This window comes from Arachis ipaensis, chromosome B10 (genome assembly GCF_059453495.1).
Source record: "Arachis ipaensis isolate K30076 ecotype BB chromosome B10, ASM5945349v1, whole genome shotgun sequence".
In the NCBI taxonomy this organism is placed as follows: Eukaryota; Viridiplantae; Streptophyta; class Magnoliopsida; order Fabales; family Fabaceae; genus Arachis; species Arachis ipaensis.
The window spans coordinates 143,936,652-144,008,740 of record NC_142435.1 but is presented as its reverse complement, the minus strand read 5'-3'; the positions used below and the strand labels follow the sequence as shown (position 1 = coordinate 144,008,740).

The 72,089-nt window shown below is 38.1% G+C and overlaps 4 protein-coding genes, 1 non-coding gene and 1 pseudogene across 9 annotated transcripts in view; all 6 read right to left on the bottom strand.

Moving 5' to 3' along the window:
* LOC107622999 (fasciclin-like arabinogalactan protein 15) overlaps positions 1–1,032 on the bottom strand; it is a 3,876-nt gene extending 2,844 nt beyond the window's left edge. Inside the window, exon 1 of the mRNA XM_021113080.2 lies at positions 1–1,032. This exon is cut by the window's left edge and continues 1,021 nt beyond it. Within this exon, the coding sequence (XP_020968739.2) occupies positions 1–297 (297 nt within the window). The 5' untranslated portion in view covers positions 298–1,032.
* Positions 1,033–1,682: 650 nt separating this feature from the next.
* On the bottom strand, positions 1,683–6,649 carry LOC107623359 (E3 ubiquitin-protein ligase RHF2A). 5 transcript variants are annotated; one of them, XM_088484931.1, is made up of 11 exons: positions 6,532–6,649; positions 6,352–6,424; positions 5,552–5,689; positions 5,421–5,467; positions 5,095–5,216; positions 4,459–4,521; positions 4,264–4,372; positions 3,844–4,157; positions 3,269–3,376; positions 2,819–3,178; positions 1,683–1,965 (listed from the first exon to the last, which is right to left on the bottom strand). In XM_088484931.1, the coding sequence occupies exons 6-10, from the start codon at positions 4,494–4,496 to the stop codon at positions 2,872–2,874; spliced, it is 876 nt and encodes a 291-aa protein (XP_088341057.1). In that variant the 5' UTR covers positions 4,497–4,521; positions 5,095–5,216; positions 5,421–5,467; positions 5,552–5,689; positions 6,352–6,424; positions 6,532–6,649; the 3' UTR covers positions 1,683–1,965; positions 2,819–2,871. The 5 variants fall into 5 exon arrangements, with proteins under 5 accessions (XP_088341057.1, XP_088341047.1, XP_016181073.1 ...); XM_088484921.1 differs by lacking the exon at positions 5,095–5,216 and having other exon boundaries at positions 5,552–5,686; XM_016325587.3 differs by lacking the exon at positions 5,095–5,216 and having other exon boundaries at positions 6,532–6,648.
* Positions 6,650–32,354: 25,705 nt separating this feature from the next.
* TRNAP-AGG (transfer RNA proline (anticodon AGG)) lies at positions 32,355–32,426 on the bottom strand. Its single transcript has one exon. It is a non-coding gene; the product is annotated as a tRNA-Pro (tRNA).
* Positions 32,427–34,302: 1,876 nt separating this feature from the next.
* LOC107621990 (uncharacterized) lies at positions 34,303–35,677 on the bottom strand. Its single transcript, XM_016323935.3, has one exon. It carries the CDS (start codon positions 35,109–35,111, stop codon positions 34,575–34,577), a length of 537 nt encoding a protein of 178 aa, XP_016179421.1. The 5' UTR covers positions 35,112–35,677; the 3' UTR covers positions 34,303–34,574.
* Positions 35,678–56,605: 20,928 nt separating this feature from the next.
* LOC148581996 (uncharacterized) lies at positions 56,606–58,626 on the bottom strand. Its single transcript, XM_088494863.1, has 5 exons — positions 58,439–58,626; positions 58,005–58,221; positions 57,748–57,926; positions 57,624–57,648; positions 56,606–56,986 (listed from the first exon to the last, which is right to left on the bottom strand). The coding sequence occupies exons 1-5, from the start codon at positions 58,624–58,626 to the stop codon at positions 56,606–56,608; spliced, it is 990 nt and encodes a 329-aa protein (XP_088350989.1).
* Positions 58,627–66,308: 7,682 nt separating this feature from the next.
* Positions 66,309–67,269, bottom strand: LOC148581995 (uncharacterized; annotated as a pseudogene).
* Between the last annotated feature and the right edge of the window lie 4,820 nt (positions 67,270–72,089).

Sequence of the window (72,089 nt, the reverse complement as noted above, 5' to 3'; positions counted from 1 at the left end):
GAAGCGCTTGAACTCAGGGTCGAGGTCTCGCTCGAGAGCATGGTTGCGTGGTGCGAAGATTGTGATGTTGTGGTTGCCGACAGCTTCTTCAAGCTTCTGAAGGAGTAGTGCCTTCTCTACTAGCTCGGCGAGTTCGGTGTAGTGAGAATCCAAGAGCGCGACGAGGATGGAGTTTGAGTTGATCTGAGGAGAGGTTGAAGACGATGCGGAATGGAGAAGGAATGGGACGAGGAATACGAGACTGAGGAAGAAGGAGAAGTGCTTGTGGTTGCAGACACCATAGACGGAGGTATCCATGGCGCTGGATTGAAGAAGAGGATACAGATACTGAATGCAATGAGACTTTCTTTTCTGTATTAGAACAAGAACAAGAACAAGAACAAGAAGGAGGAGGAGAGTAAAGTGAGGGAGTTGTGGGGTATAGCTGGTGAGTCTCTTTCTTTCTTTCTTTCTTGTTCCAATGGGGTTGTGTGCAGAGACTGGTACTGTGGGGGGGGAAGATGTTAGATGTAAAATGAAAAACTAGCAATATAGAAAGCATACAATTCTTTCAGTGACAGCCTGTATGTGGGGACCACACGGCAACTGGTGTGCTGTTATTATACTCACTACTCACTACTCCTCCTACTCTTTGCTTGTTTTCAAGCCACGCCAAACCCGCTTTTTTTTTTATCCTCTTCTCCGTTTAACATGTGTAATTACCAATAATCTATTCGGTTAGTAAATTCATTTTCCTGAATCCATGCAGGTGTCATGTTATACCATGTTGTAGTATTTCTTAACCATGATGCATATGAATGTTGCTTAATTATTGTTACATAGGGTAAAAAGGAGGGCAGCCCAAAAAAACGTGTTATGTATGGTGTGGATTGTATTTGACTATTTTAAATTTGGGAAAGAAAAGGGAGAGTGCAATGTGGCAAGGTGTCGGTGTTGGAGACAATGAATGAATGATAGAGAATGGGGATGATGCATCATAGTACGCTCCCTCGTGAATTGATAGTTGGTGTTTACATTGATTGATAGCTTCCCTTCCCAGTTCCCACAAGTCTGCTTAGGAAAACTGTTTCACGCAACCATAACGGTGACTTCCCCTCCTGCGGTGGTTCCTCAGTCAATTCTCTATCTTCACTTCACCTTCACTCTCACTCTCATAGCTTAATTAGCTTCCCTCACCCCTCCACTACGTTTCTTCTCATTTTACTTCCTCTGCAAATCACATGCATCACGTAACACTTTGCATTTACAGACAATGAATACTACCATCCATATGCGATGCTCATATTCATACAAACTTACAATAGACACCAATATCCTCCTACTTTCCTATCTGTATTCTTAATTGTAACAATTTTTTTTTCGCATAAAATCATATCAATTTATTCATTATTAAATTATTTAATTCTACAAAATGTAGTAATATCTACATCAAAACCACTAGTGTGAAAACCACAAAACAAACTTCCTGAAGCAACCTTGTGTGTGAATTTAACGTTATTATTTGTTGCCATGGGGAAATGTAATTAGATCAACAAGATTTTCGCTCTTAATGCATGAAATAAAAAAGAGGTAACTCGTTATTTCGTATTCCCTTCCCTAATGTTTTCGAAACAGCTGGTTTAACCGAAATTGGGATGACACAAATCAATCATTATATGTAGAGTAACTAATTAGGACAAATATGGGAAAACGTCTCCAACTTTGGGCGCACATTCATGTCACTTATCACAGTATATGCCCATGGCTTGCCAATTTCATAAAACATTACCGGTATTAATGTATATTACATGTTACGTATGCATATATACATGAAGATAGTAACATTATAGGTTCAATCACAGTTGCATCTTTCAGATCCTTTTAACTTGTTATTGTAAAACCAGAACAGAACATATATTTCCATTTTGCAATCACTCTTTCCAAAGCATCTGCTCCTCAGTATGTCATGTCCGGGGAATAATTAACCTGAGGACCAAAAACACTATTAAGCGATAACAACCGTACAATAACATTAACCTACTAGCTACTATTTCACAATAAGATCAATGCAGAAAATAGTCCCTAAAAGATTATGCATGAATCAATTTAGTTGCCAAGAAATTTAACACTCCAATTTGGTCGAACTGGTCGTTTATTACGCATGAATCAATGAGTCGAACTGGTGGTAACGTTAACTTCTTATTGACTTGACCCAAAATTTCAAGTCCATCACCTTTTCACCAATAACTGATTAGTGGTTAAACCATTCTCCCATCCCCACTAACAAAATAACAGGCTAGCCTACTGAACCACCAAAATAGCCCAAATTTGTGGCCAGCAGACCAAAGGATTGAGTTTGGCCATGGTGTTTGTTCCTTTTTTTTCCTTCTTTGTCTAAGAGACATCTCATATCCATTGGATAAATTGCATATAGGAATTAAGTTCTTCTAAAATATCAAATAGCTAGGAACAAGTAAGATGGAGTTGATAGACGTTAAAACTTAAAAAAAAGATTCAAGAAAATTCCCCCCGAATTCTTACTGCCATATGAAATCACGCTAAATAACCAAAATGCTCCCCAGAAAAACACACTTTACTTATTGCCAGTCCCATTGTAATCTTCAACTATATCTTATGCGTAGCTTTGTGAAAGAAAGTATGAAAGTGGTATACCATCTCTTCAGTCTACCAAGCACATTGCGAAAACGCCCTAAAACCACTTGCACTAGGGATGCTTAACCATAAGAACCGAAACAGGTATTGAGTTTACAAATGGCGAAAAGCAAGAAATGCTGAATCTGTACAGAATCTAAAAGGTTAGACAAGGATCAGAGCTCACCTTCAAACATGAGATGATGAGGAAAGATTTTATCGACAGAAACAAAATAGAGCTCAATTTGAACGTGAGCTAGCAGAACAAGCAGCTGGAGTGTTATCATGCGATGCATTCTCTCTTCTAGCTCCCCTGTTCTGGTTGGTCACCTCTCCAGTGGGATGATCCTCCAAATGATTTGACAAAGAGGTAGTCGCAGTTCTATAAGTTGCTCTATTTTGAAGAGATTGGGATTGCACCAATTGTGTGACGCCGGCAATTCCAGCCTCTCTCCTAGCTTCTGAGCCAACTTTTGACATGGAAGAACCATGACAGAACAGCCTCTCCTTCCATCCCCTTGCGCCTTTTGAAATTGACTCTTTGTATCTTAATCACAAAGATAGGTTGAAATCAGAGAGAAGTCAAGCAGGAAATATACAGAACTAGGCATATCCACTATTCTCTAACAAACCGTACCTCATGGACAACGCACTAAATCGGGCCCGCAGAGAATCAGAAATGGACTGGGATTCTGATGGCCCTGCTCTATCTTGGTTTGCTGGAGAAGATTGCGCAATAGAGTCTCTGCAAACAACCAGTAGAGTAGATTACTCCCATCCTGTATTTTTATGTTAACTAGTATATTTCCCCACTGAAATCAGATATGAAGAACTATATAAAATTACGACATTTAGAGAAAAGTGTCACACCGAACAAGTTTTCTTAGACTTAACACATTCTTTAAGGATGTTTTAGGGTCAAATGGCATTCCCACCATTCTTCACCATCATATGCTGAATAAAAGGGAAAAACACATCAATTATGCAAATGAATGTGCTTTACCCCTTGGCTCAACTTGATACACTAAACCGTTCAGGAACTAAGAGCTGAGACAAAGATATTCTGGACAACATTTTATATTTATTTGCATAAATAGTGAGGGAAGTTTTGAATGGGTTTTCATAACAGAGACAGTTGTGTATGGTAAATGCATAAATAGGGGGAGAGGAGTAGCTTATTGTTTTGCAAATAAATAACATGGTCACAACTACCTATCCCGAGGAGCTGAAGAAGAGCTTTGAGTCTGAAGATGTGGGATCTGCCGTGATATTTCACCTCCACGGGATGTCATAGGACTAGATGGAGTTCCTAAAGGATTTGTAGCTGGTTCATCTCCCCCTCTAGGAGATGATTCAGGGACTTGCGGTGGCTGAGATGACAAAACGATAACGGGTGGATGACCATGAGCAGATGCCCTAGTTTGATGCCCTTCCCTCCGACCATGATGGTGTGATCTCCCAACTGCTGCTGCTGCAGCTAAATGTTGAATTATTCGTTGTTCAAGATCAGCATCACTTATGCCTAACTGCAGGAAGAGAAAAATTATAAGCATGATAAACAAATGGGAGAATTGTAATGTGCTTAGCTATAAGACAGCCAAACCAACACTCAATGTCTGATAGATAACCGACATGCTGCAGTCCAAAATCACCAAAGGCAGGGTGGTGAAAGATAGCAGCAGTCCTTGGTGCGATAGCCCTCAACTTCCTTTCCCGTTCTACTGCCTCAAACAGCTCTTGACTGCAAGAAAATGCACAAAAATTTAAGAACAGCATCAATTTATAAAAAAAACAGAAAAGATCCAGAAAAGCTAAATCACAACAAACCTGGTTGGATCCTTCATGCTAATAGTTTGCCAACACATAGGGCACTGAGAGCTTCTCTGGCACCTACAAAAAACAGCCATAACAATTGCTAAAATATAATCTTCCATTTCCAATGATATAAAGTAAAACATCTCTAATATGCATATACTTTTAATGCATGTGGAAATAACAAGAATATCTTTAGCAGTGAGCAGATCCTCCTCCCACACACAAAATACACAAGCAACTCAATTCACTAGCTTTCTAGTCAATGCAGTCTGTACAGAGTGTAGTTCTAGAATAAAGTCATAGCCATATATCACCTTAGCATTGACAAAAGTCAAAAGAACAAGAAACATAGGACAGCATTCTAACCACCTTAATATAAATCAATGGAATTAAAACTTACATGAATATTCAATCAATAACCCATTATAATTGGTGATGTTGCCATATGCAAATTCCAGAATGTATTAATTTTTATGGGATACTACCAGACTGATTGTATGGAAAAGGGTAAATTTGAAGGACCTAAGTGTTTGTTTGTGGAGGGAAAAAAAACAACAACAAAACAAACTAACCTTGGTATGAATATCATTAAAATTTATGCTGTTAGAGAAATAGAAATTAGAAATCAGACTTCAATGTAAGTACAACCTGCCTCAAGTTAGTTACTCTCATCCTATCTCTATAAGTTGAAATTTAGTTCTCTTAATCTCTCTCCTACCACTTCCCCAGCCAGTAGAATGTTTGCCTCCCTATGTCGTAACTCTCGGACCCTGCTTTAAGAGAACACCATAAAATTTATATCCTTATCATAGCCATTTGACTCTTAAAGGAACCAAGCAAATCTAATATCGAGTAGGTCAACCAACATAATAGACAAACTCACAAGGATATAAAGGAAAAAATACAATAAGCTAAAATCAATATATATTTTGAGAGAGGCACACGAAAAAAATTATTCGTATATTAAGGCATACCATTCAAGAACACATTGAAGGTGAAACTCATGCTTGCATGCAGTGGTCTGAAAAGCAACAGAGGGAGAAAAAGAAAGTGACCAAAAGTTATATTTTATAAACGAGAGTAATTTGCAAAAGCTGAATATTACTGTCGAAGGATCACTTTCGGAGAAATCCTCAAGGCATATGCTGCAAGCATCATCACACGATTCTTGAATCCCTCCTTCGACGAAGGCTTCAGCCGAAGTCATTTGACTCTCAGCCTTGCCTTCCATCCCTGGTACCTTCTACACATCAGCCGGACAACTTCAGAGTCAGATTAATTGTTTTACAAGTGTAAATAGAGCTCTAGAATTCATCATATTTTGAACAAACACAAGGAAAATAAACCAAGGGATCAATAGATCAATTCTACTATGTCAAACTCCAAACCAGTTTTGAGACAAGTGCATTTAACTAGTCCTCACAACAAGTGTCACCACAATCCCTAGTACAAATGATCTACCAATACCAAATATTTAGTAACAAATAAATACAGTTTCTACCAGCAATACATACTATTACGCCCCGGGAATCTTCACGAAAAGCTTCTAAAATTTGAGAAGACAACTTGAACACAATTGTGTGATAAGTTAAATAATTTTTCTTAAATGTATTCCTATTATAGAATTGTGCCTCAAACATTTGATCATCATCATCGTCGAAAATCGCTATATCCTTGGTAGCAGAAAACCGTTGCTAACCGCCATGAGGAAACGTCGTTAATAGTACTTTCTATATTGGCATGACGCTAATGAAAAAAAGGATCACGACGCAGGACAGGACAGAACTCAAATCGACGCAGATAAAAAAAAATGAAACCTTTGGCATGGGGAAATGTAGTAGATAGAAGCAGATACAATAATGAGACCAAAATGGAAGAGAATAAGTAGGTTTTAATGTGGGTTACCTCCATGGATAGGAAATTAAAGGTGTCAAGAAATAGAGGGCAGGGCCATCAAGGGAAGATCGAGGCTTGAACGCTAGAGATCCATTGCAGAGAAGAGGAATTGAGTGAGTGAAACAATTTTGATGACGATTGAAGATGAAGAAAAGGAATGAGAAAGAGAGAGAGGTGCAGAAACTTTACCTTGAGAAATGGCAGAAGTTACCTGGTCCCACCCCGCAGTATGAGAGAGGAGGGAAGAGAGAGAAAACACAAAACACAGAACATAAAAATAAGAAGAAAAAGAAATGGAAAGGTTTTACTATTTTTTTTTTCTGTTTTTTTCACTGTAATACTATCAGGCTCAATGCCCAACTTAAGAGAAGCCCAAATATCTTGCTTCCTTTTAAATATGCATTGGGCTATAAATAAAGGATAAGAATCACGGTGTGGCTCGGGACAAATAAGCGCAAAAAATGACCGAAAAAAAAAGCCTTTGTTTCTCAAATCTCAACCCTCATTCTATATGTTTGTTTTTTCGTAAATATATATTTATTTGAATAAATAGTCAAAATCGTCCCTTAAAGATATTTCGATCTCTATTTTCATTCTCGAAAGATAAAATTAATCAAATTCGTCCTTGAAAAATAACCAAACTGGTCGCGTTAGTCCTTCCGTTATCTCCTGCACTGAGGTGGCTAACGCTCGCTGACATTGCCTATTAACTGCCAGCGTGGCACTCGCTTAGTGTACCCTCTTGTTGCTGATAAGATAAGTTTATTAAATCAATTCAAATCAGTCCCTAAGTACATGAACCCTAATCCAAAATCCAAAGGAAAGATCAAGGGAAACTTTCTCCTTAAGAACGGCAATGACTTGGTCGGGTTCTGAAAGCTTCTGATTTGTGATCCAAACAACATCAGCACCAACTCCCCTCAGCAGAAAAGTCAACTCCATCAATAACAAAGGACCACCTGAACAACAACACAGACAAAAAAATAACATTCTTTTCTTTCCTGAATTTAATTGACGAAAGGGAAAAAATAAAAGAGACGAAGAACGTACCTGAAGGGAGAGCTCATGGGAAACCATGAGAACAAGCTTGGACTTCATGAAATCAAGGGGAGAGAGAGCGTTTTCGAGTTGGAGAGAGGAGTAAATCTGATTGAATTAGTCTATGAAGTAGTAGTTGTTGTCGGCGACGGTAATGGTGGTGCAGGGAACGGAGCTGTTGGGTCTGATGAAGAGAACCATGGCAGTGGAGAGAGACAAAAATGCCACTAACATCAGCGGGCATCTCTTCCCAAATTTATGAATCTCTTACCTACTAATTCTACATTGTCATTGTGATTCTGGTTTCTAGGGTTCCTGCTGCTGTTGCTGGATCTTTGGATTTTAAGGTCTCATTACTAACTTGGCTATTAACTGCCTTCGTTTCGCAGATCAAATATACTAATTAATCCACAATTCTTAAATTTTACCACAAATACTAATAAATCTACCATCGATGTGCAGGCGATGGCAGCGTTGAAGGCGTAGGCAGTGACGCCAGCGACAGCAGGGCAACCTGGGAACATGGAATCTGATCTGCTATGGAGGTAAGGTTCGATTCCTTTGGATTTGGGATTAGGGTTCATGGACTTAGGGATGATCTAATAAACTTATCTTATCAGCAACAAGAGGGTATACTAAGCGAGTACCACGCTGATAGTTAACAGGCCATGTCAGCAAGCAAGAGATGACAGAAGGACTAACACGACCAGGTTGGTTATCTTTCGGCGACAAAAATGGAGATCAAGATATCTTTTAAGGACAATTTTGACTATTAATTCATATTTATTTCTACTTGGGTATACTTACTATAATTTTAGAAATGGCCCTGAATTGTTAGGTATTTAAATGAGTGACGAGGAGTTAGTATTTTTGAATATCTAAATAATTTCGGTGTGTAGATATTTGTCTATTTTATTCATAAATAAATTTATTTGTGTATTGTTGTTATTATAATGTTATTATTACAAATTATTATGATTATTTTTTTCAGATTATTATTATTATTATTATTATTATTATTATTATTATTATTATTATTATTATTATTATTATTACGATGGATAACCGGAGATTGTTGGGCTGGACTTGCTGGGTTGGCCCAATCGTCTGAGGAAGGAAGCCTTCGAGCGGGTCTGCGTCTTGGGGGCCTCCGTCCGACTTGTGAGTATGACCGAATGGGGGTGGTACCTGCAAAGACACTCCGATGCCTAAGTCAGTAAGGGTGTGAGCAGGTCTAGAGAGTATTGGGATTTAGAGATACCTGAGAGGTGTCAGTGTATTTATAGTGGTGAACCAATAACCACCGTTGATGTAGTGCCACTTTTTTAGGGTGATAACCATCCCTTTATCTTAGGGAGGTTGAGATATGGCCCCTGGAGGTGGTTAGAGAGATTCTAGGGGCAGTTACTTCATTCAAACGAATGTTTATCTGCCAGCTAACTCTCGTCCCCGACTTCTTCAGGGTAAATCGTGGTAAGAACCGACTTCCCAGGAGGAAGGTCGGTGCTGGGTTAGGCTCAACCCTTCAGATTGGGCCCTTTATTTGTACCTGGGCCTTATCGTTGGGCCATGGTATGAACAGTGCCCCTACTCGAGCCCAATTTCTTTTAAAATTTTGGGTTCGAGTATTCTACTCGAGGACGTAGCCGACTTGGGAGGGAACCGACGTGTTTGTTTGGAACCGATGTGACTTTCGTGACTTTTGATTTTTCACAGTTACGTCTAATCAAACGTCGCGTCTGTTAGAGGTTCGCGTAGGTATTGATTACCTTGGTAACAGTGCACCTATTAATGACTTTTCCATTTTTACCATTATGCCCCTAACGTGTTTATAAATACTTTCCCTCTCTTTCATTGTTTCGTTTCTGCGATTTTTCAAATTTCCTCTTCACCTGTTCGTGCTGCACTCTTGCGTTTGAAGGCTTTCATTTCCTCCAACCTTTTTCGGATAAAGGTTAGATTTTTCTTCTTCTCCTTTTGCAACATGCTTTCAGTTTGCATGCTTTTATTTTTCGGATGGATAGGTTGATTCGTAGGTTTCTGTTTGATTCCGTACTTCCCCCTTTAGAGACCATGTTTTTGATTTTCTTTTTCTTTTTCCTTTGTAGGTTTTACCAAAACCCTTTTTAAAAGAAAGAAAAATGTCTTCTGTTGAAAGTCTTGCTCAGTGGGTCGATGTTACGGTCCTGGGGGAGGAACCTTTGGTTGACACTGATTTTCTTAATGATCTCCGCACTCGCCACCGGCTCTGCACCTCTGATGAGGATGAGCCGAAGTATGAACTACTTGCCCCGGGTCCAGAAGACCGGGTCTGTTTTGGGAGGGCTTCGGAGGCAGCCCCTCATTTCTTTTTTATGTGTGAGAGCATGCTTACCCGCCTGGACGTTTTTCTTCATTTTTCTGACTTTGAGATGGATGTTTTACGCCACTGCCGTATTGCACCTACCCAGCTTCATCCCAATTCCTGGGGTTTTCTGAAAATTTATCAATTTGTCAGCCATGCTTTGGACTTTCCGACTTCCTTGAGGATTTTCTTTTTTCTTTTCCATATGACTAAGCCCTTCAGTGGGCAAAATAATAAACAACAATGGGTGTCCTTCCGGGCTATACAAGGTCGGAGGGTCTTCACCCTTTTTGATGAATCTTTCCATGACTTCAAAAATTATTTTTTCAAAGTGCAAGCTGTAGAGGGTCACCACCCCTTTTTCCTGGATGAGAAATCTTCCCCTCGCTTCCCTCTGTATTGGTTGGAGGCCTCCCCCTGTGAGAAATATGGTCTGGATGACCTGGATGAGATGGAGGCTGCCATTGTGGGGTTCCTCCGAGAAGTATGGGGGAGGGCCCCATATTTGGATACTAACAAATTTCTCCAAGGGTCTCCGACCTTTGTTCAGATACATTTAGGTAGCTTTTATTTGTTTTATTGGATTTCCGACTTGTATGGCTATCTTACACCGACTTGTCTAACATTTTGGCTGCTACTTGTTTTTACAGAGATGGCGATGAGGAATTCGAATGAGTCTTACCAGAGGGTCCAGGAGGCTAGGGTGAGGTCCCGGGCCAGGACTGGTGGTGCCAGGACAGTTATCTCTCCCCCTCCTCCTCCTCGAAACTTGGGGACTCCTTCTGAACCTATTGTTATCTCTTTTTCTGCTCCTTCTCAGCCGTCCCCTCCCCCCCGATCCTCCCCTGAGCCTGAAAGGAAGAAGCGCAAGGCTTTAGAGCCTAGTTCTTCTTTCGAGGGTGAAGCCAAGGTGGATGCTCCTGAATTTATCCAGAAGTACATCTATCCTCATGCCCGTATAGGCTTGGATGATGTTTCTATCCGGAACCACTTCACTATTCTGGCTCAGGAGAGTATCAGGGCGGCGGCAGTGTGCACCAAATTTCTTGATATTTTCGAGAAGACTCCTCTTAGCTCTCTTGGTTCGTCCTCGAGGGCTAAAGAGTTGGAGGAGAGACTTCTTTTATATCAAGAACATGAGAAGAAGTTGAAGGAGGAGGTTGCCAAACTAGAGGAGGAGAGGAAGGGTCTCCAGGAGAGGGAGAGCAAGTTGCAGGCCCAGTGCAACATGGAGGTCGGTTTAAGGCTGAAGGCGCAGGAGAGCTATTCAAGCCTTTTTGAGGACCTTGTGGTTGTGAAAAAAGATCTGCTGAATGCTCGGACTGCCTATGCCGAGTTGGAGGACTCTATTGCCGAGGGATCTGAAGAGGCTTGGAGGATTTTTAAGGAGCAAGTCGGAGTCATTGCTCCTGGCTTGGATCTCTCTCCTTTAGATCCTGACAAGGTCATCATTGATGGTGCTATAGTGTCTCTTCCTGCCCCCCAAGTTGTTTCCGAGTCAGACTTGAAGACTCGGGGGCAGAGGATTATTGAGTCCCCTCCTCGCTCAAAGGATGCTCCGAGCTCTTCAAAGGTTCCTCCGACTTCCTCTCCATCTCCTATGGATGCCTCTCTCCCTGGTCCTGACGTTGCTCCGACTATTCCTGGCTTTGGTGGTGATCCGTCTACTCCTATTCCGAAAAAATAACTTTATTGGCTATATGGGGACCCGGCTTGTGGGTCCCCCCTTTTTTAAACTCTTTCTTTGTTTGTGTTGGTGGTAATTGAACAATTTCTTCTGGCCTTTTAAGGCCGTAAACAAAATATTTATAAATACCCTTTTTGGATAAGGGTTTTGAGTTTCGAAGAATACCCCTTTTTTGGATAAGGGTCTTAGTTACCTTTTGCGTGTATGCTTTTCTGACTTCAGTTTTTTGAAAAACCCCTTTTTTGATCTTTTCACTTTTGGAAACCTTTTTCCTGGCTGTCTGTCCTTTTAGGGTCCTTGTCTCTAAGGACTTTAGGACAGTACTTACGCTTTAGTAGGTTTTTCGATCTCTTTTGCTATTCCTTATACTCAACTTTGTCTTATTGAGTTCTATGACTTAGGTTATTTTTGCGATGCGTTTTTTTTCTACTCGGTTTTTTTTATTCCGACTTATAAGTCGGAATATCTCCGAGTTTCTCACGATCAACTTTTATAACCTCTTTACACCGACTTGTACCTCATCGTTTTATCCTGATGACCATCTAGGTCGGTTCAAGGGATTTTCACGTTTTGTCGAGCTTAAGTCGGCGCGTTTCGTAGGAAGAAAAAATAAACGAGAAGGAATTTATAAGAGATATTGTAAAAGATCTTTATTAATTTTGGGAAGGTACTTTACTGCTACTAAGGGTTTTTAGTAATTTTTCCCCCTTAGCCTCTACTATGATGCCTCATTAAAAACCCTTCTTCAGAAAAAACCCTCTAACGTTTGGGAAAAAATCGTGAAGTTGGGAAAAGAGTACATCAAGGAGTAGAGTTCGCTCTTAGCTATAGTACCTTTTCATATTACAAGCATGCCACGATCTTGGTAACTCGGCGCCGCTTAGGTCGGTCACCTTATAATAACCTTTTCCTAAGACCTCGCTGACTTTGTAGGGTCCTTTCCAGTTGGCAGCGAGTTTTCCTTCCCCCGACTTGTTGACTCCTATGTCATTTCTGATTAAGACCAGATCACTTAGTGCAAAACTTCTTCGAATGACTTTCTTGTTGTATCTGGTAGCCATCCTTTGCTTCAGCGCTGTTTCTCTTATCTGGGCTTGTTCTCGGACTTCGGGGAGCAACTCTAGCTCCTCTTTGTGCCCCTGTATGTTTTCGATTTAATCATGGAGAATCACCCTTGGGCTTTGCTCGCTGATTTCTACTGGTATCATAGCTTCTACTCCATAGACAACTCGAAAGGGCATTTCTCCAGTGGCAGATTGTGGCGTTGTCCGATAAGCCCACAACACTTGTGGGAGTTCTTCTGTCCAGGCTCCCTTTGCTTCTTGTAGTCTTTTCTTCAGCCCTGCCAGTATGACTTTGTTTGCTGCCTGGGCTTGTCCATTGGCTTGTGGATGTCCCACCGAGGTGAACTGGTGTTTGATTTTCATACTGGCCACCAGGCTTCTGAAGGTAGAGTCGGTGAACTGGGTTCCATTATCTGTAGTGATGGAATAAGGGATCCCATACCTTGTGATGATATTTTTGTAGAGGAACCTCCGACTTCTTTGGGCTGTGATGGTAGCCAGTGGTTCTGCTTCTATCCATTTTGTGAAGTAGTCTATTCCCACGATCAAATATTTAACTTATCCTGGCGCTTGGGGAAAGGGGCCTAACAAATCCATTCCCCACTTTGCGAAGGGCCATGGAGAAGTTATACTGATGAGCTCTTCAGGGGGAGCCACGTGGAAGTTTGCATGCATTTGGCATGGTTAACATTTCTTCACAAATTCTGTGGCATCTTTCTGCAAGGTCGGCCAGTAGAATCCAGCTCGGATTACTTTCCTGGCTAGCGACCTGGCTCCGAGATGATTTTCGCAGATCCCATTATGGACCTCTTCTAATACCTCCGTGGTTCTCGAGGTCGGTACGCACTTTAACAATGGTGTTGATATTCCTCTTCTATAGAGAATATTTTTCACCAGAGTGTAGTATTGTGCTTCCCTCCGGATTTTTTTAGCCTCTTTTTCCTCCTTGGGGAGGATGTCGAATTTCATGTATTCGACCAAGGGGTTCATCCATCCGAGGTTTAGTCCGGTTACCTCAAGGACCACTTGCGTTTCCTCCGTTTTTACCACAGAGGGTTCCTGGAGAGTTTCCTGGATTAGGCTTCTGTTATTCCCTCCTGGCTTAGTACTTGCTAACTTGGATAGGGCGTCTGCTCTGCTATTTATATCCCGAGTTATATGTTTGACCTCGGTTTCCGCAAAGCGCCCAAGATGCTCCAGAGTTTTTTCCAAGTACCTCTTCATGTTTGGGTCTTTTGCCTGATACTCTCCACTTATCTGGGAGGTCACCACTTGAAAATCGCTATATACCATCACTTTTGTAGCACCGACTTCTTCTGCCAACTTCAACCCGGCAATCAGGGCTTCATATTCTACCTGATTATTTGAAGCTGGGAATTCAAACTTGAGGGAAACCTCTATTTGGGTTCCCCTTTCGTCCACTAATATTATGCCTGCGCCGCTTCCTGTTTTATTTGAGGATCCGTCTACATAGAGTTCCCATGTAGTTGGCTTATTCTCTTGATCTCATGCATACTCTGCTATGAAGTCGGTAAGGCATTGGGCTTTAATTGCCGTCCGAGTTTCATACCTCAAGTCGAACTCGGAGAGCTCTATTGCCCATTGAACCATTCTCCCTGCAACATCCGTCTTTTAGAGGATTTGCTTCATGGGTTGGTTCGTGCAGACTCTTATTGTATGAGCTTGAAAGTAAGGCCGTAGCCTTCGTGAGGCTACCACTAAGGAGTAGGCAAACTTCTCTAGTTTGTGGTACCTTAGTTCGGGGCCTTGTAAAACTTTGCTGATGAAATACACTGGATGTTGACCGACCTCGTCTTCTCTTATTAGGGCTGACGCGACAGCCTTGTCTGCTACAGATAAGTATAGGACGAGGTCTTCTCCAACTACAGGTCGGGTCAGAATCGAAGGTTGACTCAAGAATCCCTTGAACTCCTGGAACGCCTCTTCGCATTCAGGAGTCCACTCGAACTGACATCCCTTTCTCAATAAGGAGAATAGTGGAAGGGATTTTAGTGCTGATCCTGCCAAGAATCTGGAGAGGGCTGCAAGTCGGCCGTTTAGCTGCTGGACCTCTCTTAAGCAAGTTGGGGTCTTCATTTCCAGGATAGCTTTACACTTATCGGGATTTGCTTCAATCCCTCTCCGTGTTAGCATAAAACCCAGGAATTTTCCAGCTTCTACCGCGAAGGCACACTTTGCGGGATTTAGTCTCATCCTGTGTGACCTTATGGTGTCAAAGACTTGCAAGAGGTCTGTCAAGAAGTCGATTTCTCCCTTGGTTTTTACTAGCATGTCGTCGACGTAGACTTCCATTAAGCTTCCAAGGTGAGAAGCGAACACCTTATTCATCAGCCTCTGATATGTGGCCCCTGGATTTTTCAATCCAAATGGCATGACCACATAACAGAAATTAGCTTTGGGCGTGATGAATGATGTTTTCTCCTGGTCGGGCTCATACATCGGGATTTGGTTATACCCCGAGTAGGCATCCATAAACGATAAGTATTGATATCCCGAGCTAGAGTCTACTAGGGTATCAATACTTGGTAGTGGATAAGGGTCCTTAGGACATGCCTTATTTAAGTCGGTGTAGTCGACACACATTCTCCATTTGCCATTTTGCTTTTTGACTAGCACTACATTGGCTAGCCATGTTGGATATTTAACTTCTCTGATGAAGCCGGCTTCTAAGAGTGTCTGTACTTGTTCTTCTACTATTAGGGCTCGTTCCGGGCCGAGCTTGCGTATTCTTTGTTGTACAGGTCGGGACCCTGGGTATACCGAGAGCTTGTGGGACATGAGCTCGGGGTCTACCCCGGGCATGTCGGAGGCTTTCCAGGCAAAGAGGTCGGAATTGTCTCTTAGGAGTTTAGTCAACCCTTGTTTTAGGGTTTCCCCTAGGTTGGCTCCTATGTTGGTATTTTTTCCTTCCTCTTGACCGACCTGTATTTCTTCGGTTTTTCCTCCCAGCTGTGGTCGCAGCTCTTCTCTGGCCCTTGTACCGCCGAGCTCTATGGTGTGGACTTCTTTGCCTTTTCCCCTTAGGTTCAGGCTTTCATTGTAGCATTTCCTTGCCAATTTCTGATCTCCCTTCACCGTTGCTATTCCCGCTGAGGTCGGGAATTTCATGCAAAGGTGGGGAGTGGACACCACTGCTCCGAGTCGATTAAGGGTAGCTCTGCCGATTAAAGCATTGTATGCTGACCCTACGTCGATGACTATAAAGTCTATACTCAAAATCTTGGATTTTTCCCCTTTTTCCAAAGGTAGTGTGTAGGGGTAGAAATCCTAGTGGTCTTATTGGTGTGTCGCCTAGTCCATACAAGGTGTCGGGGTAGGCTCTTAATTCTTTCTCATCCAACCCTAGTTTGTCAAAAGCGGGCTTGAAGAGGATGTCCGCTGAGCTTCCTTGGTCTACTAGGGTTCTGTGGAGATGGGCATTTGCTAGGATCATGGTTATTACCACTGGATCGTCGTGTCTAGGGATTATTCCTTGCCCATCCTCTTTTGTGAATGAAATGGTAGGGAGGTCGGATGATTCTCCTCCGACCTGGTAGACTCGCTTGAGATGCCTTTTGCGAGAGGATTTGGTGAGTCCCCCTCCCGCGAACCCTCCTGAGATCATATGGATATGTCTCTCCAGAGTCTGCGGTGGTGGGACTCTTCTGTCCACATCGTCTCGCTTTCTCTTCCCATGACTGTCCGACCTTTCTATGAGATATCTGTCAAGCCGACCTTCTCTAGCCAGCTTTCTATCACATTCTTAAGGTCATAACAGTCATTTGTCGAGTGACCATATATTTTATGGTACTCACAGTAGTCGCTGCGACTCCCCCCTTTTTTATTTTTAATGGGCCTGGGAGGTGGCAGCCTTTCAGTATTGCAAATCTCTCTGTATAGATCCACTATAAAAACCTTTAGAGGAGTATAAGAGTGATATTTTCTTAGTCTATCGAGACCGAGTTCTTCCTTCTTCTTGGGTTCCCTCTCCCTCTCTTTTGTTGAGGGGAGATGCCCAGGTCACCAACTCGAATCCCTCAGTCTAGCATTTTCCTCCATGTTGATGTACTTTTCAGCTCTTTCCTGTACATCACTTAAGGAGGTGGGGTGTCTTTTAGATATGGATTGTGAGAAGGGACCTTCTCTAAGCCCATTGACTAACCCCATTATGACTGCCTCAGTGGGCAGGTCTTGGATTTCTAAACATGCTTTGTTGAACCTTTCCATATAGGCTCGTAAGGATTCTCTGACCTCCTGTTTTATTCCCAGGAGGCTTGGTGCATGTTTTACTTTGTCCTTCTGGATGGAGAACCTCATCAAGAACTTCTTTGAGAGGTCTTCAAAACTGGTGACCGACCTCGGGGGGAGGCTGTCGAACCACTTCATCGTTGTTTTCGATAAGGTGGTCGGGAAAGCTTTGCAGCGCGTCGCGTCAGAAGCATCAGCCAGATACATCCGACTTTTAAAGTTGCTTAAATGATGCTTCGGATCTGTGGTTCCGTCATAGAGGTCCATATCGGGGCTTTTAAAGTTTTTTGGAACTTTTGCCCTTATTATGTCCTCACTAAAAGGATCCTCCCCTCCTGGGGGCGACTCTTCTCTATCGTCACGGGAGTTCCGACCTTTGAGGGAGGATTCTAACTTTAAGAGTTTTTTCTCTAACTCTTTTCGTCGATCCATCTCCTCTCTTAGGTGCTTTTCTATCTCCCTTTGTCACTCTCGTTCCTGTTCTAGCTGTTCCAAGCGACTTTGGTGGACATGAACTAATCCCAAAAGTTCAGTTGCGTGGGACTGTCCGTCCTTCTCCGATTCGCGCCCTTCTGAGGAATTCACCTTCGGAGTTTTGACTCCGGAGGTACCCTCTCTGTGTTGATCGTTGGTTCCCTGGTGGAGGGTTTGGTCCACGTCATTATTTCAGGTGTCCAGATTCTCTTGTTCGGAATCTGTCTCCACATGACCCTCCTCAGGGGATCTGTCCGCCATCACTGGTTGATCTCTCAGGTCCCCGGTAACGGCGCCAATGTTACGATGGGTAACCGGAGATTGTTGGGCTGGACTTGCTGGGTTGGCCCAATCGTCTGAGGAATGAAGCCTTCGAGCGGGTCTGCGTCTTGGGGGGCCTCCGTCCGACTTGTGAGTATGACCGAATGGGGGTGGTACCTGCAAAGACACTCTGATGCCTAAGTCAGCAAGGGTGTGAGCAGGTCTAGAGAGTATTAGGACTTAGAGATACCTGAGAGGTGTCAGTGTATTTATAGTGGTGAACCAATAACCACCGTTGATGTAGTGCCACTTTTTTAGGGTGATAACTGTCTCTTTATCTTAGGGGGTTGAGATATGGCCCCTGGAGGTGGTTAGAGAGATTCTAGGGGCAGTTACTTCATTCAAACGAATGTTTATCTGCCAGCTAACTCTCGTCCCCGACTTCTTCAGGGTAAATCGTGGTAAGAACCGACTTCCCAGAAGGAAGGTCGGTGCTGGGTGAGGCTCAATCCTTCAGATTGGGCCCTTTATTTGTACCTGGACCTTATCGTTGGGTTAGGATATGAACAATTATTATTATTATTATTATTATTATTATTATTATTATTATTATTGCAAATCATAGCCATTCTTCAAAATGCAGGCAAGAAAAATAAAAAAATATTATAAAAAATAAATTATAACCTACGTTTTTCGGGTAACAAAAATGAAAAAATAATATTATACAGAAAAATTATTTTATCTATATTTTGTTCTAATACCATATCATTATAATTACTTTATATAGATTTATATTTCAACGTGTTTCACCAACATTTTTTTTATATTTAAATTAATCAATTTCAAATCGATTCTTTAAAATTTTTCATATTTTTTAACCTGACTCTTGCTATTAGACTTTGAGAAATAGTGTAGAGTAATAAAATATTTTTATATGAACTATTATATAATGCTTGATACACCTTCAGAATAAATAATTGTTTTTAACTTTTTATTATTAATTAAGAAAGCGAATCACCACACCGAAGTCAAAACCCGGGGGAGAAGAAAAATAAATGAATCACTCATAAGATAATGTAGTTCATTAAAAAAATATGAATACATAATAAGATACAAAACAACGCATTAAGCAGACAATTATTTTAATTCGTTCTTCCAGAAAGGAAAATTCAATCAAGATGACAATTATATAATGCTTTTGCTTTGCTTGTGCATGTTGATATAAAATTGAATCAATAAAATGAAAAGAGAAGAGCGATACATAAGATCAGAATAACCGGGGAGATCAAAGATGCCAAATATTGTCACATTCTTTATAAATTATTAAAAGAGTAAAGTATCGTTTTTGTTGTTAATGTTTGTGGTAAGTTCTATTTATGTCTCAAACGTTTAAATTGTCCTATTTGTATCTGCCAAATTGCCTTGTGTTTTATTGAATAGCATATCAATTATATATACAGTACTTTACCTAACAATTAGCTACCTGATTTCCTAATTATGGTAATGCAAGATATTTATAGCTAATAAAACAGGATACACCAAATCAACTAAAAACTGAAAGGAATTTGTTTTCTAATAATTCCTAATATTTAGCCGTGACATATGTGCCTTGATATGCATCAGATTTCATTACCCCCCTCAAGTTGGGGCATGTAAGTTACTAATGCCCAACTTGTCCAACATTGATGCGAATGAATGGGAGCTTAGAGCTTTAGTCAAGATATCGGCAACCTGAGATTTTGTTGGGACATAGGAGGGAAGGATGAGGCCCTGGATGATAGCATCACGAACAAGATGACAATCAACCTCAATATGCTTAGTACGCTCATGAAAAACAGGGTTCTTAGCAATATGAAGTGCTGCTTGACTATCGCATGAGAGAGGTATGGGTTGCGTGTGGGAGATCCCGAGACTCAAGAGCAGTTCCTTTAACCATTTGAGTTCACAAGTGGTATTAGCCATGGAGCGATACTCGGCTTCTGCAGAGGACCGTGACACTGTATGCTGTTTCTTTGTTTTCCATGAAATTGGTGAGTTGCCAAGGAGAATAACCCAGCCAGTGAGAGACCGACGAGTAAGAGGGCAACCCGCCCAATCAGAATCACACCAAGCATGCAAGGTAAAATCGTTTTCCCGGCGCAATAAAACACCTTGCTCAGGCCGGCCTTTTAGATAGCGAACAACTCGTAAGGCAGCCTGCCAGTGTTCTTCATGAGGCTGGTGCATGAACTGAGAAAGAATGTGAACACTGTATGAGAGTTCCGGGCGAGTGAAGCACAAATAAATGAGACGACCAACCAAACAACGATACTGGGCTGCATCAGAGAGCAAAGGTCCTTCAGCCAATGCAAGACGATGATTTTCTTCAATAGGTGTAGACACAGGCCGAGAGCCAAGCATGCCAGTCTCCATGATAATATCTAACGCGTATTTGCGTTGGTTAAGAAAAATGCCAGTAGGAGAGCGAGCCACTTCCACCCCTAGAAAGTATTTTAGTTTCCCCAAGTCTTTCATGTGGAAGCATTGATTTAACTAGTCCTTGAACTGGCGAATAGTAAGAGAATTATTACCAGCCACGATAAGGTCATCAACATAAATGAGCACCACAAGTTGAATATTGTGATGACGAGAGACAAACAGTGAGTGATCGGAGGCACACTGCTGAAACCCGTATTGCAGGAGGGCAACAGAAAGTTTAGAGAACCAGCAGCGCGGAGCTTGGCGGAGTCCGTAGAGGGATTTTTGAAGTTTGCACACCATGCCAGGAGTAGGGACATGAAACCCCGGTGGCAATTTCATATAAACATCCTCCTCAAGATCCCCATGGAGGAAGGCATTGTGAACATCCATTTGATGGAGTTCCCAATCCTTAGCAGCGGCCACAGCTAAAATAGTGCGAATAGTTACCATTTTTGCGACCGGGGCGAAGGTTTCATTATAATCCAGCCCTTCAATTTGATGATTACCAAGAATGACGAGGCGTGCCTTAAACCTTTCAACTTGCCCGTCCGAACGATATTTGATGCGATAAATCCATTTGCACCCCAGAGCCTTCTTCTGCGGTGGTAGATGTGTAAGGTGCCAAGTACCATTGTCCTGAAGAGCTTTAATTTCAACGCTCATGGCTTCTCTCCATCGAGCATCACCTATTGCCTCATGAAAATTTGTGGGTTCACGTTCTTCGCCTATTGCTGCGAGGAAAGTACGGTGTTGCACAGAAAATTTATCGCATGACATATATTGAGATAAGGGATAGAGTGGACCTAAGGAATGTGATGGAGAGGGTGAAGAGATGGACGGGTTTACGATGATGGTGTTGGTGACAAAATCACGTAGCTTGATCGAAGGTTGCTTTACTCGGTGTCCACGACCCAGAGGAAGTTCAGAGAGCGTGGTGGTGTCAGTAGAAAGAGGCACATCATCTGAGACAGTTGGTGAGGGGCTGCTGGTTTTGATGAGGGGTGAAGCTGTCCTTGTTGGGTCTGTATGTGGAGATTCACCTCCCCCAACAACAACAATAGACTCGTCATTGGAATTAGTCTGAGGAAGGACCTCCTCGTGATCATCAAGTGTGGACTTATTATTAATGGGCTCCAAAAATTTCTCCTCATGCACTAAAGAAGTAGAAACCAAATTTTTTTGGACCAAACACGCAAACGGGAACTCAGTTTCTACAAATTTGACATCACGAGATATAAAGAAAATATTTCTTTCCATATCATAAAGTTTCCATCCTTTCTTTCCAAATGGGTATCCCACAAATGTGCATGTACGAGTTCGGCTGGCAAATTTATCACCCTTGGTTTGTTGATTGTGCGCATAACACAATGAGCCAAAAACTCTAAGATGATTATAGTCAGGTGGTTTTTCATGTATCATTTCAAAAGGAGTTTTCCCGTTAAGAACAGATGATGGTGTTAGGTTGATCAAGTGTCCCGCAGATAAAACACATTCTCCCCAGAATCGAATGGGCAAAGATCCTTGAAATCTCAGTGCACGAGCTACATTAAGGATATGTCTATGTTTTCTCTCCACCTTTCCATTTTGTTGGGGTGTCCCAGCGCAAGATGTTTGATGAACAATTCCATGCTGCAAAAAATATGGACGCATACAGATGAACTCAGTCCCATTATCACTGCGTACTTCTTTGACTTGTTTATTAAACTGTCTTTCAATAAGAGCAAAGAAATTAATCATCACACTTGACACTTCCCGCTTTTCACACAACAAATAGATCCAAACTGCTCTTGAATAATCATCAACAATTGTTAAAAAATAAGATGCTCCGCAAGAAGAGGGGGTACGATAAGGTCCCCATAAATCACAATGTATTAAATCAAAAGGATGTGTTGCATGAAAATCACTTGATGGAAATTTATCTCGTGTTTGTTTAGATTTTTCACAAACTTCACATAATTTATTATTCTCTTCAGATTTACAACCACCATTCAAATTCGGCAACATTTGTACCACTTTATAGGAAGGATGTCCCATTCGCTTGTGCCAAAGATCAATACTACTCTTCTCTTGGGTTTGACATGCTGTGAATTTGCGAACACCACGGTACATGTAGAGCCCATCTTTTTGTTCACCCGCTCCAATCAGCATCCTCGAAATGAGGTCCTGTATAGCACAAAGCTCATGAGTAAATAGTACAGTACAATTTGCATCCTTTGTTAATTGTGATACTGAAATCAAATTGCATCTTAGTTTTGGCACATATAAAACATTGGTCAATTTAAGTCCTCCATCAAGAGTCACCGTTCCCTTTGTATTAGCAAGAACTTCTTCTCCGTTTGGTAGCCCCACCGTGCATCCTTCAATACGCTCTAGACCCCTTAGATCTCTTGAATTCCCTGTCATATGGTTAGAGGCTCCACTATCTATAATCCACACAACATATCCTTCCTTACCAGTCATGCTTTCAGTTCTACTTCCGTTGTTGCCATTTAGCATCTCTAACAGCGTCTGCCATTGTTTTTGGCTAAGTCCAGTCACTGCGCTTCCTCCTATTTCTTCTTCATGGTTACTTGATTTTTCTGTTGTGGCTTGTGCTGTGTTGACACGTATGACAGCCCCCCCTCGCAAGCGTCCTCCCTGCTTATGCGAGGTCTTGGTGTTGCTTCCCTTTTCGTCTCGAGATCGATCTCCCCACCATTCCGGATACCCAATCAGTTGAAAGCACCCCTTGATCTCGTGTCCTGTTCTTCCGCAGTGAGAACATACGAGTGGCTTTATTTCATTTCGGCTTTTGTGCTTGTACCCAGTGTGTACTGCCAGTCCCATTAAGCTTCCTTTGTCTTCCTTGGTTCTGCTGATCATCTTCATTCTCTCTTCCTGTACCAAAGTTGCATACACCCTGTTGAGAGAAGGTAGAGGATCCGTTGCGAGAATATTAGATCGCACTGTGCCATAGCTTACGTCTTCTAACCCCATTAGAAATTGATGCACCTTTTCTTCTTCCCTTCTCTTATCTAATCGTGACCCAATGTCACACTTGCAGCCTCCGCAAGAGCATCTAAGCACTGGTTCATGGTTTGCCAACTCATCCCAAAGAGTCTTCAGTTTTCCATAGTATTCCACCATAGCCAGTCCTTGTTGTTTGCACTCGGCAAGTTCAGCTTTCAATTGTTGAATTCTAGGACCATTCACGTTGGAAAATCGCTCCTTGATTTCTTCCCAGAGATCCTTTGCATCTTCAGTGTATGAGATGGTGGAGCACAGCTGTGGCTCAATTGTATTCATCACCCATGAGACAAGCATGGATTGAACCGTCCACCAATCCTCCATTTCAGATGCCCCTTCTTGTGGTTTCTTGTGAGTTCCATCTAGAAACCCCCACTTTCTCCTAGCACGTAGCGACACCTTCACAGCTCGAGCCCATTCTTCGTAGTTCTCTCCTTGTAATTGCACTTGTGTGATTACGTTTCCAGGATTGTCGCTAACGCTCAGATCATAAGGCGATGGTCCTTTGTTGGATCCATCTTCGTCCTTTTTTGAATCCTCTCTTTTTGGAGGAGTCACACCTACTCCAGGCATTTTAGCGGCGGAGGTTTCTTTTGTGTGATGATTATCAGAGCCAACCTAGCTCTGATACCATGCCAAATTGCCTTGTGTTTTATTGAATAGCATATCAATTATATATACAGTACTCTACCTAACAATTAGCTACCTGATTTCCTAATTATGGTAATGCAAGATATTTATAGCTAATAAAACGGGATACACCAAATCAACTAAAAACTGAAAGGAATTTGTTTTCTAATAATTCCTAATATTTAGCCGTGACATATGTGGCTTGATATGCATCAGATTTCATTAGTATCTTAACGTTTATAAAAGTGATTCAATGTTATCCTACTATCAATTATACTAACAAATCAGATTATATTTTTCAATTATTCTTATTTGGATGTATTTATTTTCAATTAGGTCTCACTTGAATTTGTTCGATTTTAATATTATACCCACTATTTGTGTTTAGATTCAATTATGTCCCTAAAAAAGTGAATTATGTAAATATTGTAGGAATTAGTTTCAACATTTGATGAGCTATTTTTCGGAATAAATCATCGATTCTATCCCAGATATTTGTATTCTAACTTCAATAAGAGATTTTTAAAACTCAAACTAAAACGTTCATGATGTGTAATTGATGGCAGGATAACATTTAATCACTTTTATATTATATCAGCATTTTTAATACTCTGTTATGTTGACAGATAATGGTTCACGTTAGATTTTACTTAACGGTGTTTATTGGATATTTGATTGATGTTTAACTTGATCTCTGACTCAAAATTGGAAGTATTTCAATCGTTACCTCATTTTTTTCGGTGACTGAAATAAACTAAACAAAGAAAAACAAAACAAACAAAACAATGATCTGTTTAAATAGAGCGACAGTCCCGTTTAAGACTACTCTTAAACTCCTCCCAAGGTGAAAGAAGCTCCACATGTGAAAGTTGTAACTTCATCACCATCTTTGCCATAGTATCTGCCACCGTGTTTGTATCTCTCATAATCAAACGAAAGTCAACACGCCAATTCCAATACATGATATCTCTTATTTTGAGTACCAATGGATCAATAAACCCAAAACCATCTTGAGTAACAAGATTAAATGCTTTCACACAATCCGTCTCACAAATAATATCTCGTTGACCCACATCCCAAGCTAAGAGATATCCTCTTCAAATGGCAAACAATTCTCCTTGAAGAATAATATTACTCTCAATCATTCCCAAACACCCCTTTGCCAACTCCCATTACAATCTCTAATAACACAAGCAAAACCAGCACTATCACCCGAACCAAAATAACTAGCATCACAATTAATCTTAAAAGTACCAATAGATGTGGGATTCCAAAAACCATTTAGAGTAGAGGGAAGGGACATACGTTGTAATTCAAAAATATTCCTAAGCTCCTTTTCTGAAGTTAATGCCAGACAAATCACTTTTTTCGGAGGCCAAGTTTCATGAGCATTAAAGATGTCATTATTCCTTGCTCTCCATATCCACCAAAGTCCCGAAAAGAACTTGAACGGATGCTCTCTGCTATGATACAAGAACCAGTTCTTCAAATCCAAAGGATGACAAGAAATATCCAACCTATGCCAAACAAGCTGAGCTTTTGGACAATCCCAAATACAATGTAAAACCGATTCCTGGCTAGAAAGACATCTTGGACACCTATCCGATGACGACATCCCTCTTCTAATGCGAAAACTTGCAGTAGGAAGAGCCTCCTTAAGACACAACCAAGCCAAAAACTTATGCTTTTTCGGAACAAGCTGACGCCAAAGCCAAAGCCAATTCTCCTGCTCCTCCCAACCAAATAGCTGCCTACACAACCACAAGTAATCATTGCGTGAGTCATAGACTTTGTCAGCAGACCCACACCAATACCAACTCACTTCTGGACCTGCTTGTTCATCTGGATTGTAAGAGAGAATATTACCTTTCAGATTTTGAGATAAAGGAGAATAAAGAATATCCAAATGCCACCTACTAACCGACCAAATATCTTGTATCCGGAGATTCAAATCAGAAATGTGAACATAATCCATCTCATTAGATAACCGTCCTTCTCTCCTCCAGCTAGAAAACCAAAAATTCTGGTTCAAATCTCCAATACACCAAGCAAACCCATCCTTCAACACTTCCCAAGCCTTGCAAAGACACCTCCAAATGGGAGAGTCCTTGTTCTTAGTATAACTAAAATAGTCATATATAGATGATCGGTATTTGGCATCTAACAATTAGACCCATAGCTTGTTTGGCTGTTGGAAAAAAGTCCAAACTAGCTTCCCAAGAAGAGCAATATTTACACAATAAGGATCTCTAATCCCCAAACCTCCATATTTTTTTGGAGTAATCAGTACCTTCCAACTAACAAGATTCAATTCTCTTCCATCAACTTGTCCTTTCCAAAGAAAATTCCTCATCATAGACTCCAATTTACTAGTGATTCCTTTGGAAAAAATAGAGACATGCATCTGGTACGTGGGAATAGCGGCAACAACAGAATTAACCAAGCAGAGTCTACTAGCCCGATTGAGTAAATTTCCTTTCCAGCTTGCTAGCCTACTCCGAATCTTATCCAGGACACCATTGAAAGCTGAACGAGTCACCCTAGAATGGCTAAGGGTAACTCCAAGATACCTGCCCAAGTCCTGGACAAATCTGATAGAGGATACCCCAGTGAAAACATCTTTCCTTGTTGCAGAGACATTCTTGGAGCAAAGCGCTTTTGACTTCTCCACATTAATCTTCATCCCAGATGCTTTGCAAAAAGTCTCTAAAATCAACATCACATTTTGCACTTGTCTCTTTGTAGCTTTACAGAATAGAAGCAAGTCATCCGCAAACATTAAGTGGGATATTCTTGGTCCCCCTCTAGAAATAGCAACCGGCTCCCACAAGCCCAAATCAACCTTATGACTAATAAAGCATGCCAATCGCTCCATACACAACACAAAAAGATAGGGTGACATAAGGTCTCTTTGTCTAAGACCTCGACTAGGAGTAAATCCATTCAGACGATTCCCATTCCAAAGAATAGATAAGGAAGAAGCAGTGACACAATTCATAATCAAATTAATTGTAGGAATAGAAAAACCAAAGCTCTTAAGGGTATGAGCTAAAAACCTCCAGTCAACTCTGTCATAAGCTTTCTCCAGATCAATCTTAAAGGCTAGTGTGCCTTTCTTTGATTTAGTCTTCTTCATAAAGTGGAGAACTTCTTGAGCAATAATGATGTTGTCAGGAGTTCCTCGTCCCGGAATAAATCCTCCTTGAAGCGGGCCAACAATCTCCGCAAGATGAGGACGAAGCCTATTAACAAGGACCTTCGTGATGATATTGTAAACTACATTGCAGAGACTAATCGGCCTGAAATCTTTCATAGATACCGGTGATTCAACCTTTGGAATAAAAACCAGTAAAGTCTCCAACATTCTCAGATCAAGAGTAACACCGGAGAATGCCTGCTTAACCATCTTTCAAACATCAAGACCAATGATCTCCCAATATTATTTGAAGAAGAAAGCTTGAAACCCATCAGGACCTGGAGCTTTAAAAGAGTTCATGTGAAAAATAGCTGTTCTGACTTCCTCCATAGTAACTGGTGTCGTAAGATTATTGCAAGCTTCCTCATTCAGAGAAGGAAAAGGCACATCACCAAGGCAACCCAAATCAACATAATCCAAATGACAGAATAAGCTTTTATAGAAAGACTCTGCTTCTTGACTCAGAACCTTTGGATCAGTTTCCCACACTCCATCCTTGAGAAAAAGGCCATGAATCTTATTATGCTTCCTTCGCGCAAGAGTTTGAATATGAAAGAATCTTGTATTCCTATCCCCGAACCTTACCCACTGCTCTCTGGACTTTTGGAACCATAGGAGCTCTTCTTGCACTAGAGTATTATTATAATCATCAAGTAACTGTTGTTCTTTCTAACGCAAATAAATACTATCCACCACTTCCAAACACTTTTGTAAATAATTAATCTGCTGCTCTAATTCTCATTTCTTAACAAAAATGTTACCAAATACTTTCGAGTTAAACTCTAGTGAATTATTCTGTACTTCCGAAAGCTTGCCATGAATCCCTCTATTACCAGACCACCATGACTGATTCACAATATCCCTATACCCAGGATGAGTAGCCCAAGCAGCAACAAATCGGAAAGGTAGATTCCCTTTAGGCTGAGGACGACCTTTACAACGCACCAGAATAGGGCAATGATCAGACTGAAGCCTATTTAAAATTTCTGCATAAGCCTCTGGAAAGATGGATAACCAATTACTATTTATACAGACTCGATCAAGCTTTTTTGCCACATCAACATAATTTTTCACCCTTCTGTACCAAGAAAACCGCCTCCCAATAGTCTTCAGATCAAACAAACCACTATCCCCTAATGAAGTAGCAAACATGTCTGCTCTTTGATAAGAAAATTGACAGCCCTTAGATTCATGAGAAAATTTGACTTCATTAAAATCACCAAGAACAATCCAAGGTCCTTGAAAAACCATGGATTGTGCAACAAGATAATCCCAAAGGAGAACCCTTTTATTAAATTGAGGACTGCCATAAATACCACTACACCTCCAAATTAAATTATCAAATTGAACCTCAACAGTAACACCCTGATCAAAAGCATCAATGAACTTACAACAAACACCCTTCATAGAGAATAGAAACCAAATACCTCCCTTATGCCCTTCTGCTTCTACTATACCAATAGAGTGATACCCCAACCTTTCCCAAAATAATTTTAAATGCTGAAAGGGGGAGTGAGTTTCAACCACAATAAAGAAAACAGGTCTAAATTTTCTAACAAGTTCTTTACAATGCACCCGGGCTAACTTATTAGAAGTACCCCTAATATTCTAAACAATCGTATTTAAACTATCTATAAATAATAGGGACAGAATAAATAAGAACATAAACTCTAATCAGAATTACCAACCTCAATAGGTGGTTTGTCCTGCGGTACTGGCACACTCTGATCCTCAATAATTGCCACCTTTGGACCCCCTAACACTGTACCTGCCATGCTTCCATCTACTAAGATTTTTTCCGTTGTGCCACCATTTTTATCAACTGGCGAGTTCTGCAGGGAGGAAGGCCGATGACGCTTCCGTAAAGAAATTCCACGATGTGCAAGAGTTCTACGCAATGGAGATGGCGCAATTTCATGTTTTTCTCGCTTCCCCATCCTAATGCCAATTGATTTGCCTCCATCACCATGCAAATTGGGCCTTGGAACCCTTCTCGAACCATACTTGTGCTGCTTTCCATCTTGGTCTTTCAAACCTGATGACTGGCCCATTGTGAATTTTTTCTTACACAGCACTTGTTGCCAGCCCTCTCCATCATCCATGCATGCCTCATTAACATGACCATCAGGCACGTGAGGAGCCAATGATTCCGTAACCACATCCTTCCCTTTAACAACTCCTAACTTCTCACCCAAATCACGAGAATTCTCACCCAAATCACGAGCTTCTGATTCAGCCTCTTTATGAAGCTCATGATTGTTGTGTGGCACTAGTGTCGGGGCTTTATTATTTTTTCCATCACCAAAGGAATTTCTGTTTCCTTCCAAGGACTCCTTCTCCATGCACAACGATTTATCATGCCCATACCGTGCACAAGTAGCACAAATCAACTGTAAACTCTCGTACTCCACTTCATGAGTCACACCCTCCACTATAATATGTTTGATTACAGGCAACCCAAGATTAATTTGAACACAAGCTCGAGTATATTTTCCTCTTTCTGCAAGCTTAGTGGCCAAATCTACTTTCACCGGAACCCCTATTGCAGAAGCAATTCGCAGCATTGCTTGTTCCTGATAGCACCAAATTGGAAGTCCCGAGACTCGAATCCATACCAGCGTTGATCCAAAGAATTTTTCGCATGGCCTAAAATTCACATCCCATGGCTTTACTGCAACATAGTGACCGTCTATCAACCACGAGCCACCAAGAATAACTTTCTCACGATCCGCAACAATATCAAATTTCCCTCCTTTGATGCGCCATACTATCCGAAGCTTATGCATGAGAGCAGTGTAGCCATAATGCTTATCCAGCACCTTGATCACGATGGCTTCCTTGTAAGGTTCAGCTAGACAGCTCTTTGCCTCCTTGGTAAAACTGACACTTGGTGGGCACGAATCACCCTGCTTACCTGTCACCGTCGCGATACCATCTCCAGATAAAGATCCTACTAATGCAAATGCCTTAGACTTTTCTGCACCAATGACTTTATCTCTAAAAGAGACCTTGGATGGCTTTTCTAACCCCTCTCGAGAAAAACCCTCCTTAACACCGGAGACACACCCACCCACGCTCTCCCCCTTATCTCTTCCGATGGCATGGCCATCTTCCTCACTGTGTTTCACCCTCAACCGCTCGCCCCGCTCTCTCATCTCTCATTCTCCTTGAATACGGAATACGTACTACAATCGTTACCTCCTTTGAATGCACTATATTTAGATGCCTCCATACAAAAAATGAATCTTCTAAAAAATTAATTTTGATATAAAAAATAAAAAATATTATATAAATACTAAAAATTTATAATTATATATATATATATATATTTATTTATTTAATATGTATTTTATATTTTGATATATATTTTATATAAATATTTAATTTTAATTTAGTGATTAATTTTTAATATACATCTAGTATAATTAATTTATATATGTTGCTCTATTAATAAAAGAAATACATACATAAGCAAGAATATAGGGTAAAGCATATTTTTTGTCTCTAAAGTTTGACAAAAGTTTTAAAAATACTCTTAAATTTTATTTATTTTAATTTTGTCCCAAAAGTTTTTTATTTGTATCAAATATACCATCGACGGCTAAATTTTCAAAAAAATTAAGACCAATCTAACAATAATGTATAAAAATTATGCTTGATTAGTTTGTATTGAGGGTTGTTCTTATGAAATTGTTGTTGAATTGGTCTTAAATTTTTTGAAAAATTAGCCGTCATGGGTATATTTGATGCAAATCGAAAACTTCTAAAACAAAATTGAAACAAAATAAAATTTAAGGATATTTTTAAAACTTTTATCAAACTTCAGGGACAAAAAATATACCTTATCCAAAAATATATTATCAAATGAAACTTGGAATATTCGTGTTTGTATGCGGATGACATTTTCTTCCGTGATAATGAAAAATAAAAAGAGGATACATGAGAGAAATTGATAGCATTCATAATACTTGACAAAGTCTGAAAATTTATTTCTCCCATATTGATGTTGTTGGTAAAAGTACTAGAGGTTTTCTTTCACATAAAATAATTACAAGATATTTATTAATTTAATACACAATCTAATGAAACATCTTTGACGATCATAACTTTAATTTGTGCCACTTCATATCATGGTTTAGTAATGCTTATTGTTACTGCATGAGCCAAAGATATTAGAAGCCTAAAGTCAAATATTTAATTTTAAAAATATAAAAATAAATAATTATTAAATATTTAAAATTTATCATAAAAAATAAATTAAACAAAAATTAGAGGGCAAATTATGAACATTATAAAATTCACTATAAATATTTTATCTTGACAAATAATTAATCATCCCATTTTAGTATTTTACATATACTTTTAGGGGTGTCCGCGGATCGGATCGGATCGGATATGGTCGAAAATTCGATCCGATTTGCACAATTTTCATCGGATCGGATCGGATATGATATCCGCACTTTTTGGTGCCGGATCCGATCCGATCCGATCCGCAAATGTGTGGATCGGATATCGGATATCGGATATCGGATATATCCGCATAATTAAACCTTCTCTTTTTAATCATATTTTTATGTGAAAAATTCAATAAAAATATTTCTTTCACACTTTTAAACTTATTTATTCCTAAAATATTTTTAATCAAACACTTTCTAAATAACAAAAATAAAATAATATAATATATAAATAATAATTACTAACTAAAACATACAAATAAGTAAATATAATACCAAACATATATATATTTATTTATTTTTTAATTATTATTGTGCGGATCTGCGGATCCGCGGATCGAATACGCGGATGTAGAGCAGATATCCGCAATCCAATCGGATCAATTTGCGAATCGGATTGTATCCGTAATTTTCAGATCGGATACAAATATTTACCGCGGATCTGCGGATACAATCCGATCGATAGACACCCTTGTATACTTCACTAAATCGAAATCCTTTGTATCTTCAATCGTTAAAAATTCTACACTTTTTCTTTTATTAATGCTCCAGATTACATAAAACACATCCAAACCTCTCACATCATTCAATTACATTAGTGAATCAGTTGTCACAAATACCAAGCGTAGCATTTCCTTGCTTTAACGTTCTAACTTCTAAGCAAGTTGACCTTATTAAACAGTAACTCCATCATGGTTGAAAACAGCTCGGTAACCCAATACATTTTCAAATGGCCAGATCATTATACTAGTGGTTAGATTTTGGAGTATAAATAAATTGTTTCGCTTGCATGGTAATTTATAATGAATTGTATATTAGTGGATTACAATATTATCGTTAATACAATCACATAAGTACCAACGTAGCTCCTTGACATAATAACTTTTTTTAGTTAACTCGATCAACCACCATATGTCTCCCTTAAATGTCAAGGTCACTATTAAATTTATTTATACTACTAACTTATCATAATTTCATTGAAGTGATATCACTATCTTACTATTTATTTTTAAACATTGTGTCCCATCGACCATGAGAGTCCGCACGCACGTCTAGGCGTCTAGCGAAAGCAACATCAAATGCCGTACAAAATATTCTTCTATTATTATTATTTATTTATTTTAAATGAATGAAAAGTATATAAAAAAAAGGGGCATTCCGAGAATTGAACTCGGGACCTCTCGCACCCTAAGCGAGAATCATACCACTAGACCAAATGCCCTTCTTTGATTTTGAGTTTGTTCATTTTAATATTAAAGTTTATAAACACACACCAAAGTGAGTAGTTTAACCCTTTTCAGGGACGCTATGGTGTACTGTGTGGACCACTGTACTTTTGTAGCTCACTACATTATTATGGAGTTGTACCCGCCAGATATCCTTCAATTACTACTATCCCTAGGCCCTGCTGACTAGTGACTAGTACTAGTACTACATACATGATATTAATACATGTTTAATTAGTACTATTCCAATTTCAAGGGATATCGTATCAATATGGTAAAATAGTAGAAGCAATAACAAAGATAACATGAGCCAAGTTTGTAAAATTCCTATATATATCAACTAAACAACTAATTTTTTGAAATTTTAAATTAAAAAAAATATTAGCTAGATAGGTTTGCATATTTATTAGGTAGATAGGTAGCTGGGCAGTTCTTGAAAGATTGTGTATGAGGATATAATTGGGTAATTGAGAGGGTGGAGAAGTACAAGAGGGACCGGATTGTGAAGATGGAAATGGTACAAGGAGCAACATGGTATGGTTTCCATGTTGTGAGACAAGGTGAAGAGGACCCATTATTTGAGAATGGTAGGGAGGGGTAAGTGCTTCTAACGTGGACATTTTGCACGCCCGGCCCACCCTTTCAATTGGTGGCTCTTCATTTCTGAATCACCTGGACCCTGTTCTCTTTGATTGTGACCCATAAATTTATCAACATGGGATACTCATCATATCTCCAACCTACAATATCCATCTCTTTAGTTAAGAATGTCCTTAAAAAACTATATTTGAATTTGTATTTTTTATAAATATTTTTTAATTATAAAAAATAACAGTCACTTTTATGTTATAAAACGGTATTATATTTTTCAATTACAATTTCTTTTCTATACATTTTCACAAAGTTATGTTTTTTTTTTTTTTCAATTGTCTTGAATATCAAATTGTCTTTTCTAAATATTTATACTTCATATTTTTGGCTATCAAAGTGTATTTATATTTCGTCCATTGAAGATAACAAGTTTAACTTTATCTAAAGTAAGTTATATATCAAGGAATTTACTAATACAAGAACAATATTTTGAAATTTGACAAATAAAAAAAATATTATTAAAATATAAGAATATATTTTTTTTAATTTTTGCACAATGGTAATCACTATAGAGTCTACCATTTTAATTAGTATTTTTAAAATAATTGTTAACATGACTCATTTAATTTAATCGGTAATGTCATGGAGACATCAAATTAAAGTTATCTTTTTTAATTTATTATTTATAATTTTGTATATTTACTGTTATTTAATTATTTTAATTATAATTAAAAAATACAAAATAAAACAATTTTAGCTTATTTTAGACTATTTTTTATTTTTAAAATATTTTTAGTTTAATAATATAATTTAATTTTAACACAATGTTTTACTTTTACACATTCCTCTAATATCATCTCTTCTGTTAAGATTAAAAAAAAAAAAACCGACTTTACTCTTGTTGGTAAATGGTATTCATTTATGGGAGTTAAGGAGTTCATTAAATTATGGGTCTTGATTCTTCAATCAGTTAACTGCCCCTTCTCTTTTGAGAGGAAAGGATTAATGGCAGAAAGAGATTCAATTCCCGAACACAAAATTACAGAAGTACTTTATTATTAGTCAAATCAAGAGTTCATTAATTATTAGTACTAATTGGGTCAATACTTTTTTTTGTTTCCAGATTTCACACAAAGCAAAGCAAAACCCTTTTGCTACCACACAAACCTGAAACCTGACCCCAACAACAAAGTTCCTTCCTTTCAATATTACTCGTACTATATCTCATTGGAAAAACCAAGAACCAATTTATATATAACACACAAAAAATAAATGACAAAGAATCAAAGATAATCCATTTCAACACATTTTTTCTCATTTCTCAAAACATCCAAAACAAACAAATTTATCATCCATGACCATGATCATACCCCAACCTCCCCCCCTTCCCCCCTAAAAAAAATTAAAAAAATTAAAAAATTAAAAAAAGAGAAAATAATAAGAAGAAGAGTAGGAGAGAAAAGACCACATCTTTAAACATCTGCAGCATCAAAAATATGTTTTTTTTTTTAAAAAAACTCCATTGTTGGGCAAAGATGCATGCTTTTGAAATTTCAACGAACATATTGAGGGTGAAAAGTGGTAAGAACATTGCTAGAAGAATCCCTGCGAGAAGAGCTCCTCCAAAAACCGGTTCCATAGAACCTATCCCACATCTCATTCTCCAAATCAATGACTTCCTTATCAGGTTGAACAAACGAAGAGTATTGCACCGCTTTCACGTCGAAATCATCGTTGGCGCACATTGGTTCAACGATTCTGAGTCTGCTCGCGTCGCAGCACCCGCACTTGCACTGGATTCTGCGCCTCGCCGCCGGTAGAGGCAGACGCCCCTTCGCCAGATTCCGGCGACGTATCCCCCGTATCATGCGGCGGCACAGCCCGAATGGTACCTTGTAAAGGGCAAGTAGGAGGACGTTGAATGCCAGGCCGCAGGGGAAGCAGCAGCAAACCGCCACGCACTCCGCAGCGGTGCCGCCGACCACCTCCCCCACCACCGAGCTCCTCGACGACGAACTGTCTCGCCGAAGCAGCGGCTGCCGGCGGTTTATCGAAGGCGGGGAACGAAGCACGATCTTCATGTTCGACATCGTGATGATGGTGATAATGGAGGTTTGTGTTTCAAGATCGAAACTTTGTCGCGAAATGAATGGATTCTAACGTGGGTTTCCAGCGGCGAGGGTAATTGTCTCGAAATGACTGATCTTGTGGATACAACCCTTTTAAAAATGGAGACTTCCTTTTCTTTTCTTTCTTTCTTTTTTTTTTTGGGGGTTTTTTTTTGTGTTTTTTGGTTAGGGTGTGGATCCCCAATTCTTGAGTAATCGAGGAAGAGTGAGAAGGCCGAGGAAAAGACCCACACCCAGATTAATATCAAATGTTAGCAACGGTTTCTGCCATTGCAGAAAACCTCCGGGGAGGAGGAGGGGTAAGAAAAGGGAGGAGGAGGAGGAGTAAAAGAATTAAGAGTGTGTTATTGGCGTGGAAGTGGGAAGAGAGAGAGGGGTAATATAGAAAGTGGAAAGCGAGTGCTGCGGTGGTGGAAACCAATTTTAGGAAAAGATTAAGAGGGATCGGAGTTGTGTTGGGTGGTGCTTCCTACAATTGTGGGGGGGAAAACCGCTCTCAGCTCCAATGAGAGAAAATTGGGTGTATGGGTTCTGTCTTCTCTCATCAGATTTTTATTTCTGTCTATGGTGGGTACCTCTTCAATGGAATTTCGTTAACCCACCTCATTTTTCACTTCTCAACATCATTCCTCTATTACCAACAAATAACCATTTTGACCTATCAAATATTATAGGATAAATCACATAAATAAAATAAAATAATATTACCTCAAAATTATATAAATTTCTTTAATTAGAATTGATTATACGCAACCTAAATTAGAATTGGTTACATTGGTATAATTTTGAGTTAAAATTATTTTTTGTGTAATTTATTTAATATTATATTTTGATAAAATCATTTTAAAAGATATAACTGATAAAATAATTCTCTAAAAATATATTTTATTTAACAAATTAAACCAAATATTTAGTAATTAGAAATATATATTTATATAGTCATTTTATTATTTGTATTTTTTTAAGATTTATTTTATTAAAATTATAATTTTTCAAAATACTTATTTAATTTAATGCAGTAAGGAGCTTCATGGAGATAATGGGAGTTATGCCCCAAATATTTTATAAAATTGAAATTGTGATCACTTATTTTGTTTGGTATAAGTTGTTCAATTAATTTTTATTTTTGTTGTAAGTTTTTCACAAACTTTTAGGTAGTGTTTGGTAGGGAGACAGAGATTGAAAAATTGATATTGAGAGACTAGACTTAGAGACCGAGATTAAAATAAATTTTAATATTCTGTTTGGTGAAAAGTAGAAGATAGAAATTGAAACAAGAATGAAGCTCTAATTTAATTTGTACAAAGGATAAAATTGGAATTAATTAATTGAAATGAGGGTATTTTAGGCATAAAATGTTATTAAAGTTTCAGTCTCCGTCTCTAAAAATTCTAGTCTTCTGTGTCCCTACTTTTTGGAAGTACTGAAATTTTGGGGATAGAGACAGAAATTTTAGTATCAGTCTCTGTCTCTAAGCCAACAAATATGATACTAAGTCTTAGTCTCCCTATCTCTATCTCCTAGTCTCTGTCTTAGTGTGTGTTTGGATTAGAGTTTACAAATGAGATTTTGTATAAAATTGATTTTACAAACTTGATTTTGATAAAAAGTGAGTTGGTGTTAACTTGATTTATGTCTGGTAATTTTGTATCAAAATGGATTATAATAAAATAAATGTTGTTTGGATTACATTATTCAAAATTACGTTTAGACAAAAATTACTAAAAAGTACATGAATTTTTTTTAGAGGAATGTTAGGGGACCAGCAACTTTGTGATTTGTAGCCATCAAATAGCCATCAATGATGGTTTTAATGGTGTGAGATGGATGTGAGATTTTATCCAATGGCTCACTTTTCTTTGTTGGTTACATGCTGGACAGAATTTAACAAAGTTGCTGGCCCCCTAGACTTTTTCTTTATATTATTCAAATTTATATTATTTTAACACTTTTTTTACTATAATTACTTTTGAAAAGAATTTAAATTTATGTATTGAAAATTAGTACTCTTTTGTTATAATTTGTTAATACTCTTCTTTCGTACTCTTTTTGTATTTAATTATATCTTTTTAATAAAATTTATATTATAAAAATTAATAATAATAAATAAAATATATACTAATTTAAGAATATATAGTAAAAAATATACAAAGTCAAATAAAAAAATAAATTTTTATAAAAAAAATACGTATTAATAAAAATAATAAAAAAAATATATAAATAATGAATATTAAAAATTCTATTAAAAAAATACAATGATATACATAAGTGAAACATAAAAAAATTCTAAACAAAAATATCCATATTATCAATAAAAAAATAAATAAATAATTGATAAAAATTAAAACTTAACAAAGAGTAGTAATAATAATATTAAAAAAATATTTGTTTGTGAAGCATAAGTGCATAACTATGAAAAAAAATTCAAAAACTTTATGATTATTTTTGGTATTTCTTACTGTAGATGAGATTGGATGGCAAATTTGGTAGAATGCCAATTAATTTTTTAATTTATGAGGTGAACGCAGAAGCTAAACGCAAAAGCTACAATTTGTTGCTTACCAAACACACCTTAATATCTCAAAACAAACACTACCTTAGATCCTAGTTCAAAAGTTATTACAAACACATTCTCTCTTTATATATACTTTTTTCTTTTTTTAAGGTCATCAAATTTTTATTTTTTTATTTTTATTTTTTAAGTTTATAATAAGAAAATAATTTTATTATTTTAAAGTATAATGAACTAAATAAAATTCAACTATGAAATAATAAATAATACAAACAAATTATTTCATAATATTTTATAAAACAAATTTATTTTTTAACTAAATTATAAAATAGATAAACTATATATATATGTATTTATTAAAATAAGTTTAATATTTTAATTTTTTTTATATCACCACTCTCTTTAATTAATATGTTGCACAATATAATAATTGGTATCATAATATCAAATAAAAAAAACTTATTATATTTTAAGTTTATCATTTTATATTTTTTTATTGATTTTTAATAATTAAAAAAAATGATTTGGACAAAAAAAGTATATATTTATTATAGTTTTAGATGTTATTATGTTAATTATAATTTTTAATTTTTTAACAATTTATTCCTATAATTATAAATTTATAATGATTAAAAAAATAAAAATTAATATATTTAATTTAAATATAAATACTCTTATATAATATATATAGTTAATTATATATTTGACCCTCCTAAAAGATTTTTTCAATAAGATCCGCCACTGCTTTAATGTATATACCATAAAGCTTTTATTTTAAAAAGTAAATATTTAAAATTTTGATTTTTATTTATTTTTTGATATATTCATAGAAGTAAAAAATTTTAAAATTTTCTACTATAGATAAAGTTTTAGAATACTTGTTAATAAAGACAAAAAAGAATTATACAGGGGAGAAGTTTGAGTGAAATTCTAAAAATTGAGTTTTTTGGTTCTTTCAAAATATTGGGACATAAGGAAAGTAAATTATAATTTTTTTTATTCTGAAAAATGAAATTATTGGAAGCGAATTATATTTTTTTAATTTTAAATTTTTAAGAATGTAATTTCTCGAGACAAATTGTAATTTTTTTGTTTACTAAAGATAGGGAGACTCAAACTCGCGATTTTTTAGGTGAGTATGAGAAGATTATGTCACTTGAACTATAACTCATTGGAAGGATGAATTATAATTTAAAAGAAATTAAAAAAAGAAATTCATCAAAAACAAATTGTATGTACTTTTTAATATATATATATATATTAAAAATAGAATTTGTCGAAGATATATAATATTTTTATATAAAATTGACAGTTAAAAATTATTAAATAATTGTATATTAAGTTATTTAACAAATTTTAACTTACGTAAAGATAATTTTTGCTACCGTAAAAAGTGAATACACTATGTGCAAATTCCAAGCACCACTATGTTTAAGTAACGCTTTTTATTTTTAATATGAAGTAAGGTGTGGGGTGTAATAGCATTATGGAAAATAGGAGTACTTTTTCTGCATGATGTGGTGTTAGGAGGCTGAAATCGGACCGAGGGATTTAGAGCAAAAAATTCGGACGGTCCGATTAGAAGAAATCTACAAAAAAATATTTTTTTAATAAAATTCGGACAGTCCGATTTCATTTTAAATATAAAAAAAAAAACTAATCAGACGATCCGATTTGTAATCAACGAATTTTTTAACAAAAAATTTAGACGGCCCGATTTTTTCCTGTCCCACACCTGTGTCTAACACTTGTATACACCATAATCAAGCACAACTCACACACTCCTCCAATATAAAAAAAAAAAATTAGTCTTTACGTAATTCACATGTTTACATTATTCTTTTGTAAAACACAACAACATGCAGAATTAAATATTTTCTCTTGTATTCATCATGTAAGTCATCACTTGTTAGAGTTGAGTATCCTTAACTAAGTCTAAGGCACGTCATCGTCCTAATAAACTACTTAAACCAGAATTTCTATCATGTTAAATTCAATAAGAATCTAGTATAACTTCTTTCTAAATTCACAACGAACGTATTATAAATATTACGGTAAAAAACTTATATGCGTCAAGGGGAGTTTAAAATTATTCAAATCAGCCAAATGAAATTCTGATACATCAATCCACCAAAAATTTGTTTAATGTAATTCGAATCAATAAAATTTAAATTAGATTGCCACATAATTCGAATTGACAAAGTTCGAACTATTCTCAAGCATTATTCCAAGGTAGTTCGAATCAATATGCATCGAATTAAGGATGCATAGTTCAAATCATATTAATTCGAATTGGGTTAATACTCAAATTCGTCCCCGAAAGATTACGCGATCTTTATTTTCGTCCCCGAATGATTTTTTTAATCAAATTAGTCCCTGAAAGATAAAAAATAAGTCGAATTAGTCCTTCTGTCAATTGGACGATGACGTGGCATGTAAACCCCGGTTAAATTAGTAGATAATTAGTTAATAAATTATTTTTTAATAAGGAGGATTAGAAATGCGAATATTATATCAAAATAGGGTAGAGCTCATCGAAACGAGAATTTTGACACTAATTTTGAAGAAAACGGTCCAAGAATGGACCGAAAGGACCGAACCGGTTGAACCGGACCCGAACTGGGCTGTCGGTTCAACCGGACCAGCCCTATTAAATGAACCCAGCTTTGTCTTCTCCCTCATTACTGCAGCAAAAGCTTCCAGGGAGAAGAGAAACGAGAAATATCCCGTAACCCCAACGTAAATTTCCGATCCCCGTAACTTCTCCGTCCGAGCTCCAATTGCCGCACCGTTTGCGGCCACGCGTTCACCGCGTCGAGCTCTACATTTCTATCGGAACAATTTTATAGGTAACTTGTTTAATCACTCTCAACTTCATCTTCCCCCAATTTTCGAATTTTAAGTGGGAATATTGAATTTCTTTGATTTCTGATGTTTTAGGATCCAATTAGCTTGAGAGAAACGTTCACTCTTGCTTATGTGAAGCTTGGGTAAGGTGAGGATATGATAATTTTATTTTAATTTCATTAAATTTGAGCTTTGAGTATTAAATTGGGTATATATGTATTATGAATGTGTATTAGGTTGAAAATAAATAATTGGAGCTTGAAATTGTGAATACTGGAACTTGGAGGAAGCGGATTAGTTGAGTTTTGAGGGGCTGTCTTGGTTTTGAATAAATAGCTTTGGTCGTTACGTGGAAATCGGCTAAGGTATGGTTTAGGTTTCTTGCATTTAATATATAATGTTCTGTGAAAACTTAGGCTAGATGACCATAGGATAAGTTGGAATGTAGGTGTATGCTTAATGTTTAGTAATTTGTCGATGAATATATATATTTGGTTGAAGTTTATTGGATAATTAGTTATTAACTAACGATTTGGTGAATTATTGATTTGAGGTATTTGTGTTAAAAGCCTAGGATTTGTGAACTATGATTCTTAGTTGAATTTTGGTTGTTGGATTTGAATATTGTATGAGTTTAATTGTTGATTTGAAGTAGATTTATTGTGGTGATTGTTATGATGATGAGGAAGGGTATGTTGAATTGAAAAGAAAGCAGGTTTGGACCCGAAAAGGGTGGCAAAGTCCGAGTTTTAGAGGAGATGCTGCCGAAATTTTATAAAAAATTAGAGATTTTGTTTAGGTGATTATTTAAAAGAGATTTAGATTTAAATGTTATATAGTTTGATTTTGAGTTATTAAGAAAGTGACTATGTTTTAAGTTTGAAGTTTGATTCTTAGAAAAGAATGAATTATGTTTTGAATTGAAACTATTGATGGACGGAATGGGAGGTGTGATAATGAAGGATAAGGATTGAATATGTTTAATGTATGATGATGAATGAAATGCAATTGAGAATGATGTGGATGTTGAGGAATTATAATTGAATTATTTATATGGCTTATGAATTTGAATAATCTGAGATACGAGATTCCCTGGATTAAGTGCTGTGGCTTGCCACCACGTGTACCAGGTTGAAAACTCGATACTCTGTTGACCCTACGACGTAAGTGTGACCGGGCACTATATAAATTCCCGGGAATGTTACCCCCATTGAGCAATATTGATTATTTGAGAAAAATCTATGCATAGACTCTTGGGGATGCACGTCGGGGGACAGTCTAAGGACAATTCAGACTTGTCGGGTTGGCTGGATAACCGACAGATGAGCCTCATCAGCCATAGGACAGGCATGCATCATATGCATATTACTTGAATTTCTTGCTTGTGCTCTAATTGGGTGTGCCTACCTGTATTTGCCATGCTAAATGTGTATTTGTTACCTGCAGTAGTTGTAACCTTCTTGTGTTTGCCTTTATCTGTCTATTTGTCTGTGAAAATGCATGATGGAGTTGGAGGTATGGAGGAATGACAGCATAGGACTTAGATTTAAGGTTAAGTTAAGTTATAATTAAATATTTTTAGGAAACCACCTTTTATGGCTTCTGTTTAATACTTTAAGCTTTACAATCTGAGTGTCGACGTTCTAGGATTGCCTCTGGTATTCCCAGGACCTTATATATTATGTGTGTGGCACCTTTACCATACTGAGAACCTCCGGTTCTCATTCCATACTATGTTGTTGTTTTTCAGATGCAGGTCGGGAGCCATCTCGTTAGGCGTCTGGACTCTTAAAGCGGAGGGGTTACTGGATAGTGTTGTTGTATAGTTTTGTCGTACAGTGATGTATATATATGTACTTAGCTTTCTCTCCGCATAACTTGTCCTTTTTTATCCTCTTAGAGGTTTATGGAGAGGCAGGATTGTGTGTATGTACTTTTGGGTTTTGGATATGTATGTATATATGTGTAAATATTCTCCGGCCAGTCTTGACTTCGCAGGCTGAGTTAGGAGCTTGTTATTTTGTATCTTTGGCACTCTATTCCTACTTCTGTTATCTTATGTTTGACAGTTACAATTTTCTTAGCATGCAAGTTAACTCGTTCCTTGAGCGTTGCGCTTTTATCTTGCGATTTTTTTATTTCCCCTATCCTTCAAGGCTCCTAGCATATTATAACTCTTCTGCTATTATATGTACCTATTTTATTTTAGAGGTCGTAATACCACATCACCTCTGTTTTACGACTTAAGCGTAAAGCTTTGTGTGGTAGGGTGTTACATGGCATGTTACGTGACACGTGGCATGCCACGTGGCAAGTCAACGCCACGGTCAACGCCATGTGACAGGTCAGCAACACGTGGCACGCCACGTGGCAGGTCAGTGACACGTGGCATACCCATGTCAACGCCACGTGTCACTTGACATGTACAAAAGATTTTTATAGTCAAAATAGTCCTTGAAAGTCCAGACGTAAGTCATTTTCATCCCTCAAATTTTAAAAATTAGTCAAACTAGTCCTTATATAATTTTTTTTTATTTTTTCTTCATAATATTAAATTTGAAATATTTTTTGATACTACTAATTTTAATAGAAATGTAATTGACAAACAAAACATTAGTAATTGTATCTTTTCTTCTTAAATTTTTTTTCAATAAAATTGTCTCTCTCCTTTAATTCTTCTCAAAATCTCTCTTATTCTTTTCTATTCTAAAACCTTTTTCTTACATACATTTTACTGGAATATATATATATATATATACTCAAAATTGAAATGTATGTATTTATTAATCTAAACAAAGTTATATTCTTAAAATCAAAATTTATGTATGTTAACCTAAACAAAATTATACTACTATTTTTTTCTACTACATATTTTTTTCTATTACGGTATTACTTACATATAGGATGTAATGATAGTGATACTTAGAGTCAAAATTTAAGAAGATCCACAAATTTGAGAAGAATTAAAGGAGAGAGACAATTTTATTGAAAAAAAATTTTAAGAAGAAAAGATACAATTATTAATGTTTTGTTTGTCAATTACATTTCTATTAAAATTAGTAGTATCAAAAAATATTTCAAATTTAATATTAAGAAGAAAAAAAATTATATAAGGACTAGTTTAACTAATTTTTAAAATTTGAGGGATGAAAATGACTTACGTCTAGACTTTCAAGGACTATTTTGACTATAAAAATCTTTTGTACATGTCAAGTGACATGTGGCGTTGACCGTGGCACTTAACGTGCCACGTCATCGCCCAAATGACAGAAGGACTAATTTGACTTATTTTTTTATCTTTCAAGGACTAATTTGATTAAAAAAATCATTCGGGGACGAAAATGAAGATCGTGTAATCTTTCGGGGACGAATTTGAGTATTAACCCAATTCGAATTACTATCATGACGTAGTTAAGGGAGAAGTTCGAATCTTCTTGATTCGAATTACTCTCGTTTGGTAATTAAAAGTAATTCGAATTGAGTTAATTCGAATTACGTATATATAGTGCGAAGGGAATTGATTCGAATTACTGTGAAGCAGAGCTCTATATATATGAGGTGTACGTGAGTTGCTCTCAATAGAGGGTCAGATGGCTAGTGAGGATAGTTTTCTAGTGTTGGTTCACCGCAGAGGATCGATTAAGAGAAAAACTCGATCCGGTGTGAAGTTCATCGATAAGGATCTTCTCTGTATTATCGTGAGGCCTACGACGAGCTATGATGACCTTGTTAGCTCTATACTGCTGAAAGTTGGTCTGGATGGTGTGAAAAGGGTTAAGAAGTTTTTCTATCGCATTCCAACCACGGTGCTCTAAGATACCGTGAAGTGTGATTGTTTCACGATCGGGAGTGATGAGGACTTGCAGGTCATGTTTCATTGTCCCCGGCAGTTTTCCGAGGTGAGGACACCAGAGCTGTTGGCAAAGTTGGTTGATGTGGTATCCAGTTCGGGGGGTTCGAACCGGAATACGCACACTTTAGCCACGGTGGCCGGTTCTAGCTCGAGACCTGCCGTTGCTTCTTCCTCCGTCCCTGCGTATGAGCCATCGATCCAGCTTGTTGCCTCCCCTTCGTTCGCTGTTGATCTCAGCGACAATGTCGTCGACGAGGTTGGTACAGGGGAACATCTTCCGACCTCATTACATTGTGCTACACCGGCTGGTGTTGGTGACGGATTGTTTGATGATCCAGATGACGATGATGTTGAACCGAATCTGATTGCTGATGATAGTGGCGATGACCTCGGAGCGAGTGACCCGAGAGGGGCTGCAGGTGGATCTAGTTCTGGCACATAGCAATACCCACCCCATTTTTCATTATTGGACCTGGATGCCATGAGGCAGGATGGGCTTCCTGGGCAGGCTGCTGGATTTGGCGCTAGAGATGCAGACGGGTCTGCTGGTATGACAGAGTTCCAGGTTGGTCAGCAGTTCCAGGATAAAGATGAGGCCCTGTTGAGTGTGAAGACTTACAGCATACGCCGAAGGGTACAGTACAAGGTAGTTGAGTCTGACTATCGCCGGTATGTGGGAAAGTGTTCTGAGTTTGGGAATGGGTGCACATGGTTGATTCGGTTGAGTCTCCGGCAGCGCAAGGGCATCTGGGAAGTGAAACGGTACAACGGACCGCATACGTGTCTCGCCAACTCTATCTCCAGCGACTACAGGAGTTTGGATTATCATGTGATATCGACATTCATTATGCCAATGGTGAGGGCTGATGCATCCGTCAACATCAAGGTGCTCCTAAATGCCACGGCCGCACACTTTGGATTCAGGCCTACGTACAGAAGGGTTTGGATGGCGAAGCAGAAGGCTGTTACCGTCATCTATGGTGACTGGGATGAGTCGTACAACGAGCTCCCGAGGTGGGTGTTAGGAGTCTAGTTGACCATGCCTGGTACAGTAGCAGTCCTTCGGACATGCCCTGTTCGAGTTGGGGGACAGCTAGACGAGTCTCAAGCTTATTTTCATAGGCTGTTCTGGACGTTCCCACCTTGTATCGAGGCATTCCGTCATTGCAAGCCGTTGGTGAGTATTGACGGCACCCATCTATATGGCAAATATGGGGGAAAGTTGCTTGTCGCAATTGCACAGGATGGGACATAGGTGAGTATTGACGGCACCCATCTATATAGGCACGGGCATAACGCCTCACCGTCTCCTCATCGGCCCCCTCGGGGCACTCTCCAAAAGTCTCCTGGAACCAGGTGCAGTTCACTGCGAACTTCTAAATTTGGTTCGCGGGAGGTAACACACCGAGAAACACATGGAACTACTGCCAAGCTGGCCGGCCACCCTCTATGTATACGTGGAAGTCTGTCAGGTAACCACTGACGTAACGTCCGTCCACTGGCAACCCCAACTGGTACGCGACGTCCTGAAGTGTGATGGTGCACTCTCTGAACGGCATGTGGAACGTGTGCGTCTCCGGACGCCACCTCTTCACGAATGTACTCACAAGGGGCTCGTCCAATCGGAACCATCTGTCGTTCAGTCTCGCAAGATGGTATAGTCCGGCCATCTGCAAGTATGGAACGTACCTCTCATCAAGTCGCATCCCCTGCTGCCGCCGCATGCTCGATATGCAACGCCGGGGCTGCGCATTACATGGACCGCATAATTAGAATGATTTACAATACCACTAACAGATAAAATTCACGATATAAACAAGTAAGAAAATAACACATGCAATAGGAGATATAGTCAACCACTACGGAAATTGCAAACAAAAGCCGCAAACATAGACCGCTTCTAAATTCCACATGCAAAAGCAAATTGTAGTAAACCGCTAGCAAAACCGCATACTCAAACCGCATCCAAAAAATCAAAAAAATAAACCACATGCAAATCCACTTACGAAAACTACGGGCAAAACCACTCATTAAACCACTCGTTAAACCACGGGCAAATCCACTTACGAAAACCACGGGCAAATCCACTTACATAAACCGCATGCAACACAACTAACCCAAACCACTAACATAAACCGCCAATAAAACCGCATGCAAAACCGCTATCATAAACCACTTGAAATACCGCTTTCATAAACCACTAACATAAACGAATATCATAAACCACCATCAAAAATCACTAACCTCGTCGTTGATCACCCCCGCTATATGAGCGACTTCATCCAGTCGATACAGCTTTTCCGGATCGTCCCCCATCGCCTTAGTATGCCGCTCCAGACTTTCTCGAACCGGTTTTGGGTCGTTTTCTCTGGGATTTGGTGGGGTATGAGAATGAAAAACTGATTCGAATGAACTTGGTTCGAACTCCTTATATAGGGCACTCACTTGTAATTCGAATCAACTCGTCTCGAATTACCTTTTGCTTCGAAATGTGAGTAATTCGAATCAATTTGATTCGAACTTCCTCTTATTCATGTGTTCCTACTAATTCGAATTGATACAATTTGAATTATGCTACTATAATTCGATCCAAGTGGATTCGAATTACTTGAACGGCATGCTTGAGAATAATTCGATCAGTATTGATTCGAATTATTAAGGAGTGTAATTCGAATTAACTTGATTCGAATTACATTAAAGTATGCTTTGGTTGAATGGTGTATCAGATTTTTATTTGGCTGATTTGCGTAACATCTTTTCTTCCTTGGCTCAAATAAGTTTTTTACCCTAAATATTATGTAGAATATTAACGCTAAAGTATTATATTATTTTTCTCATTCTTATATCCAGTGGCGAAACTTGAAATTTTTTTTTGAAGAGGCCAAAAATCTTAGTAAAAAATTATATAATAGTATTTATATTAAAATAAAATTTATAAATATAATTTTTTTTAAAATTTATTATTAATATGTAAGATTATATATGATTAAGATTAACAAAAAATAATTCTGATTTTGATTAATAAAAAATTTTGTTTAGGTTAATAAACTAATTTGATTTTAAATAAAAAGATCAATTTAAAAAAAAAATCAGTTTTTACATAAAAAAAATTATTTTTTACATAAAAATTATTTTATTTAGAAAACTAATTTTTTTAATCTAAAAACTGATTTTTTTTAAAAAAAATTATTTTTTATTTAAATTATATAAAATCAATTATAACTTATAAATTATTTTTTAATATTTTAAAAAATTAATTTTACTTTTGATAATATTTATCTCTCAAAAATTTTAAGATTAATTATTTTTATTATTATTTTTATTACAAAGTAAATAATATAATACAAAAAAATAAATCTTAAATTTTTAATAAAATAAAAATATCAAAATTTAATGTAAACAGTGTTATATTATAATGATATTAAATTTGTAAAGTTGATTTAAAAATAAAATAATATTTTTTGTTAATAACTGATAATATTAGTTATATTATAATTTTTATTATTCTAAAAATAAAATAATGCATGAAACTATATGAGAAACTAAATATAATTTAGTGTTAATTCTATAATAATATTTAATTTGTAACGTTGATTTAAATGTATGTCACTTGTTGATTTAAAGATATGTTATTTGTTATGTCAAATAGAATAAAATAAAAAATTAAAAAAAATGATGAAGATAGACATAAAATTCAGATATATAAATTAAAAATATATCAATTTAATCAAACAAACTAATTTTATTTTTTTAAAAATAAAATTATTAATATTTTTACAAAAACTTTGGGACCATACCCCTTGTCCACACAAAACTTTGTCACTGCTTATATCTAATTACAGACATCAAAACACCCTGTAAGTATACCACTTTAACCACCTTGATATATTTTTTTTTACCATTTTAGTGACCTAATCGCTATTAAGACGTACATAAATTTCGTAAGTAATATAGAGAGTATATGTTAAACATATTATTAGACACATTTATTTATACAAAATATAAAATCATTTAGATAGATTTTTTTTAAATAATTTACCTTCATAAATCAAACCAACTCTAATATTATTTGTATTCTTCAAACTCAAAAATGTTATGTAAATGTCTCGCTTCATGTTTCTATGTAAATTGAATTCAATAAATTCGAATTAAGGTTATTAGTAGTAAATTAAATCTATTCAATTCAAATTACTTGAATTTATTGTGCCCTACTAAATCGAATCAAATAGCATCGATTTAGTATTCTCCTTAACTACAACAAATTCAGGCTGAGGCAACCCTTTAAAAACGTTGCCTATAATAAGGAAAAATGTTGTCTTTGATCAAAGGCAACACTTTCCAACAAAATACAACGCTTTTTGGGGGGTTGGCTATACGGCCGTTACCTTTGGTCTAAGGCAACGTTTTTGTGTAACAAAGGGAACCCTTTTTATGGCAACCTTCAAAAAACGTTGCCTTTTCTACAAAAAAAGTAACTCCACGTAAGGGTTGCCTTAGAGGACCTAAACACAACACTTTAGATAAGACTCTATGGCAACACGTTTTACGAGTTGTATTTTCTAATACCTAAAGCAACACTTATCCAGAATTTTTTAAGTTGCCTATTTATATACCTAAAGCAACACTTGTATAAGTGTTTTCTAGTTTTTTCATATACCTAAGACAACACTTGTTCAATTTTTTTTAAATTATCTTTTTTATAAACCTAAAGCAACACCTATCTAAGTTTATTTGCAGTGTCCTTTTCTAATACCTAAAGCAACACTTTATTGAGTTTTCTTAAGTTCTCTTTTTTTTTTTATTTCTAAAGCAATATATTTTTTATCTTTGTTATATTTATATGACATTTGAAGGATATATAGCACACACTAACAACATTAAAATTCAATTTAATCAATATAGGAAGAATAAACTAATAATATATATTACATGTATATAAAAAGGTGTTCCAAGTGCCAATAAACATACTTGCTAAGTTACCAAGTCAAATAAATAATAAACATAAATAAACAAAATACATGTTTTTTTCATGATGAACTTGAACAAAAAAGAAATTATTTTTTTCATTTGAAACCAAAAAGACTTTGTGCTTCACCAATGTGCCAAGAATCGCCTTTATCTCTTCAAAAAACTTCATCCAACCATAAGCAAGTTGCAGTCAAATCTAAATGGACAAAAAAAATACTAGTCAAAAAATCAGCTTAACAATAACAAATATACTCAAGTGTTACAATAATTTAGCACACATATACCTAATCATGATTTGGTATATGAGTCTATAGAAGTAGTACTAGCAGCACTATATTTCATTTCTAAGATAACCGAAACATTCAAAATGGAAGTTCTAGCACGAGCAACTAAAAAAAAGTAGAACTCTTTATACTTAAGTCTAGATGTAAATATAAGATACTTCCAAACCTTGCTAATAGAAAATGTTACTTGTTTATGTTTTGTCGACTCTGCAGCAGAACATGGATCATAAATGCTAATTCGCCTTATATTGTATATAAGAAGACATGTCCACATAAGAGAATTCGAACCACAAAAATTATAGTCTTACTTAACAAATATTGAAATAATACGGCGATACTAAGACTGGAAGAAGTCTTACTTTCCAGCTTCACAGAATATTCGCTGAAGGTTATCTTTTGAATGATCCTCTGGCAAATTCTCTACCAAAATAATATATAACTAGAATCCAATAACAAGATACAAATAATAAAACAAATAAAGCTATAATATACTTAGCAGAAACTACAAACACTTAATATACTAAAAGTTTATACGTTATTATAAAATCACCTTCATCAGATTCAAAGTAATAAAATTGACCACATCAAAGACAAGAAGATACTAAAACTTTTATTCCAAAGTACCCAAATAAAATATGACACAATTAATTTAATTAATTTAATTAATTTAATTATTAATAATATAATGTACCCAGCAAATGGGCCATTGGAGTTCTATGGTCTCCATTAATCAATAATCTTATATGCAAGTGAGCGAGTCCATGCTTCACTTTCGGTAAATGGAACACACATATCATGTTCTTCACTGCCATAAATCAATTATATATAAATCACCTTTATAAACAAAATTAAGTGTTTAGAATTTAAAATTAAGTGTTTATAATAAGTAGTCCCAGATAGTTCTTTTCAAGAAAGATGGAGGGTTCAAAATAGATGAAGGGCTCAAGTTTGCTGGGAATATTTTCAGGCGTCCAAAACTAACTAATCCACCTTGTTACAATCAACTAACTACTCTAAATAACTAGGTTTCCAAACAGAAAATATGAAAATTTTGATTTCACTAAGAAATTGTTACTTATTTTGCAGCAATGTGCTATGCTATTAAGGAACAAATATTGTGCTATGCATATTTTACCATAAGCATTCTTCTGTAGCTCTTCACTATCGAACATACGTTCAATGCATTTATATGAGAGCACTCAAGAAATAAGATAATCAAACAAGGCCCTTAGGTAGAATACTACCATTTTACATCCAGTAAAATTAACTATTAACCACTATGATTGAATTAAAAATAAATAAATTAAAAGGTTGTCCCTCTGTGACCAGTAACTGCCATCACAAAAACAATTACCTAGTACTTGCTCAACCTTATGTTAGTTAAGAGACATTATGAAATCCTCTTAGAAGATCTCAAACACGTTATTGAGTCTGGCCATGTTTCCTTCCTAGTTACAAGTCCACACCATCAACCACCACAAATCTTAACGAAGAACAGAAGTACTATTACCACAACACAAGAGGTTGAAATGATGTGACATCTTAGAAAGCACAATTGACTTTAAAAACAAAAGCACAACCATTAGTTTGGAAGGAGCCATACACTAAAATAATGAATCTCAGTTTTTTCAGAGAACATCAAATTAGAGAACAGCAACTCAAGTTTTTTCAGAAAATAGCAAATCACAGAACAACAAATCAGAGAACAGCAAAATCATTTACTAACTAAAAATTAAATTCTAACTAAACTGTAATGAATTCATTCAGAGAACATCAAAATCAGTTTTCTCAAATACCTGGAAACGGACGAACAGAGTAAGAACAAGAAGGAGAAGAGAAGGGAGAGGGGGTTTCTCGCGATTGAGCACCGCGCCCGTCAAGGAGAGCACCGCGTCGTCGCCGTACGTGGAGAAATGCACCGCGATTGAGCGCTGCTGTCACCATTAGGAAGGAGAGAAAGGGTTTGTGAGTTGTTGTAGTGGCTATGTTAGGGTTTGTGAGTTGTTGCAGTGGCTATGTTAGGCTTGAGAACCGCGCCGTTGTCTGTCGAGGATAGCACCGCGCCTTCGCCGTAGCGGAGGAGTGCACCGCGATTGAACGCTACTGTCGCCGTTAGGAAGGGGAGAAAGGGTGTGTGCGTTGTTACAGTGGCTATGTTAGGGATTGAGGAGAGAACCGCGTCATCGCCTGTCGAGGAGAGCACCGCGCCGTCATCGTACATGGAAGAGTGCACCGCGATTGAACACTGCTGACCTACTGTTGCCGTTAGGTAGGGAAAAAAGGGTACGGTGTGTGCGTTGTTGCAGGGGAGAAAGGGGAGGCTCTTGTGTGCGTCAAGTGGAACTACTGAAGCACACTTGGTTTTTTGTGTTTTTTTTTTTATTGAAAAATAATTGGTAGGAATATAATTAAAAGTTTTTTTTATAATTTTTAATAATAAATAATTTTAGGCAACTTTTTTTTAAATGTTATCTATTTAATTCTTTTGAGAACTCTTATAAAATGTTATATTTTTATTTAAAAATATTGTCTTAAAGTTTTTATTTTGTAACATTTTGTAAATGTTGCTTTAGATATCAAAGACAACTCTTTTTTTGGGTAGCTAAAAAAATTGTTATCTTTGCCTTACTCAAAGGCAATTTTTCAAAAATGTTGTCTTTGTTTATCTAAGGCAACTTTTGCTAAATGTTGCTTCGAATAAGTGTTACCTTAGGCCAAAAATGTTGTAGTATTAGTAAATCAAATGAGTTGAATTCGATTTACAACGAGCTGGTATATATTTGAGTTTTATCCATAGTAAATCGAATCAAACGGTTTCAATTTAGAGCCAATAGTAAATTGAATGTAATAGCTTCGATTTACTACCATCCATTGCCTTTAGTAAATCGAATCAAATGAGGTCGATTTATTTATGTGTGCTTATACATAGAATTCGAATTCAGTTCATTCGAATTAGAAAAAAACATTCCCATCCCACCGCATTCCATCACAGTCCTCCAAAATCTTAGAAAGAAACCCCAGAAAATTCAAATCTAAACACATGGAGAACGATCCGAATCATCTCTATCGGTTAGATGGAGTCGCACATATTGCTGGTGCCATCCATGAAGAGGTTAGTGAACAAAAGTTTTTGTTTTGAATATAATTTAGTTATGCTAGTAATGTTAACATGCTTATTGTAGTAGTTGTTTAAAGTCGCTAATTAAGAATTAGAAAATTAATTTTTACAATATAATCGCTGGTTAGAAGTAGTAAGGTGTTAGTTGGTTAGATTTTGAGAACTTGAAATGGTACCTAAAATTGTTAGTTAGGATTGTAGACTATGTTAGATTTTTTAAGTTATTAGTTTTATGTTTAGCGAGATTTAGTTTAGGATTAGAGTTCAATATAACCCAACTGTTGCAGGCATGATGCTGATTGAGTATTGTGATATTTTTGATTCATTAAAGATAAAAAAATTTTCAGAGTAGTCACGCACTTAAACCCATTTAGTTTTAGCATTTTCTATTTGTTTGAACGTGTGACATTATACGTTTTGGTTAAGTTTATTTTTTTTAATGGAATTGGGTCATGCATTATTTAGCATGTTGTATTGGTTCCATGAACAATTTTTTTAGGGGTTATTGTAAACGATTTTTTAAAAATTAGGGCGTGCAATGTTTAGCATTTTTAGAATTTTATTAATCGAACACTGTTTTCTTATGGTTATGATAAACAATTTTCTATCATTGTCCAGCCCATCGATGTATTATCAGCTAGGATCGTTCCGTACTTGCAGATGGTTGGTTTATACTATCTTGCAAGGCTAAACGAGACTTAGTTCAGATTGGATGAGCCATTGGTGAACGCATTCGTGGAGAGATAGTGTCTGGAGATGCATACTTTTCACATGCTATTTGGGGAGTGCATGATTACGCTACAGAATGTGGCGTACCAATTAGGGCTCTCGATCAACAGTCAATATGTCAGTGGATGCCTCACGGACTTTGAACGACATATCGAAGGTGGCCGCCCAGCGTGGACATGGTTTGAGGAGCTGTTGGGTGATTTACCTTCTGTGAACTGCATCGCCAAGTTCACAGTGAAGTACACTTCGATGCAAGAGACATTTAGTGAGCTTCTGCAAGGTACAGATGATGAGACAATTAGAGGTATGTCGGGCGTATATCATGATGCTCTTATCAGCATAGTTTTTCGGGGATAAGTCTGATACACGTTTTCATATTCGTTGGCCACTCTACGTCGCCAGACTGGATGACATGGGTCGGTATAGTTGGGGGTCTGCTGCACTGTCATGGTTATACAGGTGCATGTGTCGTGTGGCCAATAGAAATATCGTCAAGTTAGCTGGTCCATTGTAGCTCCTGCAATCGTGGATCGTCTGGAGGTTCCCTGGTTTCCGGCCAAATGGATTTGATATCTTTCATTGGCTGTTGGTGTCGAGGTACTAGCTTTTAGGTTATGCATCATGTTTTTAATAAGTTATCGGTTTACTTCCTTGTTGATAAAATGTTTTGGTTTGTCAGATGGTCAAGTTATCAGCCGACGTTGAGTGACAAGGGGCCTCGAGTCGCATATTGGAGGCTTAGGATAGATTTACTTCAGCCTAAGGATGAGAGTATTTATGGTTTCAAGTTGTTCATCGCTAATGTTGTGTATACACTTTTTACTGTTTATGATGACTAACGATAAGTACTTCTATTCACAGTTCATGTGGATGCCATATAGCTTGCTTGATGTCGTTCAAGTAGTGCACCCCAAGATATTGGAGCCACAACATATGACATTGTGGAGGACTACAACAGCATTGATCTATTTTGCTGTCATAGAGTGGCATCAAGTGGATCGGGTGCTGCCGCAGCTTGGTGGCGTACAGCATCGACCCCGTGCCGCACTAGACATAGATTTCTTTATGTCAAAGGATGGCAGGAGCGAAGATTGGTGATTTCTTGATACGTTACAGGATTGGCACATTCATTGGGCCAACAGGGTGCAACATGTGTTACAGTTTGATGTTGTTCCAGACCCAAGACTTTCACATGAGTACTTGAAGTGGTGGCATCAGTAGGACAGGAGATTCTTGTCGCATGAGCTCCTCCTCGGTAACCCTAGGGCAACTGCGATACCGACCGAGGCGATGCAACGAGGTCCCCGGACGAGTCCCTGATATGGACCAGGTGCCTAATGTCTAGGACAGACGTCGTATTGAGTAGAGACGTCATGTTGGGACACGTTCGAATCAGCATGAGTGGAGGTGGCTTGACAATGCCATTAATGAGTTGTAGGGGAGGGGTTGTGGACGACAAGGGGAGAGGGGTCGCGGCCGTAGATGAGCTAGAGGTGGTAGTCGAGGTAGAGCTCGAGTGGAAGGAGAGGCGGAGAGGATGACAGTAGCGTTGAAAATGAGGGTGGTGATGGGGGGATAATGGAGGTGACGACGGTGGTGAGGTAGGCAGCGGTGGTAGTGGTAGAGTGTACGATGGTGGTAATGAAGGTGGTTACGGAGGCCACGATGATAGAGGTGATAGTGGTCAGGGTGGGAGTAGCAGAGGTGGTGGTCGAGGTCATGCTAGAAGAGGTGAGGGCCAGGCTGCTAGAGGTGAGGCAGGTGGGCAAAGAGATGTTTATGGTTGCAGTGATGTGTATGGAGGAGCTGAGGCAGGTGGCGATGTGGTCGAACGAGAATTTGGTGACTATTTCGTCGGGGTTCCTACCAGTAATTTGGCGATGCATGAGAGTTAGACGTACATTAACCCAAGTCAGATGCTATTGGACTTGCTTGGCAGTGAGAGCCTTGACGCGGAGTTCGGTAGATCATGCTTCCTTGACGAGATCAGCATGATCATGCAGGAGGATGAGTTGGCTAGATGTAGATCTCCGGTACCTGGATCCCAGGCACACCTTGATGTGGATCTGAACGAGCCTCCTACTGGACCTGTGGATGACACATTTGCATTGGGTGGCACACCCCCTCGGCATTCGCAGTAACTATTCCGGCACAGCCCGGTCCATCCACATCACAGGAGCGCATACCAGACGACATGGGGTAGGCTGGAGATGAGGATGAGATCCTTCTGGCCCAGAGAGCACGACGGATCAGGCGTCCCACCGCTGCTTCACCGAATCGCATCTCTTTTGAGTATTGAGTAGCGCATATTTCGTTTTATGTTACGTATTTCAGTTTTTGTTATGTATTCATTGTTGTTATGTATTCCATGTGGTTATGTATTCCTTGTTGTTTGGTATTGCATGTAGTTATGTATTCCTTGTTATTATGTCTTCCATGTAGTGATGTTATGTTCGTCGTATTGGTTTGAAAGACCGTTTTTATCGATGTTATGTATTTCACAATATACGATCAAACTATATTATAACACAAGTCCATAATGCGTAGTGTAGCAACATTAAAATAAATCACACAAATGACACTAACATTAAAATGAACCACACAAGTGACACTTATATTAACATAAACCACACAAGGGCGCTAACTTTAAATTAAACCACACAAGGGACCCTAACTTTAACTTAAATCACACAATGGAGACTAACATTGAACTAAACCATACAATGGACAATAGGATTAAAATAAACTAACATGGTCTGAAAGACAAGACAGTACAATAAACAACCACACCCTACACATTACTGGCAGATGCAGAACCGATGTTCACGCCTCCTTGGGGACTCCTCCTACGTGTGTGGCCGGGATGTCTGCAAAGCTCACATCTCCTAGGCCTGTTTTGGTCAGACTCGTCCATGGTAGTACAGATCCTAGTGGTCCTGAAACGCTCTTCTGATGTACGTCTCTTGGTGGGATCAGGTATGACGGTCGGACCATCATATGGCGGCCAAAGTTCCTCCAGGATTAAAGGTGTGAATCTCATCTGATAGACATCAAACACCGAGATAAGACGATAAACCTCGTGGACATAGGTAGACCAAGTCAGACGTGCATATACACAGCATGGCAACATGGATAATAAAGTGCCTAAAAATAGCTGCAATCATAGGTCTGGTTCGTGAGAGACACTCTGTAAGAGCCAAGTGAAAAGCTCTTGGTCGGAGTGGTCTCAGCTATAGTAAATTCAGAGTTGTCCCTGTCACACAATGTCACGATAAAAAACCTTGAGGCCTTCTGATTTGCCTCTATTTCCTTCATCATATGCTGACTAAACTGTTGTCCAGTTCCTACTTGTGCCTCAACCTCTCTTTCTTTGTGAACAAATAGCTCAGTCAATCTCCCATGAGTGGACTTCACCAACACGCACACTGGAAGGTTCCTTACACCCTTTAGTATCGAGTTTACACACTCGTAGATATTTGTAGTCATATGCTCGAATCTTCGACCTTCGTTCCGATGCTGAGTCCACTGTGCATAGTCAATCCAATTAGCCTAGTCACACATTGTAGAATCTTCACATCGGAGGATGTCAAACCAGTAGTAAAACTCGACCTCAATCTTGGCATAAGTAGCATTCACTAAAAGCCTCCAATGCAGCCTTTATCTTGTTGTGCCTATCTGATATGACTAGAATACTCGGTTGAGGCATTACATACTGTCGAAGGTGAGATAAAAAGAATGACCACGACTCAACATTCTCACCCTCTACAAGAGCGAATGCAATAGGAATGATATTGGAGTTGCAGTCCTAAGAAATCGCGACAAACAATGTACCACCATATTTGCCACATAGGTGGGTCCCGTCAACACTGACTAACAGCTTGTAATGACAGAAGGCATCGATACACAGTGAAAATGTCCAGAAAAGCCGATGGAAATAAACTTATGAGTCATCCACTTGCCCATCAACCCGCATAGGACTCATCCTCAACACTGCGACACTACCTGGCATCGTGATCTGGACACCCAGTACCCATCGTGACAAATCATTGTATGACTCTTCCCAATCTCCTTAAATTTGTGCCACGACTTTCTGTTTAGCCATCTAAACTCTCTTGTAAGTCAGTTTAAACCTGAAGTGTGCCTTTGTTGCATTCTGCAGTACCTTGATCGAGATGGCAGCATCAGCTCTAATCATGGGCAGTATGAAGGCCAATATGACATGTTAATCAAACATCATGTGATCACTAGATATCGATATGGCCAAGCAAGTATGAAGACTATTGTACCGTTTTACCTCCCAAATACCTTTGCGCTGGCGGAGGTTGACCCGAATGAGCCATGTGCATCCGTTGCCAAACTCCTTGTACTTTCCATAGTACTTGCAATGATCGGATTCCAACACCTTGTACTCAACCCCACGACGGATGCTATAAGTCTTCACGCTTAACACGACCTCCTCTTTATCCTGAAATTGCTGATCAACTTGAAAATCAGATACAGCTCATGTATTCTGTGTATCTCTGGCCCTGAAACCAATAGGTACTCCCGGATCCCCCTGCTGTGCCATAGCATCCATGACCAAAGTTAAAAAATATAGGGGGTACTGATGAGTTTCTGAACTAGATGCTCTTCCCCCCACAACTGGAGTGGTCCTTGCTATGTCATCATCACTATCATCAGCTATCGTGGCGGGTTCCACATCATCATCATCATCATGCAGTGCATCCTCAATGCCAAAATCGGGACCATAATTGGAGTACCTGGCGTAACAATTGCAACCTCACCTAAGGGTCCAGTCTCACCTATTCTTCTGTCATGACTGCGGTTCAAATTAGCTGCAAAGAACGTAGATGCAACTAAAATTGCCTCAGGTACAATCACCGGCATAACTGACGAGGCACCAACAGGCATGGAACTAGAGCAGGTTGGCATTCCTGAGGATTGAGAATTCCGGTTCGAACCTCCAGAACTACATACCACATCCACAAGCTTGCCAACAACACAGGGATCCTCACCTCGAAAAACTGACGACGACAATGGAACAAAACTTGCAAATCTTCGTCACTGCTTATGACAAATGAATCGTACTTTACATCATCGCGCAACACGAAAATCAGGATTTTATAAAATAACTTCTCCACCCATTTCATGCCATGCAGCCCCATTTTCTGGAGTATAGTATTCTGAAACTCAGTGAAACTCGTCGAAGGTTTGAGGAAAAAACTCAGCAGGTCCTTATCAGTAAATTTAATTCCTAGTTACATTTTCTTCTTAACCGATCCTCTATAGTGCACCAGAACTAAAAAACTCTCATCACTAGCCATTGTGAGTCCCATTATGGTGAAAAATTCACGTTCAGCTCGTATTTATATACGTTAGGACTCTACTAAATCAAATTAACCCCTTTCGAATTATACATATAGAATATTTGATAGTAAATCGAGTCTAATGGCTTCGATTTATCATAAGCCACTAATGACTATAAATCGACTTTGATGGATTTGATTTACTAAGGGGACTAAATCGAACCTGATTGATTTGATTTTGTATTGACCATATAAATCGAAATTTATAACTTCAATTTAATATAGGATGCCCTAATTCGAATTCTTTAAATTCGAATCGAATAGATTTGATTTACTACTAATAACCCAAATTCGAATTTAATGAATTCGATTTACATAGAAATATGTAAGGACATAACTACGTAAGGTTTTTGAGTTTGAGAAATACACGTAAAATTAGAGTTGTTTTTGTTTAGACGTAACTAATGAGTAATTCAAGAACATTTAAAGAGATAAAACTTTAAAAATATATATATTTTTAGGGTGCTTTAGATGAACTAAACTTCTTCTCTTCTTAAGAGAATTTAAAGAAAATATTTAATTCTAAATGTTACTATTTTTTAAAAGAAAAAAAATCCTTTTTTTTAAAGAATGGGTTCCTTTAAAACATTTTAATTATTAAAAAAACTTATATTTTTAGGTTAATGTAGCATAAGGCCACTACATTTAGTGTGGAGTAATACTAAATCAGCAACTAAAAAAAAAATAAAATAAAAAAGCCATATGCATATCTCTACTTGACGATATTTGTACGTATAACTTTTATTTTTCTTTTTTTACATATAATTGATGTAATACTTTTGTTATATATATAACAAGAGTTTTTTTTTTTCTAACTACCACGAGAACAATTCAAAGGAATTAGAGTATATAAATTGGAAATTTTTTTTTCTACCCGTCCGGCTCGGGCCAGGAACTAACAACATATGATGCTGATAACAAAAGATCGTGTCATTCCATTTCCCTCATCGTTTAATTTGACTTGCTCTCTAACAAATTTATTCATTATAAATTACTCCTAAGTCCTAACTGTTTTTTTTTTTAAGTTAGATTTTATTAATTCAATAAAATAAATAGTCTATTTGGACTTACAGCAAAGAATAAATAGAGAAATTTCAATTAAAAAAATAAATATCTAATAAAAGAAAATAAAAAAACAGAAACAACTAAAGAAAATGAACCATTGCTTTGACAGCTGCTGTTCGTGTTTGGCTAATAATTTCCTGGAGAGTCAATGATTTATTTTCGAATACTTTTAAATTTCTAGCTTTTTAAATATGTCAGATAAAAAATACTACAAATTAGAGTTTTTTTGTGTGCATCACTTCCTCTATTAATTTGATTGTGAACCCACAACCACCATTTCTATGGTTCTAGTTACTGCGATGGAAATGGAAGGTCATTCATCCTCCAAACAATTTCTGAATCTGGGCAGAAAAGAAGACAATGAACAGTAAACTCCTCATTCGCCATACATTGAAGGCATAAGGGAGATACCGAATTGATCCTGCTATATAACCTCTCCTTTAGTAGTATCCCTGCATGCATCACTTTTCACAAAAAAGATTTAATTTTGGTTGACATTTTAGATTTTAAATCGAAGACCAAACCTCTTTTATTCTGCACTGCTCTAGTAGAAATTCAGCTGGGACATGGTATAATTGGAAGGCTAGTAAATACCCTAAAACAACGGAATAGTTTTTATTCTTCTCCCTAGTCCAGATAACACAATCCTCACCTTGATAAATTGTTGTGCTTAAAATTTCCTGTGTCACTGTTGATTGAAATTTTGTTGTGATCATTACTTGGTTCCGATTTTCGTCTGATAGTATAATATCTGATACCCAGTATAGTTTAAGACTAATTGTGTTATTCAAACGAATGTCAATAGGGTTAATTTGATTAAACCAGATATTTTCACAGATCTTAACCAAATTATCTCTCCCTATTTTTTAAAAATGCCTTTTCTCAAGACCTTTCTGCCCTCAAGAATGCTTTTTCAGTCCTAAGAGGAGTTAATGCCTGGTCCTGCTCTCAAGAAAGACGAGAATCTAAAATACTTACTCTTATAAACTTTGGGAATTAGGAACTGAGGTCTTGTAATTAATCGCCATCCTTGCTTCCCCAATATTGCCAAATTAAAAGTCCTTAGATCTTTGAAGTTCAACCCTCTCTCACTCTTCAGTCTACAAGTAATTTTTCAACTTATCCATTGTATCCTTTTTTCATTATTCTTTTGTCTCCACCAAAACTGCATAGTTGCCTTTTGAATCTCCTCTAAGAGGGTCTCCAATGGCTTAAAGCAACCTAATACATAGATTAAAATCGTGGTAGCAACAGCTTTAATTAGAACTTCTCTATCACTAGTGGAAAGAAGACTCCTCTTCAACAAATTTTCATAATCTCTAGTAGTAACTTTAATAAATAAAATAGAATCGTCTAAAAAAAATAAATAACTAATTTTAAGACATCTAAAATTCAATATCAATTAAAAGATTTTTAGCCTCTATTTTTTTTAGAATAAATAAGATAAATTATCTACACAAAACAAAAATAGACAGAGAGAAAAGAAATCGCTTTAACATAACCCTCTACATGACATATAAACTAAATAGTAATGTGCATTTCCAAGGGCGGCTGATCTTGGCATGGTGTTAATAAAATGTTTATGGACAAATGTATACTATTAGTTTCTCAAAGGGACACATCAGAATATTCTACAACAACGTCCTATCATCAAGGTTATAAATTTTGAGAGAAGACAATGAATATAACAATATTTATACATATTATCTATTAATTTTGTAAGCACAAAAATATTCCGGAGACACTAACTGTGAAATTAAAAAACAATAATAGAAATTCAGTTTTATCTCATTAGTTATACATACAAAATTAGGATAAAAGAGATTTTAATCTGCCAACGAAATGTTTCATTTTTTTTTCCAGCAAAAATGCCGACAAAATTTCCATATGTTTGTTTACAAAATCTGTACGTATAGTTTCAAATAAGAAAAAGAAGGCAACATGATACCCCAATCACAGTTCTGAATTCTTTAGGGCTTCCACAGTTGTTGGTAACAAATTAACTAATTAAGGGATAAGGGTGCTTGCCACGTCTCATATGGCGGGGCCTTTAAACTTAGTGGCCAACCATGAACCTATGCCTAATAACATTTTCCTACGAGGCCTATTTATTGCTCAACAGCTCAAGTATTGTTTATTTAATTATTTTATTTCACAAGAAACAAATATATTTTTGTATATATTAAAAATTAGTTATCATTATAAAATATATATTAAAAAATAAATTAAACAGTATATATATATATATATATATATATTACTAATTTAATAATTAATTGAATAAAGTATCATTTTTGTCCTCAATGTTTGGGGGCAAGTTTTAAAGTTGTTCCTAAAGTTTCAATCATCCTATTTAAATCCCTAACGTTTCAAAATTGGCTCAATGTTGTCCTGCCGTTAGGAATCCGTTAACAGAATTGATGTCGAGACAAAATTGAGACGATTTTGAAAAGTTAGGGACTTAAATAGAATAAAAATGTTGAGGACAAAAATAATACATAGAAATAAATTTTAATTTTATCCTTTAATAATATCAATTTTTTATTGTACATAATATTCAATTATTTTTAATTACATCTAAGTAAATTATACTTAATCACATTACTTTCATTCTAAATAAATTTTTTTTATATTTTTATATTAACTTATAACTTTAAGTGTACAATTATAAAAAAATAAATTTATTTAGAATAGAAGTAATGAGATTAAGCTTAGGGCAAAAAATCATAATAAGCCAATGCCAGGCCGAAATTACGTAAATAAGCCAAAACCAAAATCGTTTCAGTAATGAGCCAAACCATATATTAATATAATTCGAACCACGTTGGTTCGAACTGCATTCATGAATAATTCGAACCAAGGCAGTTCGAATTACAGAGAGAGAAAATGGTTCAAGTAAATCGAACCAGGATGGTTCGAATTAGCATTGTTAGTAATTCGAACCTAGCTGGTTCGAATTATAGAGAGAGAAGCTGCATCAAGTAATTCGAACCACCCTGGTTCGAATTACACAATCCCTAATTCGAACCAGGCTGGTTCAATTTAGTGGTAGACAGAGCAGTATATATATGGTTGTAAACGTGAGTTGCTCTCATTAGAGGATTTAAGATGGCTAGTGAGGAGAGTTTTGTTGTTTTGGTTCACCACAGAGGATCCATTAAGAGGAAAACTCGTTCGGGTGTGAAGTTCACAGATAAGGATCCTCTCTGTATTGTCGTGAGTCCAACGACGAGCTATGATGACCTTGTTAGATCTGTGCTGATGAAACTTGGTCTGGAAGGTGCGAAGCGGGTTAAAAAGTTTTTCTACCGCATTCCAATCACGGTCCTGCAGGATACCGTGAAGTATGATTGTTTCACCATTGGTAGTGATGAGGACCTGCAAGTCATGTTTCTTTGTCGGAGGCAGTTTCCGGAGGTGAGGACACCAGAATTGTTGGCAAAGCTGGTTGATGTGGTATCCAGCTCAGGGGGTTCGAACCGGAATACCACCACTGTAGCCACGGCAGCCGGTTTCAGTTCCAGGCCTGCCGTTGCTTCTTCCTCCGTCCCTGTGTACGAGCCAGCGGTCCAACCTGTCGCCTCCCCGTCTTTTGCTGTTGATCTCAATGACGGCGTAGGCGATGAGGTAGGATCATTTGATATTCTGCCGAACGCTTTACAGGGCGTTCCACCGGTTGGCGTCGGAGACGGATTGTTGGGTGATGCAGAGGAGGACGACGTCGAGCCGGATATGATTGAGGATGACAGCGGCGACGAGGTTGGAGCGACTGAGCCTGCATTGGCAGTCGGTGGTTCTAGTTCTGGCACACAGCAGTATCCACCACATTTTTTCTCTTTGGACCTGGATGCCATGAGGCAGGAGGGGGTTTCAGGGCACTCTGTTGGATTCGGAGCTAGAGATGCGGAAGGGACTACTGGTCTGACAGAGTTCCAGGTTGGTCAGCAATTTCATGATAAAGATGAGGCCCTGTTAAGTGTGAAGACTTACAGCATCCGGCGAGGGGTACAGTACAAGGTAGTGGAGTCTGATTATCGCCGGTATGTGGGCAAGTGTTCTGAGTTTGGGAATGGGTGCACATGGTTGATTCGACTGAGTCTCCGGCAGCGCAAGGGCATTTGGGAGGTCAAACGGTACAATGGACCTCACACTTTTCTGGCCACATCCATCTCGAGTGACCACAGGAGTTTGGATTATCATGTGATTTCGGCGTTCATTATGCCAATGGTTAGGGCTGATGCATCCGTCAGCATCAAGGTGCTCCTGAATGCCACGGCAGCACACTTTGGGTTTAAGCCGACTTACAGGAGGGTTTGGATGGCGAAGCAGAAGGCTATTGCCCTCATCTACGGTGACTGGGATGAGTCATACAACGAGCTGCCTAGGTGGGTGTTGGGAGTCCAGCTGACGATGCCTGGTACTGTTGCAGTTCTAAGGACGAGCCCCGTTCGATTTTGGAGGACAGGTAGACGAGTCTCAAGCATATTTTCACAGACTTTTCTGGACTTTTCCACCGTGCATCGAGGCATTCCGTCATTGCAAGCCCCTAGTCAGCATTGACGGCACACATCTGTATGGCAAGTACGGGAGAACTTTGCTCATCGCGATTGCACAGGACGGGAACTCCAATATTCTACCTGTTGCATTCGCACTAGTAGAGGGTGAAAATGCGGAGTCCTGGACATTCTTTCTCTCCCACCTTCGACAGCACGTGACACCACAGCCGGGTCTGCTTGTTATATCGGACAGGCATAACGGTATCAAGGCTGCGCTTGAGGCTCCTGACGGAGGTTGGTTACCTCCATCTGCCTACCGTGCATTCTGCATTCGACACGTAGCGGCTAATTTTGCCCTTACCTTCAAGGGCAAGGACGCACGGAGGCTTCTAGTGAATGCGGCGTATGCAAAGACCGAGGTTGAGTTTGATTACTGGTTTGATATTCTGCGGTCTGAGGACCCGGCGATGTGTGAGTGGGCGAACCGGATTGATTATTCCTTGTGGACTCAGCATTGTGATGAGGGGCGGAGATTCGGTCACATGACGACGAATATCTCCGAGTGTGTGAACTCAATCCTCAAGGGTGTCAGAAATCTCCCTGTATCCTCCCTGGTGAAGGCAACGTATGGAAGGCTTGCAGAACTCTTTGTTCGCAAGAGGAGAGAGGCTGAGGCCCAGATGGGAACCGGACAATAATTCAGTCAGCACTTGGTGAAGTGTATTGAGGCCAACTTGAAGACGGCCAGGTGCTTCACGGTGACTTTGTATGACCGGGATAACTCCGAGTTCACCGTAGCAGAGACCACTCCGACTGGTTCTTTCTCGTTGGGTAGCTACAGAGTATCGCTTGCCTCTCGGACATGTGACTGCGGGTACTTCCAGGCGCTTCATTTCCCGTGCCAGCACGCACTTGCATGCTGTGCCTACTCATGGGTTACCTGGACCTCTTATGTTCACAGCGTGTATCAGATTAGTTCGGTATTCAGTGTGTATTGGATGGGATTCACACCTCCGATCCCGGAGGGCTTCTGGCCACCTTACGACGGGCCAACGGTGATTCCGGACCGTGACAAAAGGCGTGCGAGAGAGGGTCGTCCGAGATCCACTAGGATACGGACGAATATGGACGAGACAGATCCGAACCGGCCAAAGAGGTGTGGCCTCTGTCGTCAACCCGGACATACACGTCGGAGTTGCCCACAGCTTGGAGGATCGTCTCACACAGGGGGCCATTAGTAGCCATGTTGTTAGTGTTAGTACTTATTATATTTAACTTCTCCTTTTAGATGTTATGTTTGAGCAGTTATGTAACTTGTTGATCTTTCTACTTTGTATCGTGCATGCTGCGCTTAGTAATGAATATGTTATGTTTCCCATAAATGCAAAATTTAATACAAGTCCCATTAAACTATTATATGATTCCATGATTATAAAGAGTCAATGATAAATCCGGTAAACACTAGTTTTCATAGTACAATACGATGAACAAACAACAAAGGAAAAAAGCTCTAAAACAACAAAAAAAGTGCACATGGCTATCATACATGAATGAACCCTAAAGAACAAAATACATGAAACGTGACTCATCTAAACAGATGCGAGCCCGTACCACAACGACGGGGTACCCGTGCCCTCTGACCTCTGTGGATAAACGGCTCCTCATCCTCTATCTCATCCGCGTCCTCATGCGGGGCAGGCTGTGCAGGTGGCGTAACATGGATGGCTGCCGCAGACGGCCCGGCAACGGACTCTGATGCAGCAGTGTAGGCTGATGGTGGTGTACCTCCCAAAACAAAATGGTCTCCAACAGATGCCGTAGGAGGCTCGTTCAGATCAACATCTAAAGGTGCCTGTGTCCCGGAGGTCTGACCACGTCTACGGGAATGCACGTCCTCCTGCATGATGGCGGTAATCTCCTCTAGAAACTGCTGACCCCCGAAGTCCGCATCTAGCGTATCTGAGGCAAGGAAGTCTGACCACTGTGATCCCGGAATAACCCATGGGGTACCCTCCTGCTGCGGCTGGTCCTGGGTGGGTACACCAACAAAGTAATCACCAAGAGGCCCCGACCCGAGTCCAGCGTCACCAGGGTCAGCCCCGTCACCCATACCTAACCCATACCACTCACCTCCATGTCCGCCATCGTGGGTACTAACACCAGCAACTGCAACAGCCCCTGCACCATCCCCGCCCTCGGGCCCATGCTGATCGTCGTCATCGTCGTCATGGTCACAACAAGGGTGGTCCGCCACACCACACCCTCTCCGCCTCCCTCTCTGGCCTCGTCGTCTGCCTCCAGCGGGACCCGCATCGTCATCATCGTCCATAGCATGCTCAAGCCAGTTCCAGTCACGCTGGCTCTGTCGTGTCCCGACACGAGCTCTCCTCTCAACCCGCCGCCTGTCCGGCACGTCCTCAGGTCGATCCATGTCAGGAACTCGCCCAACACCCCGCTGTGAGGCCTCAACTGGAATAGGAACCGCTCTCGGATCCCCCAAGTGCATGTCCGGAGACAAGAACCTCTTTCCATGCTGAAGCCACCACTCGAGGAACTCATGCGATGGTCCAGGGTCGGCAACAACATCGAACCTCAGCACGGTCTCCGCACGGGACTCCCAATAGAGATGCCACTTCTGCAAATGGTACGGGAACCATCTATCACCGCCTCTGTCATCCTTCGACATCAGAAAGTCGATGTTCAGGGCGGGACCCGGACGGGGCTGCACCCCTCCGAACTGCGGAAGCACCCTATCTATCTGATGCCACTCTATGACGGCAAAGTAGATCAGCGACGTCACAGACCGCCACAACGCCATATGACGAGGCTCCAGTGCCTCTGGATGCACAACCTGAAGTACGTCGGGGCTGCTGTACAGCATCCAGATAAATTGCACGGAGAACCCTCCATTGTCAGGACAAGTCATGGACACAACTCATAAAGTGTGGTTAAATAATGAAACTGTTTAAGTTGCATACTCACCTCCCTGTCCTGTAACCGGTCTATCCTCAGCCTCCACATCTGCACTCTCAGACCCTTCTCGCTACCGGAAGGGTTGTAACCTGACCACCTGCATCATACATGTGTCTTATGGCTACTTAAATGTGTGTTTTGGGTGTGTAATACATTATTAATCAACATGGAGTTATGCAAATTAAATTGAAATAGAGAAGGCTGAGTAGAGTACCTCGAGGCCAACGGCCAGCTGAATGTCTCATACCCTGCAGGCCTAAACAGAGGAAATCGCCAGAAGATCCAAGACTGAAGTAGCTGAAGTGGGCCCGCTAACTTGACCACATGTCTGTTCGTCACTCGGCACATGCACCGGTACAACCATGCCAGTGCCGTAGAACCCCAGCTATAGGTACCCATCTCCTCCAGCCTAGCAACGTAGGGAAGCCATCTAATGTGAACGCGGTTGCCCGACTTGTCCGCAAACAGCTGCGTACCCAACAACATCATAATGTACGCACGGGCATATCTCCGCACAGTCTCGTCATCGGCTCCCTCGGGGCACTCACCAAAGGTCTCCTGGAACCAGCTACAGTTCACTGCGTACTTCTGAACCTGACTGGGAGGAAGAGTCACTCCAAGCAACTCCTGAAACCACACCCAGGCTGGACGGCCACCCTGGATGTATATCTGGAACTCTGATAGGCAACCACTCACGTAACGCCCGTCCACCGGCAAACCCAACTGGTATGCAATGTCCTGAAGTGTGATCGTGTACTCTCCGAACGGCATATGAAACATGTGCATCTCCGGACGCCAGCGCTCTACGAATGCACTGACTAGAGCCTCGTCTAACCGGAACCATCTATCGTTCAGCCTTGAAAGATGGTATAGTCCGGCCATCTGCAAGTACGGAACGTATCTGTCATCCAGTCGCATGCCCTGCTGCCGCCGCATGCTCCTGATGCATCGCTGAGGCTGCGCATCACAAGCACCGCTTTGTTAGAACCAGCTTCGTAACCAATGACAAACATAACCAACACGATAAATCATCAACAAAATATCATACTAAATCAATCCACATAAATATCCATGAATGACAACCACATGCAAAACAACTACCATATACCACCCCCCTAAACCACTAACATAAAACAGCTTAACTAGAACCACTAACGTAAAACAGCTTCACTAAAACCATTAACAAGAAAACAGCTAACATTAAACCACTAACAAAAACCACTAAAATAAAACAACTAACACAAACCACTAACATAAAACAACTAACACAAACCACTAAAATAAAACAACTAACACAAACCACTAACATAAAATAACTAACATAAACCGCCAACATAAAACAACTAACATAAACCGCCAACATAAAAAAACCAACATAAACCACTAAAACCAAATGCAAAACCACTTAGTCACATAAACCGCTAGCACGAACTTATTTCTGTACTAATCTCGTCGTTGATGACCCCAGCTATATGAGCAACTCCGTCCAAGCGATATAACCTTGCCGGATCGTCCCCCATCAGCAGAGTATTCCGTTCAGGTCTTCGTCGGAGAGAATCTGGGTCGTTTTCTCTGGGATTTGGTGGGGCAGGGGAAATGAATAATGGTTCGAATGAGGCTGATTTGAACTCCTTATATAGCCGAATCACGAGTAATTCGAACCAGGTCGGTTCGAATTACTAAGGAGCCAGTTCAAGGGTAATTCGAACCAGGTTGGTTCGAATTACATAGGTTGCTTTCGAGTGTGTAATTCGAACTAGCCCTGTTCGAATTACATGGGATTAGAGTTCGAACCTACATGGTTCGAATTACATGCAAACTTTTTTCAGCCTAATTCGAACCACTCTGGTTCGAATTATTAACGATTGTAGTTCGAACCACACTGGTTCGAATTACATTAAGATAGTGTTTGGCTCATTGTTGAAACGATTTTGGCTTTGGCTTATTTACGTAACTTGAATCTTGCCTTGGCTTATTAGGGTGTTTTGCCCTTATGTTTAATTTACTTAAGTGTGATTAAAAAATAATTGAATACTATATACAGTAAAAAAAAATAAATATTATTGAAGGATAAAACTAAAACTTATTTCTATGTATCGTTTTTGTCCCCAACGTTTTCGTCCTATTTAAGTTCCTAACGTTTCAAAATCATTACAATTTTGTCCCGCCGTCAATTCTGTTAACGGATCCCTAACGACAGGACAACATTGAGTCAATTTTAAAACGTTAGAAACTTAAATAGGACGATTGAAATGTTAGAGACAACTTTACGACTTACCCCAAACGTTGAGACAAAAACAATACTTTATTCTAATTAATTTTAGTATATACTTAATGCTTTTATTTATTTAATTGCTAATGTGGCTCCGCTCCCTTCAAAGGCTTAAATTTTCGTGGGTGATGATTTTTGGAATAATAATGTATATAGTAAAGAGGAAGGAAGATAAATGTTAGAAACTTAGAATATTATATTGCCATGCTCTGTGATAAGGACATATTTGTTCAATGTGATTTGTTTTCTTTAGTATAATTACGAAGTTAAATATTTAACCTCTTGAAAACTATTTCAATTCTTGGAATTATATATTCCTCATGTTTTTTCTTGATTATTTATGCTTTAACAATCAACTTAAGAAATAAATCATGCGAGTCTTACCCAATAACCTTTAATACAAGAATTGAGAGTTAAGCTTTTATATTTAAAATAAAAAATATCACATAATAACTAGCCACTTTTTTTTAAGTAGATCATCCCAAATAACAGAATAGTTCCTAAAACTCAATTTAGATTAAATATTTTATTTTATTTTATTTATATAACAAGAGGAAAAAATTAATGCGAGAGAAGAGGTGAGATGAAGAGTATATAAGTTTGATAACACAATATTTATATGAATAAATATCTATATTATAAATTAATTATTCGTATATCATATGTATTAAAATATAAAATATATAAGTAGATTAATCCAATAATTAAATGTATGCATAATATTTTTATATAAAGAAATCTATTGGCAGCGTCATTTTATAATGGCATTGCTGTTTACTTTTATGATAACTACAATAATTATTTAATTTTAATAATATTTACAAAGATTATTTAATAATATTTTAATTCAAAATAAAAACGGAAAAATTAATAAAATTTCGAAAAATATAATTTTAATTTTAATCCTTTTAAGAATATAAAAAATAATTTTAAAAAAAATCTTGCTAAAATTAAACAAAGATGGTAACCATGATATTTGTGATGTTTAGGTTTAGGCCTTACGTATCCAACGCAGCACTGACAGCTAAGGTTGACAAGTCACCCACTCTCTCTGTGATCCCACGTGTCACGTGCCCCTCTTTCACTATCATCCATCACCTTTCACCTTTCACCACTATTTACTATTCTCACTCTCTTTTCAGCTTTTCTTACTTCTATTTTTTGTCTACTCTAGACTCTGCCACTCCAGGTAGTAGCTACACTTGCGGGCCGTTTGGTTCGAGGAAAATAGGGAGAAAAGAAAACAAAAAGAAAGAAAATGAGTGAAAAATGAAATTTTCTATTGTTTGGATAATCCAAAAAAATTAAGAAAAGAAGGAAAATATAGTATAGAATTTATCTAAAAATTTTCTCTCCAACAATGAAATGAAAATGGACAAAGAAAAATAAATAATAGTTTAATTATAAATTTGTTCTTTATTTAATATAAATTATAATTTTATATAATATAGATAAAGATATTAATGTAATTTTATTTAATATAATTTTTTTTTACTTTTTTTTTCATCTAAAAAAAAATTTTTTTTTATTTTCTTTTCATTCATTTTCTCTTCATCCAAATAACACATACAAAAATTTATTTTTTCTCTCATTTTTTTCTCTTATTTTCTTTTTTTCCATTTTCTTTCCTTCTATTTTCTATTTTACATCCAAACAATGCCTTGGATTCTTATTTTAAAATGTTAATTTATTATTTAACTAACGTGTTATTAAATCTTTGTTATTTTTTTTCACTCTATAGTTTTTTTTTTTTTTTATGAATAGGGCCAGATACCCGACCCGAAAGCAACCCGCATCCAGAATAGCACCCCTCCCATTAACTCTCCACCCTAAACCTAAAAGAACCACCAAGAACCCTATGGTTATGGTTGAATATTTACTTATTTATCTTTTAAATTCAAATGCCTTGCTATTCATTCTCAAGCTATTGTTATTGTATACAATTCCCTTCAAGATTTTTAGTATTTTTTTTTTTAGTTGTCCACGATAAGTTGCTACATGCACAAGAAAGATTCAAATTCTCACTACTTGTTTAAGTAGACAAGTTGGATAAGTTTTTAGTATTCTATTGAATACAAGTTTGTTTTTTTAGTCGATAGATTAGATAACCCCAAATTTTAGACATTATCCATTCACACACACCATATTTATACACACAATACAGATTCTATCACACCCATCTACATCTGGGAATCGAATCTTGGATGTGGCTATACGAGTCTAACAAATAGGCCATCAGTACAAAGCCTCTGCCAATATTGGATACAAGTTTTAGTTGGGATATTGTATATAATATTGGGCTGAAACTGAAAATCATAAAGAACTCAAAATCAAAAGTCCAATGGGTTTTATTGTTATGACCCAAGAAAGAAAGCACAATAGGTTTGATATTGGCGCACCCTAAGACCCAAAGAAGAAGGATAAGTATAACGTTGACGCCACCAAACCCACATGTA

What these genes read in the sequence shown, in the direction of transcription:
- LOC107623359 (XM_016325587.3), bottom strand. An exon ending in CTTCAATGTGTTCTTGAATG is followed by an intron (nt 4,522 to 5,420) that starts GTATGCCTTAAT and finishes TGTTTTTTGTAG; the next exon opens with GTGCCAGAGAAGCTCTCAGT. An exon ending in GTGATTTTGGACTGCAGCAT is followed by an intron (nt 4,158 to 4,263) that starts GTCGGTTATCTA and finishes CTCTTCCTGCAG; the next exon opens with TTAGGCATAAGTGATGCTGA.
- LOC148581996 (XM_088494863.1), bottom strand. Translation starts at nt 58,626, where the DNA reads ATGGGGCTGCATGGCATGAAATGGGTGGAGAAGTTATTTTATAAAATC. An exon ending in TTGGCAAGCTTGTGGATGTG is followed by an intron (nt 58,222 to 58,438) that starts GTATGTAGTTCT and finishes TTGTTACGCCAG; the next exon opens with GTACTCCAATTATGGTCCCG. An exon ending in GGTATTTGGGAGGTAAAACG is followed by an intron (nt 57,649 to 57,747) that starts GTACAATAGTCT and finishes GCCCATGATTAG; the next exon opens with AGCTGATGCTGCCATCTCGA.
- LOC107621990 (XM_016323935.3), bottom strand. Translation starts at nt 35,111, where the DNA reads ATGTCGAACATGAAGATCGTGCTTCGTTCCCCGCCTTCGATAAACCGC.